The sequence below is a fragment of the Phascolarctos cinereus genome, unplaced genomic scaffold (assembly GCF_003287225.1).
Source record: "Phascolarctos cinereus isolate Bilbo 61053 unplaced genomic scaffold, phaCin_HiC Scaffold_5;HRSCAF=322, whole genome shotgun sequence".
In the NCBI taxonomy this organism is placed as follows: Eukaryota; Metazoa; Chordata; class Mammalia; order Diprotodontia; family Phascolarctidae; genus Phascolarctos; species Phascolarctos cinereus.
The window spans coordinates 57,815,850-57,887,938 of NW_027555958.1; the positions used below are offsets into that span (position 1 = coordinate 57,815,850).

At 41.6% G+C, this 72,089-nt stretch overlaps 2 long non-coding RNA genes across 2 annotated transcripts; one reads left to right on the top strand and one right to left on the bottom strand.

The window, feature by feature from the left end:
- Nucleotides 1–12,136: 12,136 nt before the first annotated feature.
- On the top strand, nucleotides 12,137–15,796 carry LOC110218509 (uncharacterized). The gene is made up of 2 exons (XR_002327328.2): nucleotides 12,137–12,250; nucleotides 15,422–15,796. It is a non-coding gene; the product is annotated as an uncharacterized LOC110218509 (long non-coding RNA).
- A 3,269-nt stretch (nucleotides 15,797–19,065) lies between these two features.
- LOC110218499 (uncharacterized) lies at nucleotides 19,066–47,379 on the bottom strand. The gene is made up of 3 exons (XR_002327323.2): nucleotides 47,191–47,379; nucleotides 20,636–20,795; nucleotides 19,066–19,468 (listed from the first exon to the last, which is right to left on the bottom strand). It is a non-coding gene; the product is annotated as an uncharacterized LOC110218499 (long non-coding RNA).
- Between the last annotated feature and the right edge of the window lie 24,710 nt (nucleotides 47,380–72,089).

Here is a 72,089-nt window from a genome sequence, read left to right on the forward strand (position 1 = left end):
AAGATGTCTTTCCCTCCGTCTCTTCCAGCTCCGATACACCATCGCTATGTGCCCTAATGGCAGCTGGTTCTGCAGTGGAGAGAGCTCTGGGCCTGGAGTCAAGTAGAGCTGAATTCAAATCCAGCCACTAATAAGTAGATTTAAAATAGGAACTAATTCAAATCAATCTCCTAGCTCTGTGATCTCAGGCAAGTGATGTAACCTCTGTCTGCGTCAATTTCCTCAATTGTAAAATGAGGATGATAATACCACCTACCTTGTAGGGTTGTTGTGAGGATCAAATGAGGCAATATTCATAAAAAGCACTTAGCACAGTTTCTGGCACATAATAGGTGCTATATAAATGCTTATTCCCTCCCCCCTTCCACTCCTGGGTCCCTAAACAAATAACAGCAAGAAACTTTCCCCCCAAAAAAATGCTGTCTAGCCTGGGCTTTGTTCCTGGGCTCCTGGTGACTTCATTGACTCAGGAGAGGAAAATCACAGGCCATCTACTGCAGAGCCATGAAATGCAGATGCAACAAGATAGGCTTACAGCTGCAGCTGAAGGGGGAGGGGGGAAAGAGACAGAGACTGAGAGGAAGGAGTAGAAAGGGGGTTGTAGGAGGGGGAGGAGAGAGACAGGACAGAGAGAGAACAGAGACAGAGTGGGGGTGAGGGAGAAAGATAGGGGATGAAGGAGACATGAGGGAAAGATAAAGGGAAGAGGGAGAGATAGAGAGAAGAGAGAGAGAGAGAGAGAGAGAGAGAGACAGACAGACAGACAGACAGACAGACAGACAGACAGACAGAGACAGAGAGAGAGAGAGAGAGAGGGAAGAGAGGACAAAGAGAAAAGTGGGGAGGGGAGTAAGGAAAAGAGAGAGGGAGAAAGATGGGAAAATGGAGAAAAGGATAGAGAGACAGAGGAAGAGAAAAAAGTAGGCAAGATAGTGGGAGAGAGGACAAAAAGAGGATTGAGATAGAGAGGGGAAGAAGAGAGAGATAGTGGGACAGAAAGTGAGAAGAAAGAGAGACATAGAGACAGAGAGAAAAAGGTGAAAAGAGACACGGAGAAAGGTGGAGACAGAGAGAGAAAGGTGGAGAGAGAGAGAGGGAGAGAGGGAGAGAAAGAGAGAGGGAGAGAGAGAGAGAAATCTACAAAAGCAGTAGCTCTTGCTATACTTTCCTCAGTAACTGCGGCAGCATAAAAAAACCCATTAGCCAGGGGAGTTTGGGTAGCTCTACACTCTTAACAAGATGGGGAGGGCTGTTTGGGTTGTGCATCTAAATCTTTATTTTGAAAGGTAAAAAGCTGTTATTGGAATAAAATACACCTTACTGCTGGGCTGTGGGCAGTGAGGGAGGGAGTGAAGGTACTTCTGTGAGAATGCAGGCCAGGGATGGAAAAAAACCCCACTGGTCCTGCAGCCTGCTGAGATTTGCTCTGCATTTTGCATCTTTACCCAGGTGGTGACCTCTGCTGGTCCAGCTGGTGCACTAGCCCTGCTCACTCTTCCTTTCTTGCTCCCTGGTCCAGGCAGGTTCTCTGAATGGTCCTCTAACACCATCCCAGGTGTTCCTCACAGAGGTGATGTTTGAAACCATCAGAGGAGATAAAAAGTTGTCAAAAGAAAAAAAAAAAGAAAGGGTGAGTGGCAGGAGTGAAGCTACTGCAAACACCAGCATGTGTGGGCCAGGACAAAGAAGCATCAGAAAGGAAAAAAAAAAAGAGAGAAAAAAGGAAAAGCCTTCTGGCTTGAATAATCTGGTGACTGGGGTCAGGGGAACTAGGTAGGAAGTTTCCAGAAGAAGGAATGGGTCAATAGTGTCAAATGGACCAAGAAAGATGAGGCCTAAGACAGTGTCCTTCCATTTGGCAATTGGGGGTTACTGGTGATCTTGAGGAGCACACTTTAACTAGTGTGGTGGGGCGAGATGCGAGGAAGGTAAAGAATAAGAGGATGGCCAAGGAAGAAGCAATGAGGGTTGAGTATTGCCTTGGGGGAGGGAGGGATTGGGGACATGAAGAGGAAGAAACAAATCCCCAGATTTGATGGAGTGAAATGACGCAGCTTGTTCTTCTGAAATTCCATTCTGCTGAGCCTGCATGCTCATCAATTTCAGGTCCTTGGGTTTCACTAAATCTTTGGGAAACATTGGAGCTGTTCCAACAAGGAGCTGTCTTAGTGGCCCAAAGCTGCCTTCAGGCAGGGAATTACGAAGTGCCTGGGATGATGTTTGGAAGCTAGAGCAAGAGACCAGTGAGTGAACCTATTTACAAGTAGGTAGAGCAGAGGCGAAAGAGAGAAAGGGGGACAGCTATGGACGAGATGTTTTCAAATGTGGGCACTGTGGCATAGTGAAAAAAGCAATGCTCTGAGAACTAGGAGACCAGACTTCTAGGCCCAGCTCCTCCACTAAACAGCTGCATGACCTTGGACCTTTAAATCTTTGGGCCACAAAGTTCTCATCCAGAAAATGAAGGGATTGGACTAGATACCTAAATAATCAACAAAAAAATGTATTAAGCAGTTACTTAAATGTATCAGGCACTATGCTGGGCCGTAGGCATACCAAATCAAATGGAAAAAGTCCTTGCCCTCAAGGATCTTATGTTCTGTGTAAGATGGGGCAGATATAAATTTCTTCAAAATCTGTACAAAGGAAAAACAAGGTAATGATTTCTAAGATCCATTCTACTGTGGACTTTCTATTATTCTATCCTCTAAGAAATTATGGAAAAGTGAGAAAAGATGGTGATATTTTTTAAAAAAATTTAACACAATACACTATGTGTGGGTATATACACATATAGTATAGATAGGTAGATGTTGATTTTTTATAAAAGAAATGATAGAAAATGTGCATCTTGCAATTTCCCTGAGAGAAGTTTGTCACATGCTATAGAAAGCCAAGGGAATATCACCAGTCATGTCCAGGACCTACTGCAGAGTACAAGCTTGGACATGAGGGGAGAGAGGGCTAGTGAAAGGGGATAATCAGGAAGCAAAGTGTCACAGTGGAGAGGGCACTGGGCTTGGAATCAGGAAGACTCATCTTCCTTAGCTCAAATCCAGGCCCTCAGACACTAGCTATATGACCCTGGGCAAGTCACTTAACCCTGCTTGCCTCAGATTCCTAATCTGTAAATGAGCTGGAGAAGGAAATGGCAAACCATTCTAGTATCTTTGCCAAGAAAACCCCAAATAGAGTCACAAAGAGTGGATCATGCCCAAAATGATTCAACAACAACAGATCTATCCAGTGAGAGAAAGATTCCCGTACAAGTGACTTAAGATCACTTCTGCAGATATAAAAGAAGGGCTAGGTAAGTATCAAACAAATCAGGGTTAGCTTTAGAGAAAGGCAAACATGTCTAGATTTCATTTAGTTATTATGTATTTTTGGCAAATGCCCCTTCTCCCTCTCCCCACCTCCTCTGCTTCTCAGTCTGTCTCCTTCGATGCTAAAGATAAGGCCAGGTGTGAGCCTGACTCTCAGACAGGCACACTCAGCAAGAGCCAAGCCAAGGACTCTGGTCTGGAATGAATGGCGGCAGATTTCATCTAGGTCCAAAGTCTGAAACCAAATGGCGAGTGGCAGATTTAGCTAAGACACAAGTGAGTCCAAACTGTATGTCTATACCACATGTGATGAGTGGACATCCAGCCTTCCACTGAAGATATCCAGGGAGGAGGAACCCATGATTTCCCAAGGTAGCCCATTCCACTTTTGGACAGCTCTCATTGTTAGAAACTTTTCCCCTGACATCAGGACTAAATCCGCCATCTTGCAACGTGCACCAGTGAGCTCCTAGTTCCGCCCTTGGAGACTAAGCTAGGCAATATTCATCCTTCCTGCCCATTACAACCCTTCAAATTCAGCTCTCATGCCCCACCCCCAAATCTTCTCTTCTCCAAATGAAACACCCTCCTGCCATTACATTTTACAGGACCAAGTCATTCTTTAACATTTTTCTTTATAACTTGCATTTCTTTCCATCTTATCACTAGTATTTACCTACTGCTTTAAGGTTTGCAAAGAATTTTACAAATATAGTCTCATTTTGTCCTCACAATAACCTGGGAGTTGGTGCTATTATTGTCCCCATTTAAAGATGAGGAAACTCATCTGTAATATAACAGATGAATAGAGTAAGATGAAATTTAATATTATCCCACTGCACCTTGACCTTGTTAAACCATATCTGGAGTATTATATTGAGTTCTGTGTACCAAATCTTAGGAAGAATACTGATAAACTGTAGAACATCCAGAGAACAATCAGGATGGGGCAAGCCCTTATGCCCTTCTAGATTTCTTCCTGGTCTACAGAATCTAATCATCCTACAAGATTGCATTAATTCTGAAACTCACACCTCCTCAGTTCCCTGCCCCCAACTTGCCTCTCAGGCCTCTCCCTCCCTCTGATTGGAGAAGGTGGACACAAGAGACCTCCCCCCTAGATGCTCCATTTAAAGAGGGTGCCCAGGGGAGCCACCTCATCAATTCCCACTAGGCTGTATTCCTCTGGATTTCATCATGCCCTGTTCCTGTACCTTCCACACCCCTTTTCTTTTTATCTGCTGTCTTTATCTGTCTTTGTCTGTTGTGTTTATCTCTTCAGCTGTTATCCCCCCCCCCAATTAGATTGAGAGCTCCTTCAGGGCGGGAACTGCCATTTGTCTTACTTTGAATCCCCAGAGCTTAGCACAGTGCCTGGCACATAGTACATTTTTAGTAAATGGTTATTGACTGAAGGAGGCAAACAAAGGTTAAGTAACTTGCCCAGTAGCTATTTAGTGTCTGAGATGAGATTTGAACTCTGGTCTTCCTGACACCAAGCCCAGTGCTCTCTGTACTGCACCGCGAGCCACCTCTCCTATTATACATTGTTTCAAACTAGATTAATCTTCACTCAGATACTCTCCACCATGATTCCCTGCTCTAGTTACTAGATTTCCTTGCAGGAGAGTATCTCCTTAACACAGTGCTTTTCATCCATTCTAACCCTTCTAATCCTTTTCTTTTTGAATGAGGCCTATTCTTCCAAAGCCATATTTGGATCATGGGTTTCATGCATGTGCAGTAAAATGTTCCTCTCTGTCTTATTCATCTTATTCATAAATCATACTTTGAGGATTTATGTATAAGCATCTAAGGTTATGGTTTTTATCGATGTACTGCATAGGGTCCTAAGACCCAAGTTCAAATCCTGCCTTGAGTACTTACTAGCTATGTGACTTTGAAGCCGCTTAATTTCTCTATGGCTCAGTTTCCATATCTGTAAAATGAGGAGGGGTGGACTTGGCCTCTGAGGTCCCTTCCAGCTCTAAATCTATGTTGTTCAGTTATTTTCCAGTCGTGTCTGACTCTTTGTGACCCCATGTGGGGTTTTCTTGGCAAAGATACTAGAGTGATTTGCCATTTTTTTTTCTCCAGCTCATTTTACAGATGAGGAAACTGAGGCAAACAGGGTTAAGTGACTTGCCCAGGGTCACACTGCTAATAAGTGTCTGAGGCCAGATTTGAACCCAGGAAGATGGGTCTTCCTCACTCCAGGCCCAGCCCTCTATCCACTGCACTACTCCTGTGAATTTCTGGTTCTTTCTACCACCATTCTTCCAATATCATCTTCCCCTAAGTGTGAACCCAACTCCCCAGCTAAAGCCTTTCACTGTCACTCTAGAAGCAGAAAGCCATCTTACTCTCCAGCACCGCTGCTCACTGCAATCCTAATAGCCCATTTGAATTTACTCCACATCCTACAACAATGGCTCCATATATTGCTGGCACTGCTCAGAACCTATATATGCCTAATAGGCAATTAGTGGCACTGCGGATAGTGCACTGGCTGGCCTGGAGTCAGAAAAATCCCAAGTCCAAATCTGGCCCCAAACACTAACTGTATGACCCTGCACAAGTCACTTAACTGCTGTCTGCCTCAGTTTCCTCAACTGTAAAATGGGGGTGATAATAGCATCTACCTCCTAAGGTTGTTGTGATGATCAAATGAGATCATATTTTTAAAGTGTCTAGAACAGTGACTGGCATATAGTAGGTACTATAAAAATGTTTATTCCCTTCCTTTTCCCCCTAACAGGGAACCAGAACAAAGGTTTTCCTAGAGGAGGGAGAAGGGGAGTAGGGTGGTTCTATAAGTCCCTAGATAATAGCCTTAAGTACACTAATTAGAATAGAATAGTCAACATTTTAGCAGTAGTAGTAGTGGTGGTGGTGGTGATAGCAGTATTAGTAGTCGTAATAGTGGTGGTGGTGGTGGTGGTAGTGGTAGTAGTAGTAGTAGTCGTAATAGTGGTGGTGGTGGTGGTGGTGGTAGTAGTAGTGTTATTAGTAGTAGTAGTAGTAATAGTAGTAGCAGCAGCAGTAGCAGTAGTAGTAGTGGTGGTGGTAGTGGTAGTAGTAGTAGTAGTAATAGTGGTGGTGGTGGTGGTGGTGGTAGTAGTAGTGGTGGTGGTGGTAGTAGTGGTGGTAGTAGTAGTAGTAGTAATAGTAGTAGCAGCAGCAGTAGCAGTAGTAGTGGTGGTGGTGGTAGTGGTAGTAGTAGTGGTATAGTACTTGGGATTTTACAGATCCCTTTCACGTCTTGTCTCACCTGACCCTCACAACAATCCTTTTGTTTAAGTAATATTATCCCCATTTCACAGATGAAGAAACATTCTTTAGAAAATAAAGTGATTTGCCCAAGGCCACACAGGTAGTGATAATAGGAGCCAAGATGTAAACTCAAGTCTTTTGCCTCCTAATCCAGAGCCCTTTCATCAAGGGAACATGAGCTCATTTGTGTTGGCAAGGGTCAAAGGGAACAAATGGCTTGCTCAGGAGGGGGGTTGTAGCAGTAGGCTGAGAAGGAAAAAGAAAGAGGAGAAAAACCTCACTAAGGGACCAGAGGTAGTCTTTGATATCTCTCTCTGTCCTTCTCTCCTTCTCTTTCTTTCTCTCTTTTTCCGTCCCTCCTTCTCTCCTTCCCTCCCTCCCCCATCTCTCTCTCACATAGACACAAACACAAGCACACACACACACACACACACACACACACACACACACACACACACACACACACACACACACACTATGGCCTTCCCCTTAGGCGCAGACAGTCCTTATTCCAGTAAAGTAGGACAACTGTATTTTCTGAGGTTTTAAAATATCCTGGTTAAAAAAACTCATTGGGAGGATTAAACTGAGCTTTGCGTCTTTGAAAATAAATGAATAGAAATGCCAGAAATCACTAGGGCTTTCTCCTTCTCCTCAGGCACCCCCTCCCCAAGGGAGACCATCTCCCTGGCCTCCTGTTAGACATGTGTGAGGTCTGGATGGTGAAGGCAACATCTGGAGCCATGTTACAGCATCTGGAGCAAATCCAAAGCTCAGCGATTGAGTAGTTCCAACATCTGTACAGCTCCCACTTGTCAAAACTTCAACTTGTGAGTTTAGGGACCAGGAAAATACCTCAGAACATCTGTCCACTAGTGCAAAAAAAATAGAACTCTAAGCTCTCATCTCCATCAAGTACACCCCCCACCTCTTGCCCTGGTCTAAAGTAATAGGAAAATTAAAACAAAGCAGCCTAAGAGCTTATTCTGCAGAGTCAAAGGAATTTAGAGAGAGTGAATAAGAAATCAAGGCAAGGTTTATTATCCCCATTTCATAGATGAGGAAATGGGAGCTCAGAGAAGTCCAAAGTCTGCTCCTGTCCCTCCTTTTCAACTTTCCCATACTCTATGATGGGGAATGTTTGTTCCCTGAGAGCAAGGAGCAGTGAGGCAGAGGAGAAAGGAATGAGGAACCTTTTCCTCCTCCCCCCTTTCTCCAATTCCCAGGGCTCATGTCCCATCCATCCCAAGGGAGAGAGAATTGCTTTCTGGATGTGGCAAGTAAGTAACTAAGTTGGCAACTGGCCTTACCCCTAGGCACAGTAGGCAGCTGCTGTAGTGATATAGTCTGAAAGGTATCAGGAAAGCTCCCCAGCTTTACAATATCTCCCCCCACAGGCCTCCTGCTGTTGCTGCTGCTGCTGCCTGGAATTCAACCGACAGATATTCGTTCCTCTGAATTAAGGTAATTTTCTACTGAAAACATCAACTCCTAGTGGATGGGTAACATATTATATCTTTACCAACTCTGGAAATGAATCTTTAGACTTTCAGCTCTGACATGCCTGGCCTCTGCCTCCTTATATGTAGATCCCTTTAAACCAAGTTCTTTTTGTATTATGGCATCTTCTGGCAATCTGGTGAAATCGATGAACCCCTTCACAGGATAAGGTTTTTAAGTGCACAAAGTAAAATACATAGGATTGCAAAGGAAACTAATTATATTGAAATATTAAATATATTGAAAAAACTAAATATATCGAAATTAAATATTTTTTTAAAAGTTCATGGACCTCAGGTTAAGTATTCCTGCACACTGAAGAAGGGGACATGAATAGAGTCATTTTATTAGTACCTTGTTAAATCTATATATACTTTTTTAAAACATTAGACATAACAAATTTATAGTTTCTTATATAATCCTCTTTCTTGTTATTCTTTATACAATGAAATGTTTCTCTTGGCCCATAAGTATTAAATTCATAATAATAAAAATTTTAAGCCATCAGGAGAGTAAGTAACCAGTTTCCACTGGTTCACCCTTAAGAGAAAGCCACTTGAGCAGAAATTGTCTGGAGTTACCCCATATATTCTGCTCTGGTTCCATCTAGAACTCTGCAAACCAAGCTATTCTCCAAGTTCTTGACTTCTGTCTGCTCTTGACCTTGGCTGACCACTTGACATTGGGGAGTCAGCTGTGGTGTTTCTAACATCTCCAAATTTGACTGTTTGTCTGGCTCAACATAGTTCACAATGGTTCTTGGCTTAGATTTTGGTCTGTTGCTGCTATCTCTGCCTCATCTCCTCTTTCATTTCAGAGAACAGCCATCAACTTGACAGCCAAGACAAGCCCTGCCCCTTTCTGGGCAGGCAGCTGTGGCTGACATTCTCCTTGTGACTTCCTGCTGCCTACTGCTGGTACATGACAATAGTAATGTCCCCTCTGACTTTGTAGGGTTATGAGCAGATTACCGTACTGTGGGGCAAACAATGAAGGGTGAACATCCATGACCAAAATTTAGAGATTTAAATAAATAAAACTTAAAATAAATGTCAGATAGAAAGACAACATGGAAAGTTGATCTTGGAAACAAGAAGACCTATGTTCAAATCCTCTCTGTGACGTACAGGCTATGTGTCCCTGGGCAAATCACTTAAACTCTCTTAACTCCTTAAAGCTCTAAACTGCAGGGCAGTTACTATTCTGCCTTGGTAAAGGGAGTTTCCTCATCAGGAATTCTCTATACGAAATCATAAGGCCCATCCTTCCCTTCACTCTCCAAAAATTGTGACATATTTAATGATATATTTTATTTTTAAGCTACATGATAATTTGGTATAAATTATAAGCAACAGATGCATTACGGTGCTGCGGAAAGAGTGTTGGCTTTGCAAATCAAAGGACCTAGATTCAAACCCTGGTCCTGTTACTATCTGTGACCTCAGATAAGGCTCTCTCTGAGCTTCAGTTTCCTCTTCTATAAGATGAGGACGGTCAAACTAGATGGCTTCCATTCCAGCTAAATATCCGGATCCGTTGGATCTATGATCTGTGATTCTATGAGAAATGTCAGGTGATAAGGGCTCTGGAATGAGAATGCCTTCTGGAATGAAAGAAAGAAGGGAGGGAGGGAAAGAGGGAGAGAGAAAGGAAGGAAGGAAGGAAGGGAGGAAGGAAGGAAGGAAGGAAGGAAGGAAGGAAGGAAGGAAGGAAGGAAGGAAGGAAGGAAGGAAGGAAGGAAGGGAGGGAGGATTCAAAGAAGCTATGACCTCCTGGGACCAGCACTTATGCCCTGCTCAGTCCTAAATGTAAAGGATATCGTTTTATGGCATCAAAGAACTAGAAACAAAGCAGATGCCTATCAGCTGGGAGATGGCTAAAGAAAAACATGAAACCTTTATGCAATTGGGATATCACTGCACCGTAAGAAATAATGAATATAAAGAATTCAGAGAAGCATGAGGAAATAGAAAGACTGATGCAGGAATGAAGTAAGCAGAATCCGGAAAACAATAGGCACAAGGCAAAGGAAGGTAACAAACATTTATTAAGTGCTTCCTAAGGGCCAGGCATTGTGCTAAGCACTGGGACACAAAAAGACAAAAAGAAAGACAGATCTTGCCTTCAAGAAACTTAAAAGGGATCTCGGAAGGGAGACAGGTGCACTGACCTCAACGATGTAAATGCAAACAAAACAATCAAGTCTGGTCTCAGAAAAGTTGGGAAAATATACCTCCCTTCCCTTCCTCCCTCCTTTCTTTGAAGAGATGGGAGATGATGGGTGCGGAGCACAACACATGTTGACAGATGTAATTGATCCTTGCTTTTGTTGAACTACCTTTTAAAAATCATTATCAATCATTGATATAAGAGATAGCTTTGTGGGAAGGGAAGAAGGGTAATTAGAAGAGAACATGTATTGTTATTAAGTCATTTCAGTCTGACTCTTTGTGACCTTATTTGGGATGTTCTTGGCAAAGATATTGAAGCGGTTTGCCATTTCCTTCTCCAGCTTAGTTTTACAGATGAGGAAACTGAGACAAATGGGGTCAAGTGACTTGCCCAGGGTCATACAGCTAATAAGGGTCTAAGGTCAGATTTTAACTGAGTCTTAAGATGAGTCTTCTTGACTCCAGGCCTGGCACTCTATCCACTGTGCCACCTAGCTGCCCAAGAATATATATATATATATATATATACACATGTATATATACATATACCCACAAATACACATATATATGCATATGTATATATATATATATATATTTAGTATGTGTGTACTTGAATACACACACGTGAAAGAAGATATATATATATATATATAGAGAGAGAGAGAGAGAGAGAGAGAGAAGGCATATATATGAGATAGTAATGTAATTTTATTTTTATTGATATTTTTGTTTTTATATCATATATATGTGTAAGTGATGTAAAGAAAAATTTCAATAAAAATATGAGGTGCTGGGGTGCTTCTTGTAACTTCATAAATAGCACTAATAATAGTAATTGCTAACATTTATATAGTGCTTATTATGTTCTAGGCACTTTGCAATTACTATCTGATTTTGATCCTCCCAGCAGTTCTGGAAGGTACATTCGATTATCCCCATTTTACAGATGAGGAAACTGAGCTGGGCAGAGGTTAAGTGACTTGTCCAAGGTCAGTGTCTGAGGCTGTATTTGAACTTAGGCCTTCCTGATTCTAGGCCCAGTGCTTTCTGTGCACTATGGTGCCCCCTAGTTCCCTAGGTATTGATTTAGAAGTGGAAAGCACCTTAGAAACAATGGAGTTCAACCCTCTTATACAGATGAGAAAACAGAGGCTCAGGAAGTTGATGTGCCCTGCCCAAAGTCACATAGTTGGTATCAGAAGCAGGCTCTCTGATGACAGAGCATTGGCTCTTTCTGCTGTGCACAAGCAGTTTCAGATGAATGCCGTTATTAGTATCACTGGACCAATTTTTGCGGGATTCACCTCCCTTTGTTAGTTTTTTTTTCAATATCTACAATCAGCGTGGATGCTGAAGTTCTCTCTGCTATGCCCTAAACATGGTTAAACATTGAGGCTCTCCACTTTGTCGCCCCCTCCCCTGTTTCAGGCATCCATTAACTTTTCTTTATTGCTTTAAAATGCTCTAGAAATGTGAGATATTACTCCAATCTCCTCCACACTCCTGCAAAAAAAAAAAAAGGCTTCCTTCCCCATCTGCTTGATATGTGTGTCCCTCTTTCCCACCTGCTAATGCAGCCAGGCCTTTCTTTTGCAGGGATGGCTTGTTGTGAAGCTCTGTCACCATGGGTCTATATTCAGCCTGGGTGGGGTGCTCACTGCCCCTGGCACGCAGCCTGCAAGGGAGGCAGGCCCATGCCTGCCCTGCACTCTTCAGGGTTCCACCCCGAAGGCCCTGACAAGGCACAGAGACCTCATTTAAGCACCAAATAGGGGCAATGTGCTGATTGGCTGGCTGCCACCGGGTAGCCCAATGTAGTCCCTGAGGTAGGGCCTCAGCTCAGCCAATCTGAGCAGTCGGCAGAAGGCATGACTTCTTTTTCCCTTTTTCAGCCTTGCGGTGCTCCACTTCCGACCTTCACACTGCAACCCCACTTCCTCACCCCTGCAGGAATCCATCAGGAGAAGTATCCTAGCATTGGTGAGTGAGCACTGGAATTTGAGTCACAAGACTTCCACTATTACAGGCACGAGATCGCTCAGTCTCCCAATTTCTCTGAGTTTCAGTTTCCATACCTGTATTGTATTGTTGAGTCATTTCAATCGTGTCTCATTCTTCATGACCCCATTTGGAGTTTTCTTGGCAAAAACACTGCAGAGTTTTGCCATTTCCTTCTCCAACTCATTTTACAGATGAGGAAACTGAGGCAAACAGGGTGAGGCGATTTACCTAGGGTCACAGTGTTTGAAGTCAGGGAGATGAGCCTTCCTGACTCCAGACTCAGCACTCTATCCACTTTGCCACCTCACTGCCCTTCCATAGCTGTAGAATGGCCATAATAATATTTGTCCTAGCTATCTCTTAGGCTAATTATAAGGAAAGTAGGGTATGAACTGTGCTTGTTACAGCCATACTAACTGCTATTATAAATGTGAGCTATGAAAACCTGCTCCCAGGAAAAAAGGTGATACATTCATTCACAATAAAGCATAAATGACTGATAAATTTCAGTCTCTCCCTGGAGTAGTCACATTTTAATTTTTTTTGTGAGGCAAGTGGGATTAAGTGACTTGCCCAGAGTCACACAGCTAAGCAAGTGTTACACGTGTCTGAAGACAAATTTGAACTCAAGCCCTCCTGACTCCAGAGATGGTGCTCTATCCACTGCTCCACCTAGCTGCCTGGGGTAGTCACATTTTAACCAGGGAACCAAGCCTTAAACAAAAGGAATTCAGCAATCTGGTCAACAAAGACAATTTGTACCTTGCTTGAGAACTTACCATATTCTAATTCCCGTTAGTTTTACTAAGTGCTACAGCAAGAGTTCCCAGCCTGAGGTCTCTTTACCCACAGGGGGTATGAGAGGTTGTCAAGAGGGTATGAGAGTATTTGGCAAATAACTGTATTATCTTAGTGAAATAAATTAATCACTTTGTTTTACATCTCATATGCATATACATGGGAAGCTCTAGAATTTCTTTCCTTTCATGGTGAATAGAGGGCTTGGGAAAGCCAAAAGGTAGGATGGCAACTAGAGCATTTTGGGGATCTTCGTGTTATGTGGCATAATTAAATATCTCGTTTCCTACTAGAATGAAGTCACTCGAGAGCAATTTAGCTTTGATATTTCCTCCCCTCCCACCCCACACCCCCAGTACCCTAGCATTTGAAGTAATTGTGGCTGAATAGATTTTGGATGTAAATTTGTAGAGCACTAGATTTCTCCCAAAGCCCCCTTTATAGATTGAGAACTGGAATCTGAACTTTACCGATAACTTCATCCTCCAACAGCATCTCAGTGTGATTTTCACTCCATACTCAATACCTTCTCAATGCTACAGCTTCCTCTCCTCTCTGATTGGAGGGCTGGAGGGTGCCATATTAAATTCTTCCCAAAGCCTTCCTTCATAGAGGGCCTGGGATCTGAACTCTCCAGGTTCCATTCTCCATTCTCCACCAGCAGCTCTGCTTGGTTTCAACTCCACAGAAGTTGAAACCGGACATCATGTCCTTGAGAGGGGTATCCTCTGGTACCCCTTCACCCTCTGCAAATTCCTTATGGGTGTGGTCTTTGCCCATTAGATTGTAAGCTCCTTGAGGGCAGGGACTCTCTTTTTCTTATTTGTATCCCTGGTACTTAGCACAGTACCTGACACATAATAGGAGCTTAATAAATGTTTATTGAATTTGAGTACAATAGCTAGTGTCCAGAGTTCTGGATTTGGAGTCTGAGGATCTGGTGTCAAACCCAAAGATGAATTAAACAAAGTTCCTTAGTCTCTAGAAGTCTATAGTCTTTAAGGGGAGACAAAATAAACTACGGTAAGTAGCATTTCACTAAATCTAGTACGTCGATCTGCCTCTGATCTTTGTTAGAATAGAATAGAACGGAAAGAATGCTGGGTTTGTAACGGTTGACTCAGGTTCAGACAGCAGCCAATCAGATTGGAGAAGCATTTTGCTGAAGTACCCCATTAACTCAAAGGATGACTTTGGGCAAGTCATTTCACTTCCTTGAGACCCAATGCTTTCATTTAAAATGAGGGGTTGGGATTATTTCCAAGCCTTTTCTGCAGACTAGGAAGGAAGGAAACACACATTTCTTAGGTGCCTACTAAGCGCCATATTCTGTTAACACATACTTTACAAATATTATCTCATTTAACCCTTACCGCAACTCTGGGAAGTAGGTGTTATTATTATCACCCCTATTTTATAGTTAAGGAAATTAAGGCCAAATTGCCAGGGTCACATAGCTGGTAAATGTCTGAGGTCAAATTTGAACTCAGACTTCCCCGACTCCCAGCAGGTCCTATGCGCTATTCATTGTGCTGATATTCTTCTTAGTTTCTAAGTGTCTGCCCTGCCACCTCAGCCCAAGCCCTTTAAGTGTGTGTATTTGAATTGGGGGCTTTTTTTGTATGAAGGAAGGGTAGTAAAGGCCCTAGAATATACTTCAGTTTCTGACACTATTCACCCTGAAGTTGTCACTTCTCAACCTTCTCCCCCTTCCCCCTCCCAATTCCTCTCTCTTCCCTAGGATATGCACAGTTTTCCCTGAGTCACGCAGCAGAAGGTTGGGTGGGGGAAGGGATCAGGCAGCTTCCTCTCCTACTGGACAGATTGGGGAGCTTCCTGAGGCCCTGGGGATCGGTGGGGGGTGGAGGGTGGATGGGACACTTAGCATATGCAGGAGGTGGGCCAAAGGAGGTGTCAAGGCCTCCTAGGCTTGAATGAACCCTTTACTGGGGCGATTCATGATCTGCAGCCCAAGTGTGGAGAACATTTGCCTTAGACAGAAGGGGTACAGGGGGTGGGGGGGGGGAGGACTGCAGTTCTCTCTGCTCGCCACATGTGGGCAAAACAGGACAGGAAAGGCAGAGATTTCAGGCCAGATATGGAGAGAAAAAGGGGGGGGAAATACCTTTACCCAAAGGATAAAAGACTGCCTTTTCTCCAACTCTCTTATTCTCATCCCTTTTTCCAATTCCCCCTTGCAGGATTACCTGTGGGCATTATCATGCTTGTTGGCACATGTGGCTGCATGTCTTTGTTCTTCCTGTACCCCTTCCCTACCGCTTAGAATGTCCTAGTCTCTCCCCCAGGCCTAATGAAGTCATGTGGTAATTGTCCTCATCCTGATCACCATAGGACCAGAGATTTGGACCTGGAAGGGGCCTTGGAGAGCATCTAACCCAACCCTCTCAATTTCACTGATGAGGAACCCACGAGCTGAGAGAGTGACTTACCCAAGGTCACATAAGGCATTCATGAGCAGAGGTGGGATTTAAACCTGGATCCTCTGATCCCAAATCCAGCACGACTTTCCCTGTTCCACCAGGCCTTCCCTTTGAGGTTGCCTTCCATCTAACCAGTATATATCTTCAATAAACAGAGTTTTGCATGTCTCCCCAGCTACAATGTGTGTTCCTCTGAAAGCAGGGACTATTTTTTGTCTTTTTTATCTCTATTGCTTAGTCCAGTGCTTGGCACATAGTAGGATCTTAATAAACGCTTGCAGACTGACTGGAATTGTCTCAACATCTCATCTTTGGGGAGAATGGGGGTGGCGAGAAATGTTCCAAGCCTGTGATTTCACTGGGATTGGGCAACTAACCCATAGGGCATCTAGGTAGTTCGTTGGATAGAGAACTGGGCTTGGAAGCTGAAGACTCTTCATAAGTTCAAACCCAGCCTCAGACTAGCTGTATGACCCTAGGCAAATCACTTAACCCTGTTTGCCTCAGTTTCCTCATCTGAAAAATAAGCTGGAAAAGGAAATAGCAAACCACTCCAGTCTCTTTGGCTAGAAAACCCCAGATGGGATCACAAAGAGTCAGACATGACTGGAAAATGACTGAATGAACAACTAACTACTGTTGTGGAAACTTCCTCCTAATAAAGATCAGCAACTCATTTGTAACTTAGAGTTAACTATGACTTCAAGAGGTTAAATGACCAACCGAAAATTGCATAACCAATAGGTGGCAAGTGGATAAAGTCCTAAAACTAGAGAGGTCTTGGAGTTGGCAAGATCTGAATTGAAATCTCGCCTCACTAGGTGGCATAGGAGATAGAGCACAGGCCCTGAAGTCAGGAGGACCTGAGTTCAAATCCAGCCTCAGACCAAACACTTGACACTTACTAGTTGTGTGACTCTGGGCAAGTCACTTAACCCCAATTGCCTTACAGGAAAAAAAAAAAAGAAATCTTGCCTCAAACACATAGTATATGACCCTGCAGTCATTCCACTATTTTCAAACTCAGTTTTCTCATCTGTAAAATGGGGATAACAAAAGAGGTAGTACCTACCCCACAGGGTTGTTGGGAGGATCAAGTAATATAATGTATATAGTTATATAGAACACTTTGTAAACCTGATATATAAATGCTATTTTTACTATTATTATCATTATTAATGTGTCAGAGGCTGGCCATGAACTCAAGTAGTCCTGAATCCAAGGCCATCTCCCTATGTAGTTTGTCAGTCTGCCTCTTGATCAAAAGAGTGGAAAGAATGCTGGATTTGTAAGAAGGGGACCTGGGTTCAAATCCAGGCTCTGCCACTTAAGCCATGTGACCTGAGACAAGACACTTCACCTCTCCCTGGGCCAGTCTCTTATTGTGTAAAATGGAGTAGGACTAGGTGACCTTGAAGGCCCCTTCCAGCCCTCAATCTACTATTATATGATAATGATTGACATGAATGCTGCTGTTTTAAGATTTATGAAGCACTTGATTCTTATCTACATTATCTACTTTGAGACTCAGTAGCTTGTAATATTGTTCTCATTTTACAAATGAGGAAACTGAGTCTTGGTGAGGTCATTTGCCCAAGGACACAGTTAGGGAATGGTAGAATGGAAGACTCTAGTTTAAGTCTTCTGACTTGAAGGGTAGTGTCTTTATCCATTCTCTTGGGAAAACCTGATGCAGAGACTGATTACCCTTCCAGTCACAACTCCAAACAAGCTTGAGCTTTTCTGTCCTATTTGTACATATTCCTTATTGCCTAGACTACATGTTTTGGTCACTTGATGTTATTCAGTTTAGGACAATAAGGTTTACAGCTGAAAAGGACTTTAGAGGTAGGCAATATAATCTGAGATTTCTTAATCTAAGGTCCATGGACCCCCAAAGAGTCTGTGGAGAGATTTAAGAAAAATCTGTGACTTGCATGGAGAAAAAATACATCTTTATTTTCACTCACCTCTAACTGAAATTTAACATTTATTCTTCAGTTATTTAAAAACATTATTCTGAGGGAAAGTTCATAGACTTCACTAGACTAACAATGGATTCCATGGCCCAAACTCAAGCCAACAAGCTCTAGTAGGTTCCAGGCACTGTATTATGCTCTGGGGATACAAAGAAAGAAAAAAATAGTTCCTGCTCTCACGATCACAAGGAGCTCACAAATCTAACGGCAGAGGCAATATGTAAACAATCATATAAAATTAAGAAGCATACAGATAATCTCAGAGAGAAGGAATTAGAAATAAGGAGAATTGGGAAAGATTTCCAGTAGAAGGTGAAATGTTAGAAGGGTCTTGAAGAAAGCCAGAGAAGCCAGGAGACAGAAGAGGAGGCAGAGAATTCCAGGCTTGGGGAACAGCCAGTGAAAATGTACTGAGTCAGAAAATGGAGTGTCCCATGTGGAGAACAGCACTGGATACCAGTGTCACCAGATCACAGAGCATATTACCCCCAAAATCCAATGCTTTCAGTTCCTGGATGGGGAAAGTAAGGCATATGGTGGTTTTGTGAAATTCCCAAGGTCACACAGGTACTTGTTGACTGAGCCAAGATTTAAACTTTGGTCCTGTCTCCAAATGCAGTGTTCTTTCCATTCTACCCAGCATGGCCCTGTATGATAGCCTTTCTCATTGTTCTCTATTTCATGTTTTAACCTTATCTCCCCATCAAGACTTGAGGATCTTTCAGCTCTTTCTGGACAGGACTATATCTTCTACTCCATTTCCCCTATGTGCCACATGCAATGTGGGGCACATAGGAGGTACTACAAGCAGACTGCAGGGATAAGGACCTGCTAATGACTAAGATGAAGAGAAAAAGATACGGAAAACAGAAGCTGGCACTGCCCTGTCTGGTTTCCTGTCATCCAGGGATTAGTGAGACACACAATTAAGGTCAGCTTAATCCTGCCAACTCTAAAGATCTCGGGGCTTGCACGATTTAAAGAATCTGTGCTTTGGTTTCCTCATCTGTAAAATGAGAGCTTTGGACTAGGTGATATTAAAGGGCCCCCCAGCTCCAATTCAAGTCAACATATCCAACAAACAAAGGTGCACTGTGCTCAAAATTGCCATGGCTTCTATGAGGCACAGTGGTAGAGTTTTAGGTTTGGAATCAGTAATGCCAAAATTCAAATCCTGCCTCAGACTTTTACTACCGCTGAGTGATCAAAATATGTCACTTAACCTCCCCCTCAACTTCTTCTTCTGTAAAATGGGGATAATCATAGCACTACCTCACAGTTTTGTTTTGAGGATCAAATAAGATAATATATGTAAAACACTTTTCAAACCTTAATAAGCTATATAAATTAGACGATGATGATGATACGAGGTGCATCAGAGTCAAGAGTCAACAAGGATTCCATCTCTACCATCCCATTCACGAGAAACTGCCTTTTCTAGAAGTTTTTCAGCAAAAAATCTTGGTCCTTTATCTTTAGTGAATCAGTATATGGCATGGTTTTGGTTTTGGTTTTGTGGTTTTTAAAGGAAATAAGCATCTTAAAATTTTAAATAGTATTTTATTTTTTCCTCAATAACATGTAAAGACAATTTTTGACATTCGTTTTTTAAAATTTTGAGTTCCAAATTTTCTCCCCCCCTTCCTTAGCTCATCCCTCCATAAGACAATAAGCAACTTCATGTAGGTGATACATGTGCAATCATGTGAAACATATTTCCATATTAGTCACATTGTGAAGAAATAGGTCAAAAGAAAAAAAACATGGAAAAGGAGTCAAAATGGTATGCTTCAATCTGCATTCAGACTCCATCAATTCTTTCTCTGGACTCATTTTCCATCATGAGTCTCTTAGAATTGTCTTGGATCATTGTATTGCTTAGAAGAACTAAGTCATTCACAGTTGATCATCATGTGCAGTGTTCTCCTGGTCTGCTCACTTTACTTTGCATCAGTTCATGTAAGTTTTTCTGGGTTTTTCTGAAATAAGAATGGCATGGTTTTTAAGTACCTTTACTCTTCTGATAACTGCTCTCCTTTTGACACACCAGCTTATCAATGACCCCCAAAGAATGCTGTGGCTAAAACTCAATATAATCATCCATATGTGGGAGAAAGGCCCAAGTGGGCTTTCCTGATTTTTCTTAAGTTATTGATGAAAGAGATCTGGATTTGTAATTAGCACATTCCTTCCAAAATCTAAGCTATAACAGCCTTACTTGTTTGTTTGTTTGTTTTTTGGGAAGGAGGAGTTTGCTTTGTTTTGTTTTGTTTTGTTTTTCAAGAAATAAAACTTTCGAACACTTTTCATCATTCTCTTTCTCTAGTATCCTGTCATCACATATCAAACTCAGACTGCACTGTCTTCTGCCTTTTATTTTGAGCATGTGTCTTTTTATTTTAGAAGGGCCCAGCAGCCACAAAGAAGGTAAATGACAAATGATTGATAGATGTGTGGTGAGTATGTGTGTGTTGGGTGGGCTGGGGGGAAGGGAGATTAAGGAAAGGAGATGGTAAGAGGAAACCAAAGACTATCAGACTCAAGGATATCTGGGAAATGAGTAGTCAGTAGGTATGAGGTTATTGGGTGAGCCAAAGAGTAAGTGCCTGTATGTGGGGGGGCAACTAAATTAGGTTGGCAACCTGGTCCACCTCTTAAAGGGTATATGGGTTGGGGGTGGAAGTAGCTTGATTGTGGCCCAATAAAAAGCTGGAGGCAGAGTGAAAAACTACCTTGCCACACTGATAGAAGTGGGCCTTTCAAGAGGAAGAGTTTGGGCCAGAAGTCCTACTACCTATGACTCTGTGATTAGTTCATGACCAAGACCTCTTTCTTTGAGGGATGTGATGCTATATTGGAAAATCTTGAACTTTAAGATTTTTAAATTTAAAACAAAACTTGAAACTTTTAATCTTGAGGTGATATTATATACATACATATAGTATATTATATATAGTATGTATATATAGGTGTGTGTATATGCACATATACATACCTTGTGAATTAACATTACTATTACTATTCATGGATAGATGTAGACATCTTGTTGTTTTATGCTTAGAAAATATACAACAAAAATAACCCTATTCAATGACTCACTGCCAATGAACATCAGGTAAGAAATAAAACAAAAGATAAATGCTCACTTATTTGCCACTGTGATAGGAAAGATCCAGCACAGAGTCCAAGTGTATGGTGAGGTCCTCCAAAAGCTCCTTTTTGCAGATGATATAGTGGTGATCACATCAGGTCCTATAATATTTCAAAACTTCCGGAAAGAGATCTGTAATCATTTATTCACTGGACCTGTCCACCCACACAGAGAAGAATAAGTGAATAAATAATGTCTATTACCTATATTTCAACATTTAATTGGATGAACACCCTATTGAGTTTATCCAACAGTGAATACATATGTGTGTACGTATATGTATGCATATATGCACACATATACACACAGTAAATATATATAATTTAATATATTTTATATATAATTGTGTATATGTACATAACACACATATTGAGTATATACTGTGCTTATGTATACACACTGTGTTTATATATAGCGCATATACTGTTTGTGTACATGTATATATATATATATATTGTGTGTGTGTATATATATATACTGTGTCTATATATGTGTATATATTCTGTGTGTGTATATAATGTATACTGGGTACATATATTTGCATATATGTATATATACAGTGTGTGCATATATATATATATATATATATATATATAATGTGTATATATACATACACTGTGCATACATATACTGTGTTTGTGTATATTTATACTGTTTGTGTGCATGTATATGAATGTATGTATGTATACTCTTTATATATACACACATATATTTATATGTATATACAGGGCAAAAGTTATAGATAGACAGTGAGTTAGTCCTAAAATTGTTCTTCAAAGACCTTTTGCTGACCCCAAACTTCTCACCGAAGCAAATACCCATCTTTTCAATACTAATATTTTGCCAGGGTGAGTGTGTGTATGTATGTATATATATATATATATATATATATATTATATATATATATATTATATATATATATATAATTATATATATATATATATATATATATCTGTGTATGTATATATTATATATGTATATATATATCTGTGTATGTATATATTATATATGTGTATATATATATATCTGTGTATGTATATATTATATATGTATGTGTATTATATGTGCATATATACACATATACATATACACATTTATATGATGGCAAACCATGGAGCCATGGAACCATATTACCTCCAAAGAATGACAAATTACTATCCCATAGAGGAATATGGAAAATAAGCACATGGTGGGTGTGAACAGGTTACAACATACAGTCAATAAAGAACACTGAAGGAGAACAGGCACAAAGGCCATTAACAAAGAATTGTCTGATAGGAAGAGAAGATGGCCCATGTGGGTGGCAGAGTCAGGGATGGCAGGCCACAATGTTCCACTGGTCACCTTCAAGATGTCAGGAGAACATGAGGAAGGCCTACAGCAGACCTCAGGGTGGTGAACTTTTGGGAGGATATGGACAAGAGTTGCATAGGATGGACAGGCATGGATGGGTTGGAGGGAACTCCTGACTGGATGGGATCACAGATCCATTTGAGTGCATTATTATTATTATACCTCCAAGTGCAATTCATCCTGGGGAAAGACAAAGAGAAAATCAAAACACACATTCTTATCCCCAGTTCTCAGGCAATGAGCCACTCACCCGCTAGCTCAAAGCAAGGTAGCGGAGTGGATAGAGTACTGAGCCTAGAGTCATGAATACCTGAGTCCAAATCCTCCCTCAAAACAATACCTGGTCACCTCCAGCAGGTCAATTCACCTCTCTTAGACTCAGTTTCCTCATCTTAATATAATCATAATACTGACCTTATAGGATTGTTTTGAGGATCAAATAGGATAATATACCTAAAGTGCTTTGTTAGCCTTAAAGCACTATGTAAATGCTAGCCATTATTATCATTATCATTATTATTATTTTCTAAATTAGAGAAGTATGCAGCCTATGTCAGTGGAGGAAATAACATGCCCATTCCACTCCATATTCTGTCTGATCCAGTGTTAGCAGCCTCTTAGCTGTTCCTTGAATGTGAAACTCCACCTCTCAACTCCATCTATTTTTCACTCACTGTTCCCCATCCCTGGAACTCTCTCCCTCATCATCTGGTCCTCCTGGCTTCTTTAAAATCTCAGCTAGAGTCTTACCTTCAAGAAGCCTTTTCTAGTCCTCCTTAATCTTAATGCCTTCCCTCTGTTGCTTATCTCCAACTTATTATATATATATTTATATATATATATATATATATACATATATATATACACATACATACATATACATATGTACATATATATATATAGTGTGTGTACATACATACATATATATATATATATATATATATATATATATATATGTCTTGTATGTATCTACCATTATACTTTGAGGACCTTGAGAGCAGGAACTGGCTTTTGCCATTTTTGTATCTCAGCACTTAGCACAGTGCCTGGCACATCACAGATGCTTAAAAAATGCTTGTTAATATGACTTGACTATGCCATGGACTGGACCATCTCACCATAACATTTGTATATGTTGTCATTCAATAGTTTTTAGTTGTGTCCTTTCTTCATGACCCCATTTAGGGTTGTCTTCGCAAGGATACTGGAGTAGTTTTGCCATTTCCTTCTCTGGTTCATTTTTACAGATGAGAAACTGAGGCAAACAGGGTTAAGTGACTTGCCCAGGGTCACACAGCTAGTAAGTGTCTAAGGCCAGATTTACACACAAGAAGAGGAGTCTCCCTGACTTCAGGTCCTGCACTTTCTCTACTTCATAACCTAGCTTACCTAATGTTTGCACATAGTTGTTTGCATATTGTCTCTCCCATTAGACTGTGAGCTCTGAGAGCAGAAACTTTCTCTTGCCCTTTTTTAGTATCTCCAGAGCTAAGCACCTTGCCTGGCACATAGTAGGAACTTAATAAATGCTTAGTAACTTACCCAAGGAAATCAGAGATTCTTAAAGTTTTGAAGTAATAGTGGTTTTCATTCGTATTGTACTTTGTGGTTAAAAATAATGACCCTGTGAGACATTATTATAGTGCAAGTGTTATTATCCTTGTTCTTTGTTGTTTTGGATCAGAAAATCTGATGTCATTTGCATAGGAAACTCTGATGAGGAAACACCCTCTACTAGTAAAGATCAGCACCTGTTCTGCAACTTAGAAAACTGCCTTCATCCTTATTTTGCAGATGATGAATTGGAGACATTAACTGCTGGTTTATTGCCCAACATCACCGTTCCTAAACGGTAGAACCTTAACTTAATGTACTCTGGTCTTTTCTTTCCTTTATGTTACTTTGTCTCTCCAAGAAAGCTAACTCAGAAGAAGCCAAGTAAGACATGAGGGAGAAGGCAGAAATCCTATAAATGAAAAAAGCAAAAGAAAAGGAAGGACACAAAAAAGCTCCAGCAACCTCCCCCCACACCACCTCCTAGCAAAGATGAGCATATTCTCAGACTAATGGCACTGAAGGAAGGCAGCGACATTTTTCACCTCCCAATCTGTTCTCTAAGATCAGCTAAAATCAGATAGTTAGAATGCCCTGTTTGACTGAAGTAGAAAAGCCAAACTAGGATGGAGCAGGAAATAATGTAAAAGGCTTTTTTAAAAAGCTGGAGGTCTGAAAACTGGCTTGGCTTAATGACATATTCTAAAGGCACTTAGGAAATTGGCAGATGTTGGGCCAGAGCCATTAGGCATTATACTTTTAAACTCACTGAGGACTGGAGACTCCCTGAGGCTTGGGAAAGGGCAAACGGAGAGCCAGTCTTTCAACCAGGGAAAAAGAGTGACCTCCGGAATTACAAGCCCAGCAGCTTAACATTCATTCATGGGAAGCTACTGGAACAAATACTCAGACAACCAATTTGCAACCCCCTAGAAGAGAGCAAGAGGCTGAGAAGGCTTCTGACGTGGCTTGAGGAAAAGCCAATCATGCCAGACAAAGTTCACCTTCATATTGCCTCTCTGCAACCTGCTTGGTAGTTACCCTCAAGTTATTTCATGTGTGTTTGGCTTCCCTCATTCAAGTACAAGGTCTCTTAAGACCCATCTCTTTGATGAAGGCTTTGACAACCACTCCAGGTCACACTGATCTCTCCCTGCTCTCAACTTCTGCCATGTTTAACATCAACACCACTCAATAGATTTTCCATTTTGGACTGGAGTTCAGAGGCCCTCAAGTTGAATCCATACTGGGTCAGAAATCCCCTCGATTGTATCTCAACAAATGGTCATCCAGCCTTCAGTTGAGGGCCTTCAGTTATGTCTACAATTCAGTGGACCATCTCCTGAAGCTGACCATTCTATTTTAATTGTTAAGAGAAGTTATCTGGAGCCTAAATGAGCCTCTCTGCACCTTCCACCCATTGCCCCTTGTTCTGACCTCCGGGGCCCAGCAGACATGACTACGTGGAACTAATTGGCTGATTCGGGCGTGTTTGTTTGTTTTAATGAAAGCAAGGAAAGAAATAGCAGCAACACACAACAGTATGGTCCTGTAAGGATAGCACAGAAGGCTAAGACCCAGAATGAGCTGAGGCAAATGCTAAGGATAACAAAAAAGGCCTCTTTAAGCCATGTTACAGGCAAGGGGAATATCAAAGAAAGGACTGAACCACGATGACTAGCAGGTTATTTCAAAGCACTTATCTTTAGTTTAATGATCTGTAAAGTGGGAATAATAATACCAGCACTACCCTAGCTCACACGTATGTTATGATAAAAAGCACTTTTTATACTTCAGCTCCAACAAACCAACAAATCTGCGGTCTCTCTGATGTGTCTACTCTCCCCAATGATCTAGATCCTAACTTATCCATGTCTGGGCTTCGTGTAACACTTTTGTCTATGTCCTCCTATAAATCCACTACAGGGGGTTCACCCAATGGGTGGTGTCCCTCTCCCCTGTACAGCGTGCCAAATTGACATGATGTTGCATGGATATCATTGGTGCCCATAGTGACCTCTTGTTCTCTAAGCATGCCCAGTTGAACCTTGTGTGAGAGATGGGCATTTGCCAATGCTTTGTTTTCCCCCTCCCCCATACTGTTACCTGATCTATTCCATGCTGACCTACCTACTAGCACTCCGCAGATTTGAACTTGGATTTTAGTAGATTGCAACTTCCATGTGAAACAAGAATGGGCTATAGCATCCCCAAAAGCTAATTCAATCAAAACTATGAAAAGAAGCATATTTTCTAGAACTATGGGTCAGGTCTCATGTGGGGTATTGGGTTCAGTCTTAGGTGGCATATTTTAGGAAGCATATTGATAAACTGGGAGCATGCAGAAAGAATTCAAGCAAGAGGATAACTGGAAAAGACATTAGAGGACATCTAGTCTAATACATTTAATTTACAGATAAGGAAACTGAGGCTCAAAGAGGTTAAAAAGACTTGCCCAAGATCACATAGGTACCAAGTTGCTGGAATGGGATTCAAACCAAGATCCTCTGAATCTAAATCCAGAACTCTTCCTCTGCCTGGAGAAGAAAAGACTTAAATGAGAACGACGGGGTTGGCAGTGAAGGAGGAAAGCTCTTCCTTCAAGTATTTTAAGTTCTTCCACATAGAAGAGAGAATAGAATTGTTCCCCTTAGCTCAAGAAGTGGAAGTTCCAAAAAGGTAGATTACAGTTTAATATAAGGAAAATTCCTAACAACTAGAGTTTTATAAAGGTAAAATGGGTTACTTTGGATTTCTCCTCACTGAAGATCTGCAAGAAAAAGATAGATGACTTTTCATGCAAGGTGTACTAGGTAGACTCTGAGATTCCTTCTAGCTATAAGTTTCTATGATTCTGTATCAAGACTTTCTGGATCAGTGAGTGGTGGTTTATCTCAGTGATATCCTCATCTACTCCTGGGACCCTGCACAGCCTGCCAAATTGGTCTGGGCTTGTTCTCCAATGCCCAAGCCAATATCACCTACTATCCAAGTTGGAAAAGTTGCATTTTTAAAGGGGAGAGACAGGAATTTCTAGGGCACATAATAGACCAGTGGGGAGTATGAAAAATGGATCACATAAGATGGAGGTTATAGAAGTATTAGGGAACCTCATTTAGGCAAAGGGCTACAGGTAAATCATCAGTTTTGTGGAATGCTGCTGTCACTTCATTCCCCAAGCTTTCTCCTCTGAAAGAGCCTCTCACAGACCTACTGAAATATTCCCAAGGCATTCCTAATATCATAGTGGGAGACACATTCAACAAACTCCAGTAATTCTTCCCCTATTTTGATCTAGCCAGACTATCCTAAGCATTTCACTGAAGAGAACAATGCATCTATCCACCATTATAGTGGAGGTCATCTCCTCATAGACTACAAAACTTTGCCCTGTGTGTTTTTCCCTTACAAGATGACCATGGAATAAAAAAAAAAAACTACATTATATGAGAAAACTAACTACTATAGTAAAGTCAATATTAAGGACATGGAAGCACCATCTTCAGGCAGTGGATAAAAAGCTAGGCCTAGAATTAGAAAGGCTCATCTCCCTGACTTCAAATCTGGCCTCCAACACATAATGGCTATGTGACCCTGGGTGAGTCACTTAATCCTGTTTGCCTCAGTTTTCTTACCTGTAAAATGAGCTAAAGAAGGAAATGTCAAGTTATTCCAGCATCTTTGTCAAGAAAACTCCAAATGGGGTCCCAAAGAGTTGGACATGGCTGAAAAAATATCTGAACAACAACAAAAGCACCATCTTGCTAGAAAATTACACCAGATCATCATCTAAAGAAACCTTCTGAACTATTCCAATAAGATGGAGTACCCTCCGATTATTTTTCATGATTTCAACAAATCCAAGACTTACTGGACATTGGGGTTTTTTAGCAGATTTAACATCATCACCTAGGTTCCAGAGGACATAGGTACCACTACAAAAATATAAATTTGTAAGCTTGGCAAATTGGCTTCTTCCCTCAAAAAAAAAAAGCTAAAGAGATAAAGCATTTATTAAGCACCTGTATGCCAGACGCTGCACTAATTGTTGGGGTTACAAATATGGCCAAGCAAAACATTCCCTGAACTTAAGAAGCTTATATTCTTGTAATTAATGAAAGACATCTTATAAAGAACTAAAAAGTGAAGGTGCTTGGCAGAAAGGCATGAGTAGTTCAGAAAGTGACATGGAAGCCTAGGCCTTAGCAAAAGCTGAACTATCAGAGCCAAGGGACCCAAAGAAGAATTCCAGGTTACCAGTAGGGAGGAGGTGGGGGTGACAGACTCTGTAACCTTTTGAGCAACTCAGGCTGATCAACAGCAGGTTCAAGGGGCCTGGGCCAATTTATCCATAATCCAAGCTGGCATGATGGTCAATGAAGAAAAAACAGATTCCTGTTTTCCCTCTGTTTTCTCCTACCACACTGAGTGATCTTTGAACTAGGAGAAAGAACCAAAAAAAGATAAACAGGGAATTGATACTGAATATGTGAAGAGAGGGCAAGGAAGTACTTAGCTGTCCTCAATGAGTTCAAGTAACCAAGTCCACAATTAACTGCATTCACTTCAATTCCATAGGCATTTATTAAATGCGTTCTGTGAGAATGTCTACCTTAATAGAAGCATAGTTTCCAGGAAAAAAAAAATGATGGTCTTACTGTGCCTTTCCCTGAACATCCTAGGACACAAAGAGCTTATAGATATGACATCTTGTTCATTGTTGGTGACTTTTAAGATCAGTGGCTTGGCTCTGGAGGCCAGAAAGCCATAGTAGAAGTAGAGATAAGCAAGTGCTGTCTCTATTAGAAAGAAGATGGTAGATTCCTTGAACTATAGGCCAATGTGCTTGATTTCGATTCTTGTCTAGAACAAACATGGAGGGGATGAACTTTTAATTAAAGCTATCGAAAAGAGGAATGGGCTGCCTCAGGGAGCTGTGGTTTCCCCATCACTATGAGTCTTCAAAAGAAGGCTGGATGATCTGGGCAACAGTATGATGAAAGAAGTGCTTTAATAAGATTAATCTGTTAAATTATCTCCTAATTTCCCCCCTGATAATGGGGGGGAGGGGAGAGACAAAATAATCCTTATGGTATTTCAACTCCTATCTCAACTCTGACATGTATGTTAGAAGGAAAGACAAAAGAGTTTTCTTGAGATGTATTCATGGAAGGCGTGTTATTCTAGAGGAGAAAACAATCCAACTTTTTCAGTCAGCAGTGACATTAGAGCCTGGAGGGGAAGTTAACTGAGCTCTTCTGAGGGAGTTAATAAGAAATAGAATCTCACAATCCTGTTTACTAAATAACATAGGCTATCTGACCTCTTCTCTGCACATAATAAGTGCTTAATAAATTTTGGTAGGGTAAATTAATGAGTCAATCTCCCCTCATCTTACTCCCTTCATTTCCTCCCATTCCCCACCATAAACTCTATTCCATCCAGGCAAACAATCTTTGTTATCCTCCTCTTTTCAGAGATATCTCCTTCCCTACTTTGAACACCTTAACTCAAGATTCACCTCCAACAGGAAACTTTCCAAAACTGGCAAGCAGTCTAGTCAAATCAGTATGTTCCAATCATAAGTGATTTTGGAGATCAGAATAGGTCTTAGGTGGTGAAAGAATGGTGATTGCATAGCTCTTCTGCTAGCTAGCATTCCAGGAAAAAAAAAAAAGAATACTACCACTTGGAAGTCGGGAGCATTTTGGGAAACCCACAAAAATCCAAAAGAGTCTGCAAGTCAACCAACCTCTGATTCTAACTACAATGACCTAAGTACTTAATAAAAGTTTAATGACTGACTAACAGACCCTTGCTCATCCTTACTTAAACAAGCCCATAAACAATTCACATTATAATTACTTTTTGTATTTCTGTTCCACGTTTTATGGTTTTCCTGGAGTGGGGCTCCTGTCTCCCTTTTTAAACTGAGAATTCACCAACAGACTAGGATGACGCATCTTTCATCTGCATTCTTCTAATAAATTGCCATCTTCACTAAGTGTATGTGTATTTTACATACAGATGTAATGCTACAAACAGATATTATATGTATGAGGTGAATAAGCATTTAAAACAAGGGTTCCTAAAGTTTATTGTGTCAGTAAGCCCTCTGGCAATTTAATTCAATTTAATTTAAAAACATCATTCTGAGAAGGGATCCATAGACTTCACCAGCCTATGGATCCCTTCTCAGAATGATGTCTTTAAATGCAGAAAATAAAATGCATACAATTGCCAACAAAACCAGTTATATTGAAACAGTTATCAAAAAAAGTTTTAGGTTCACGGACTCCCTGATCTAGAGGATGCTGATGTGGGAATAAATGACTTATAACTCATCTAAGATCATAGAAGTCACAGCTGGAAGAGATCTTGAGATTATCTGGTCTAAAGACCTGGGGACTTTTCCAAGGTTTCACATGTAATAAGTAGCAGTCAGAATCGGAACCCCGGTCTTCTGACCTCAAATCCAATTTACTTTCCTCTACATTATACTGAAGTGCTTTCAGGTTTAGAAAGCACTTTTTCCCCTACAACAATCCCATAAGGTAAGTAGTGCAATCATTACTAACTATAATTTACAGAAGAAGAAACTGAGGCTCAGAAAAGTTAAGTGATTTTCTCAGTCATACTTTTAGTAAGTGACAAAACCAAGATCTGAGACTAGCTCTTAACTCCTACTTTTGTGCCCATTTCTCCACCACATTACATGGTCTCTCAATGAAGCGGCAAAGGGGCTAATTTATCTAAACTCCCATTAGAAGGAGGTGAAAGTCTTATGACAGGGGCAGCTAGGTTACACAGTGGATAGAGCACTGGCCCTGGAGTCAGGAGGACTTGAGTTCAAATCTGGCCTTAGACACATATAACTTACTACCTGTGTGACTCTGGGTAAGTCACTTAACCCCAGTTGCCTCACACACACAAACACAAAAAGCAAAATAAAAAGAAAGTCTTATGACAACTGACCTAGCCTGAAGGTTCAAGAAGAGAGGTGAGTTCAAGCTATCCTGAATGTGGTAAGTGAGAGGGATTGAGCAGCCAACTTGAGAGTATCAGGAGATTGTGATAGAATAGGTTGTTCTGGGCTTGTGATGGCAGAAGAGTCTGGAAGCAGGTCCTTTCCTTAATGACTTTAAAGGTAGAGAGATAGCTTAAATGGTCTAGGGGAGCACATGTGGCATGTAGTAGGTGCTTAATAAGGGTTTATTGTTGTTGTCCAGTCATGTCCAACTCTTCCTGACCCCATTTGGGGTTTTCTTGGCCAAGATGTTGGACTGGTTTGCCATTTCCTTCTCCAGTTCATTTTACAGGTGAGGAAACTGAGGCAAACAATGAAAAATGACTTGCCCAGGGTCACACAGCTAGTAAGAGACTGAGGCCAGATTTGAAGTCAGTTTTTCCTGACTCCAGACCCAGCACTCCATCCACTGTGCCACCTACTGCCCCCATAAAGGCTTATAGTAAGTCCTTAATAGAGGCATGTAGTAGGTGCTTAATAAAGGTTTGTTGAGCAAATGAATGAGTGAAGCAAGGGGAAATACCTAGAAGCATGTGATAGGCTGGGCAAAGCTGGACTCTGTCACTATTCTGGGTAGCTGAAATTTGCAACCTTGTGTTGACTTTATTGCCAGAGATTGCTTACAGCATAATAAAATATTCTTTATATTTTAAATAGTGGCTTTCAAGTGTGGTGACTGGAAAGAGTTATCACCACAAAGGAGCACTACAGGACAGAGAAAGAGATATGTCTATTGCCCCAAGGTCACAGTGTAAAGAGGAAAATCCCCTTTTAATACCTTGAGTAGTGAAGTAGTATCTTAAGTGCCTTAATGTGAAGGTAGACCATAGGAGTGTTTTGTCTGATTGTTGGGGGGCAGGGAGGTGAGGAACAAATCACCTGACATTTTTGCAGCCATTCAATTAAATAAACATTGATTTGGTGCCTACTAGGTAAAGGTACAGTAGCTAGGTGGTACAATGGATAGAATGCCAACCCTGAAAGCAGGAAGACTCATCTTCCTGAGTTCAAATCTGGCTTCAGACACTTACTAGCTCTGTGACCCTGAGCAAGTTGCTTTACTCTGCCTCAGTTTCCACATCTGTAAAATGAGCTGGAGAAGAAAATGGCACACTACTTCAATATCTTTGCCAAGAACATCCCAAATGGGGTCACAAAGAGTCAGACATGACTGAAACAACTGAACAAAAACAAAAGTACAAGGTATTATGTGAAGAACTGAAAGAAATAACAAGTTTTTTTTTCAAGACAGGTCTTTGCCCTCATTGGACTTACAGTCTGATATAGGAATATGACTTTTTACATTTCAATACCAGTAATCTTATACTGACTGTAAGTGTCTATATTACCTCCAGAGAAGGAAGGTTTGATGCATACACAAATAAATATAATGCATCATAATACTACTACTAATAATAATAATGTAACTAGCATTTATATAGCACTTGAAGTTTTGTAAAGTGCTTACAAACATTGTCTCACTTTATCTGCACAACAACTCTAAGAGATAGGTGCTATTGTTATCTCCATTTTATAAGTGAGGAAACTGAGGTAGACAGAGGTTAAATGACTTGTTCAGAGTCATGCACAGAGTGGTGTCTGAGACCAGATTTGAACTCAGGTCTTCCTGACTTGAAGTCCAGTGCTCTCTATCAATTGTAGCACCTAGTTGTCTCTAGAGTACCTTGGAGCAGAATAAACAAAATAAAACATACATATATACATACACACATACACACATATAGATATATAGATATGGGTCTCTGAGGGGAAATGTCATCACCAACTGGTTGGGTTGGAGAAGGCTTCATGGTAGTTGAGCTCCCCTTTAAAATACAAACAATAATTCAACAGACTTGGGAGTGGGGAAGGGCATTACAGGCATAGAGAATCACTCAAGAAAAAGCATGGAGGTGGGAAAATGAAGGGTGCAAGTGGGGATGGTGAGTATTCTAGTTTGTCTGTGTAAGAAAAATAGAAGGGTTTAGGGTGAACTTCAATGGTCAACTTGGTGTCAGGGTGAATTACTCTTTCCTGCTGTGACAGGTGGGAGTTTCTTTTGTGATGTCTTTTTCTTTACACCACCAATCCCATCCCTACTCCCCTGAGAAAACAGAAGCAGTTATTTATCAATTACCTTCAAAGATGTGGGATGAAAGTTAAAGTTCCTCAAGGATTCAAAGGAAGCCAGTGGGTTAATGGTAGTGCCACAGATAGAAATAGTGATATCAGAAGGAGGAGGATATTGGAAGAGAGAGACAAGCATCCTATTGGATGGCATGAGTTTGAGATTCTACTAGGACATCCAGTGGATCACAATCTCCTCTCTCAGTACCTGTCCTTAAATGAGAAGTCTTGCACTGTGTCCTGCCTTCATCCTTCTGGTCACCAAAGGGGAGGAAAAGACAAATGACTAAAATAGAAAACTCATTATCAATCTCATCTCTCTGCTGGTTTCCTTTAGCTTTGGCAGATCAGAAGCAGGCAGGAATCTTCACATCACCACCACCTACCAACCAGGTGACCACCCCTGTGGTCAAAGACAGAGGGATGATTTCTGAATCTGAATCATCAGTTCCTGGAGGAATTGGGATATATATATATAGGGTCCCCCACTTATATTCATCTTACCTTGAGCCAGGGAAAGCATTGGCTTGCCTGGGTACCTCTTCTATTTCTTATCTCAATCCTCTCCCAGGATCCATATCCCCCAATTCCAGTAGACAGCTCCTATTCCTTAGCCATATTGTGGTGCCATCAGCCTGACCCTTTACCACATGCCTTTGAGAGCATTACCTAGAATTGCACCAGTAAATATTATCATCCTTCTCCATGTCCACTCTGCAGGGTAATCATGATAATGGCCGACATTTACATAGCACTTTAAGGTTCAAAAATGCTTTACATAATACCATTTCCACCCTATGAATTAGATGCTTACAACTTATTATCTCAATTTTACAGAGAGGGAAACTGAGGTTAAGAAAAATTAAGTGCTTATCCAAGGTAACAATGTCTTATGTGGGATTTTAATCCAATTTTTCCTGACTCCAAGTCCAATGCCCCATCTACAATGCCACATTGATTCCTTGATGATCAAAAGGACAGAAATGGATAGGTCAAATTAGTTATGTGACAATTCCATTTCATTACCCTAAAAGCACTGCTTTGACAATACAAAAGCAATTGGCCAAAGTCATGGGGAAAAATAAGTCAGATTAACTATTTGGTGCTGTGTATGTTTCTTACCTAAAATCTTTTTAGTATTGCTGTATAGACAAAGGAAAAAATCACGCATTTTGCTTTAGGTTTTTCAGTTGTCAACTATGTCACTGCTGTGTAGATATGGACCTACAGTTCTTTAGTGGGTCCATTCCCTACCCAAAAATATCCAGCTCCTGAATTCCCTTTCTTAGTCTCTACAAAGGCTAGGAGCTAAAATTCTGAGCTGAGTGTTGCAGTAACCATGATAATTTCCCCTCCTGGTTGCATTAATTGACAGAGAACAGTCAAATGGGTCTGCTCTTTACATCCCTTCTCTGTCCTGGCATAGCATTGTTCTAGAAGGATATTCTGCCAAAACACCTTGCTGGGGAAGGCTACAGGTCAAATCCCATAACAGCAACCCTCCCCCAACCCTACCTGTCCCAAATCCAAGGTGGAAAAGATTTCCAAGTCCCAGAGCTATGGCCTGCTTGTTGGAACAATATTTGACATGACCAAATTACACAGTCCAACACGAAAATTTGAACAGGCTCTTTGAGTTCACTGTAATGGAATTTGGCCTACAGCTCTAGAATAACTAGAGTCCACATTCCATGGAGCTGGGCTCTTTTCCCCTGAAGTGGAGCCAAAACCTCAGCACCAAGGACAGTGCTTTTCAGAGCACTGTTTAACTGGGAAGCTGATGCCAAAGTTCTCTGACTAGCAACTTTCATTAAGTTCAACATCTAGGGTAAAGGTTCTTAACCTTTTCTTGTATCCTTTAGCAGTTTAGTGAAACCTGTGAACCTATTGTCAGAATGTTTGTAAATATATAAAATAAAATACATATGATTACAAAGGAAACAAATTATATTAGATAGCTAGAAAGACAGTTATATAGACAGACAGACAAGTAGGTACACAGATAGATGATAGATAGATAGATAGATAGATAGATAGATAGATAGATAGATAGATAGATAGATAGATAGGTGGATGGATGGATATGTATGTATGTGTGTGTGCATATAAATTCATGAACTCTAGATTAGGAACTCCAGATTTAGGAACTAGACTCTCGAGTAGATATACTGTATGCACCTTTGTGTGTGTGTGTGTGTGTGTGTGTGTGTGTGTGTGTGTGTGTGTGTGTGCACATGTGTTGGTTCTATCCTGTTGGCCAGCTCTGTTAAGGGACAAATAGTTGGAGAACAGTATATAGCACAGTGGATCAAACAGAAAGATAAAGAAATGCCCTTCATTTTCCTTCACGGGATTTAGTTATAGTGTAGTGGAAAGAGCCCTGCATTTGACAATAGAGGACCTGGCTTTTAACCCCAACTCTGCCTCTAACTACCTGTTTGACCTTAGGCAAGTGACTTCAGGCCTTTGGGCCTTAGCTTCTTCACTTGTAAAATGATGCAGTTGTACTAGATGATCTCTTAGGTTCCCTCCAGTGCTAAGCTATTAAATCATCAAATTGTGTCAGTTCTCACCCCATTCTCCCCGCCAAGCAGTCATGGCCCTGGAATGCACAGAGCAATTGGAACTCTTCATGAAGTGAGCATTTGGTACAGCTTAATTCATCACTCCCTACGATGACTACTAAGGGAGGGTCATTACATGTCCCTAAACCCACTTCAATTCTGTTTGTCCTTGTAAAGAACCTATATAAAAGACACACGTCTCTCATTCTTTATCCTCTATACGATCATTTTGGCCTCAGTACTCCACCTTGTCTTTACAAAGATAATTATCTTTATGATTGAGCTTCTCTACAAATTGGCAGAGAAGACAATTCTAGTAGACTGTTTACCTGTTGCCTTGTTTTATATTTTAACCCCTGAAAACCCATTGTGTGCCCAACTAAAGTAAAAGGTAACCTTAATCTACCCTAATACAAAGACTCCTTTCTCTTTCTAACCTTCAATTTCCATGAGTTAACAAGCATTTATTAAGTCTTGCTATAGGCCAGGTACTGTGCTAACCCTAGGAATACAGATACAAACAGTAAGATAGTCCCCACCCTCAAGGAGCTTACATTCTAATGGGGGAAGACAACACATAAAAGAAAGCTGAAGGGGGAGGGGAGGGTGCAGATCGAAAAAGGTACCAAGTACAGGGCATGGTAGAGAAAGTCCAGTATAGAGTCAGGAGCACAGCCTGGAGAGGAATGAAGATGAGTTTGGCCTGGCATTCTCATTAAAACTGAAATTCTTGGAAGAACAAGCCAATCAGAGGATGAAGCCGCTGGGAGCAGAGCATACTTCCAATGTGAGAAGTAGTCTAGGGGTGGAGTGAGCTTTCAGGGTGAGGAGGTTTCTGTGGTATGGTAAAGAAAGTCCTATGGAAAATTAAGAGTGTGGCCTGGAGAGGGATGATTCTAATCTTATATCAATGATAAAATTCTAAGTGCCCCCAGCAATCCTTATCCTAGCCTGACAAATTGCTCTGGGCCAGGCTCACAGCTTGAGTAGAGAGGATGGACAAAGGCCATCCCTGGGCATCCTTCCATATCCACATTCAGCTAGGCAGGCAGGCTGTCATTCAGCCAGTCATCAATCAGACAGTCTGTTAATCAGAGAGTGGGTCACTCAGCAAGCCATAGATTCACAGAGTATTAGAACTGGAAAAGACCTTTAAGACCCTCTAGTCCAATCCCTTCAGTCAATAAGTTGTTCAGTCAGTCAGTAGGTAGGAACTGAGTCTCCTGGGTGCACACACTATGCCAAGTGCTTGAGCCAGGCTTAACATGATCGCTGCCCTCCCAGAAAATGTGAGCTAATGGGGGAGATGAGACAAACTAGTGAGAATTAAGTAGCTATATGAAGGAGAGTTTGGTGCATTCTCCCACCAACTCCACCTCCACTGCCAAACAACTTGAAATCATTCTTTTGGGGTGGAAGTGGAGGACTGAATCCCAGGCTAGAAATATAGGGGCCATTCGTGGCCCTGATCCCAATACTGACAAGCTAGCTAGTTTTAAACTATTTTTTTTTACTTGGGGCCAGTTCACCCCTTCTTAAACAGCCTGTAGTCCTCCATTCTAAGGGACTCATCATTTTAGCCCTGGATTTAGCATGAACACCCAGCAGCTCAGAATTCCTGAAACCAAGGGACCTACTAGCTTCAGCACCTCAACTCCCCAGCAGCAGAGACTACAGTGATGTGGCACCACGCCCAGCCCTGAAATCATTCTTAAGTTGATCACTAACCAGTGGTAAACTCTTAAAGCTACAGCTCCTTCCACGTTCTACTTCCAACATATTGTCATTGACCCTGGTCTCTACTCATCTTATTGCCCACCCCAGATAGCTTGTCCCTTCCCTATTAATAGCTCCAGGTTTGAAAGAGAAGCATTCCATGATCCTTTGCATCAGAGGAAGTTGTTCAAAGCACCACCACCACTACATCCACTACCCTATCCCCCACACCCCATCCTCCACCCCCCAGCTGAATTGTTGTCCAACTTTGGTAGAAAGAAAACCTGAGGCCCTGAAACAGGAAGGGAGTTACAAGGGCAGAGATGTAATGGAAATTCCAATTTCTTTCCTCCCTTCCCTCCACCCCCAAACCATCTGTCAATGATGCTGTAGACTAGGGTACTCTTACATTGGCTCCTTCCAATTCAAAGATTCTGTGATTTCCTGAGGGAACCAAATTTGGAGGAGAATAAAGAGTCCTGCATGGGGCAGCTAGATGGTACAGTGGATAAAGTGTCAGATCTAGCCTCAGGAAGACTCATCTCTCTGAATTTAAATCTGGCCTCAGGCACTTACTAGCTATGTGACCCTGGGCAAGTCACTTAACTCTGTTTGCCTCAGTTCCTCAACTGTAAAAATGAGCTGGAGAAGGAAATGATAAACCACTCCAGTATCTTTGCCAAGAAAACCCCAAATGAGGGGCAGCTAGGTGGTGCAGAGTACCTGAGTTCAAATCCGGCCTCAGACACATAACACTTACTAGCTGTGTGACCCTGGGCAAGTCACTTAACCCCATTGCCTAGCCAGAAAAAGAAAAAGAAAAAGAAAACCCCAAATGGGTCAAGGAGAGTTGGACACGATTGAAACAACTGAACAACAACAAAAGAGTCCTGCTCCTATCTAAAGAACTTAAAGCTGCCCTCACACTGAGGGAAAAAAATCCCTTGCCCTAGAGTTACCAAAATTAGAAAATGCAGGTCACACCACAAAATCGACAAGAACATTCCCTACCTTTTTCATTACCAATGCCACCATGGTCCCAATCCTTATCCACAGCATGGAACATCATTGAGATAATGGCATAACCTACGTGCCATCTCACATCAGTTGGGTCATGGCTCTATAATGACAACCAACCAGCTTCTGTGAATACAGATACCAGCCAGACCAATGAATACCAGTGGAACCATTCTTATTTTACCCCTTTCTGACATCGAGGGGCCATGGACAAAGCCCCCAGAACAATTCCCTGTCTTTCAATCTCTGTCTTTGTCTCACCACACAAAGTACCGAAGGACTTCTCTAGGTGCAGGGTATCAAAGTCAAACTGACTCAGGCATATGAGCCAACTGCTTCCCTGTCTTCCTGCCCAGATGCTTTCCAAATATACCACTGGCTGCCCATCATGAAACCAGACAAAATAACTTATACTTAAAAGCTCATGGCTAACATGAAATATTAATATCACATATATATGTATACATATATCATGTATATTTATATATTAATATAACAAAATGAGATAATATTTGTAAAATGTATAGCACAGTGTATGGCACATAGAAGGCAGTTAATAAATGCTCATTTTCTCCCTTTTAGAAGGTCAGAGCAGGACTACTCTCTGTTCCTCCTCCCACCTCTGCACCTCCAGCATCCTGTAACACAAGAGACTAGAAATTTGAAAGACCAACAGGCAGACAGACACCATCCTTGCCAAGACCCCAAGGAGTACTCTTTAAGCCAGGAGACCCCTAACTGCTGATGGCCACCTGGAACTCAGCTCAGAGACCAGAAGTCCCAATTAACCAAGGTGGGCAGGCAGCCCTACTCTCACAGAGGGAGGCTGAGATGCCACTTCAGAAAGTCTCAACACATCAATATTTCACTCCACTGGAGCACTCTTTGTTTTTATGCAAATTGCTGAGGCCAACAGATGGGTAACAGCTGAGCAATCCTCATCCATCACCAGCCTATATCCTCTTCAGCAGCTTCTCTCTGCTTCTGGGGCCCAGGGAGGGTTGGGTGCCTGGCTTTTCAGCTGAGGGAGGCCTGTAGCCTCAGTCAGTCTACACTGTGTGTGCAGAGCCCTTTCCTGACCCCTGTGGAGCAGGAAGACAGGCAATGTGTGTAGGAGAGAGAGCACTAGACAAGGCCAGGGGTCAGATGCTTTGGCTATAGTCAAGGCTCTACCACTAACCAGTTGTGTGACCTCAGTCCAATCATGCCACCTCTCTGAACCCCTTTCCCCACTTCTTGTATTCACTTTTTGTATTCTTGTATTGTATCTGTATTGCCTCTTCTAGTTCTAACATTCCAGGATTTCATCCAATTTTATAAATATGCACTAAATATCTACTATATGTGAAAGTCAGCATGGTAGGATGCAGGGGTTCTTAACCTGGGGTATATAAACTTATTTTTTAAAATATTTGGATAACTATATTCTTTCCAATCCCAAGTATTTTGCTTTATGCATTTAAAAAACATTGTTCTGAACCCACCAGGATTCATGTTCTGCCTCTGACACATGCTGGCTATGTGGCCCAGGGGCCACTACCCTCTCAGTGCCCCAGATAACTCTCTAAAACCATAAGTAGCAGAACAGGTACCCTCTGCACTGTTAAACAAAAGATTCCTCTACCAATGGCAATTATCAATCTACCAGAAGTTATTAAGCCAGATCCTGTCAATGTTCCCAACCTCTGGCCCCATCTCGGAAAAAATGCAAGCTCCTGTGAGGATGCTAAATGACTTCTAGATTTTTCCAACTCTCCTCTACAACTACTCGAGCCCCTTTCTACCTCAGGAGCCCAAAGGGTTCATTATTAGAGGTTCCACCACTGGCAGATTTGATCAAAGGATAAAGAAGAGCAGGTAGAAGGGACCCTGAAGATCATCCAGTCCAGTCTCACTTTTTACAAATGAAGAAACTGAGGCTCAGATACAGGCAAAGTGTGCTTGTATGCCCAAGGTTACACATAACTGTCAATAATAATAATAACTGGCATTTATATAGCACTTTAAGGTTTATAGCACTTCACAAATATTATCTCATTTGGTTATTATACCAATCCTGGGAGGTAGGAATTATTAGCTCTATTTCACAGATGAGGAAACTGAGGTAGACAGAGGTCAAGTGACTTGACCAGAGTCATACAATTAGTAAGCACCTGAGGCATGATTTGACCTCACATCTTCCTGACTTCATATCCAACACTCTCTTCACTGTGACACCCAGCATTAGATCTCAGGTTCCCTGAATCTAAATTCAATACACTTTCTATTGTGCTACTTGTCTAAGGTTGTCTTAGTATTATTTAGGAGTTGCTTTCACCAACCTTTCCTGGATGTCCAATATCACTGGAGTGCTGGGAGGTAGTGCAGGTTGGCAGAAGCCAAGTGGGCCATAGGAATGACCATTCCCTCATCTTCTAATACCTGAGCCCTGCAGAGACTATCCCATGACATAGAGAAGATAGCTCAGTGTTCTGAGCAAATTGATAGCTCTCCTTGAAATTTCATTCCTCCCTCTTCTTCCTTTGTCCTTCTCCCTCACTCTTTGCTCCACATCAGTCATATCTGTTTAGTTTTAGGGGAAAAAACCTTAGAAGTCTTCCAATCCAACTCCTTTATTTTGCTCTTAAAACAGTTCACCTTGTATTATGCTTATTTGTGTAAATCATAAAATTATGACAGCCCAAGAAAATCTATTAATTGTATGACTTTAAGCTCCTTAAGGGAAGGAACTAAGTTATATTTCAACCTCATCTACCCAGAGACTTGCATGTAATCCAAAGAATGTTGGACTTGGGGTCTGAAGTCCTGGCTTCTGATCTCAGCTCTGTCACTTACCATGTCGACAATGGATAAGCAGACACTGGACCTCTAAGAGCCTGTTTTCTCATCTGCAAAATGACAATTGTAATACCCACTTTATAGGGTAATTGTGAGGATCAAATGAGATCAAATGTATGACAAGCGCTTTTCCCATTTGAAAGGGCTATCTAGATATCAATAGTTATCATTCATTAAGAAAAAGATCTAGAAGATAAGTGCCCAAGGTCACACAGAGTCAAAATTAGACTCCAGATCTCTTGGCCGATCTGTTCCTCACTCTGTGGTTAAGGATATTTAGTCAAGGGATATGCAGATGGACAAGCTGGAGCTTATAACACCAGACTTCTCTGCTAAGGGTATGCTATTCTTGGGCAGAAGCTGAAGGAGTCTGGGTCAGAAGGGCAGTCAGAGGTGGATGCCAATCGGCAGAAGGATCTGATATGCGCATGCATTTTTAATGGCTTGGAGTCAAGTTGGCCAGATCAGAGGTGTTCAGTGCACATCCATGGCCCTGCTCGCAGGGTCGATATCAACAAAAAATCCAAAGGTCAAGATGGAGAGTGAGGAGATCAAGTCTACAGGCAAGGATCAAATTGGTCTGAGTAACTTTACCAATAGGAGAGAAAGAAGAAAAACAAAGGAGGAGGGGAAGAAGCTTGTGCTACAATGAGGTGAAATTTTGATCAACAGAGATTAGAAATGGGAATATCTAATGAGACATTTTCCCTGTGGGCTGTGGAAAGAAATGCCACTAAGAGGGCAGGTTCAGTTTCTAAAGCTAAATCTCAAAGCTCTTTCCCCAGAAGGTTTATTACTTCCTCTCTCTGTCTCTCTCTTTCTATCTCTCTGTGTGTCTCTGTCTGTCTCTCTGCCTCTCTGTGTGTCTCTGTCTCTCTGTCTCTGTCTCTCTCTCTGTGTGTCTCTCTGTCTCTCTCTCTCTCTCTCTCTCTCTCTCTCTCTCTCTCTCTCTCTCTCTCGGACTAGCAGTTCTTATCTAACCCCTGAGGAAGCTGAAATATTTTACCACCACCTTATTTTCCAGACAGAGTTTCAACACATCATCTTCCACTTCATTCCCTGATACATGGTCAGAGTTTAAGAGTTTTAGTAGGAAATCAAAGGAAATAGTAAAATAAAACAAAATAATAGAATCGTTAAGTATACAGAAGTGTAAAACTCAACAGTGAGCTTTATCTGACCCTGCCTTTAAGGTCTAAGAAGCGTTTACCTTGGATCCCAACCTATCTCTATCTCCTGGCTAATAGTCTAGCACACTACCCCACCAGTGCACTAACTATAGGTAAGGTTAATTCTTCCCTTACACAGAACTCAGCTTCCTCCTCTCATCCCAAAGCCTGGGAACCAATATATTCCCACTTTTGGCCAGCTCTAATTATTAAAAAGTTGGGGGTTGCCCCCTACATCAAGCTGCAATTTTCTCCTCTGCAATTTCTGCCCATTGGCCCTAGTTGTACCTTCTGGTGATAGGCAAAACAAATCTAAATTCTCTTCTACAAGACAGACCTTCACATAATTGAAGACAGCTTGATATCACGTCCCTCCTAAGTTTTATGGTCAGATGTTTACATCATTAGTTCCTTCAAAAACTCCTTCAATTAGTTCCTTCATCATATGGTTCCATTTCAAGTCCCATCTCTATTCTGGGCTCCATCCTCACCCAGGTCTCTGGATTCAAGTCATTGGAAGTCGTCTCCTGCCGCTCTGAACCTGTTTCTTCCTGGGTTGCACTGCTTGAAGTGTACAGACTGGCCAGTCATCAAGACTCATTCTCCCCTTAGATGGCAGCACCTTTTGTACTACAAATGAGCACCAGACTGAGAATCAGGAGACCTGGGTTCTAGTCCTTTCTCTAATATGAAGAAAAATAGCAAGTATTTATCTAAGGCTTTAAATTTTGTAAAGTGCTTTGCATATGCTAACTCATTCTGTCTTCACAATGACTCTGTGAGGTAGGTGCTGTTATTTATATAATGGTATGGTATGGTATGGTATGGTATGGTATGGTATGGTATAGTACGGTGTGGTGTGGTGTGGTGTGGTGAGGTATGGTATAGTACGGTATGGTGTGGTATGGTGTGGTGTGGTGTGGTGTGGTGTGGTGAGGTATGGTATGGTGTGGTATGATGTGGTGTGGTATGTTGTAACACATAATATATAATTAGCTATGTTTCATTTTATTTATTTATATTTATTCTCATTTTACAGATGAGGAAACTGAACAGTTACTCAGCTTGTCCAGGGTCACATAGCTAATAACTGCCCTGAGGAAAGCGTCCAGCTTGGGTCTTCCTGACCTCAAGTCCAGCACTCTATTCACTTTTCCACCTGCCTGCCTAACAAGCATGTGTACAGTGCTTTAAGGTTTGCAAAGCACTTTGTATGTTATCTTCTTTGTTCTTCACCATACCCTTGTGAGGGAGGGAGGTGCTATTATATTCTCCATTTGAGAGACGAGGAAACTGAGGCTGAGAGAGATTGTGTCTTGCCCAGGGTTACTCACCTACTAAGTGTCTTTCTGACTCCAAGTCCAGCACTCAATCTACTAAACCAACTAAATGCTCTATCAGAGCAAGCAAGCTGCACAAATCACCTCCCCTTCCTGAGAATAAAGACCTGGGTTTCTTAATCCGGAAAATGAGGAGGGGGTCAGCGAAATGATTTCTAAGATCCCTCCTGAAAGTGGCCTACCAAAAATGCATAAAACACAATGGATTCATGGTAGCCCGCAAACAAATCCAGAAATATAAAGGACTCCAAGAACCAATTAGACTGCTGAACAAATGCACCTCCATTCACTTCAGACCTTCACCATTGGCACAATTCACATCAATACCACAGAAGCTTGACAAGGCCAGATCTCCTGGCCCTAAATGTCATGCCTTTAGTCCTTCAGTGGCAAATCAGTTCTCTGTGAAAGATTCTCTTCTCTTTCTCCAAGGAGCATGTTTTTAAAGGCCATCTTCCCTCTGGTAATTTGGTGCTTGAATCTTCCAATTCAGAATCTCAATTGGGAATTCTTCAACTCAGAATTACCCACAAGTTAACACTGAAAGGTGAAAACACCCATTCTCAGAACTACAATTCTGTCGTCAAAAAAGGAAATAGAAAGGCAGAAGAAGGAAGCCCGGAACTAGAGGCGCAGGAACCCTCCACCTTAGCAAGAGGAGGCCACTTGCCATGTGCTTCTCCTACAAACCACCATTTTCTTCTTCTTGGAGTGGGTTGGAGTAATCTTCCCCCTTCCCCATGCCACTTGTTGCAATCCAGTTGAGAAATCCAAGGAAGAAAATGAGTAAAAAGGAAAGGAGAAAAAGGGTGAAACATATCCAAGTTTGCTATTATAAATTATGGGAAAAGGTATTTCCCTCAGACAAGAGCCTCTCCCCTCTGACTCTTAATTACTAATCATCTTGAAGGCAGCCCCAGATAGTGATCCTGAATGGGCTTTCCTCAAGGGACCGGGACAACAAAGGTCCAAGTTCAGAAATCCCGACCAATTAATTGAGAAGACTCACCAAATTGGTATAGGGTTCCACTGATCAAGCCTCTTTACATCTTTCTCCCCCCAGGTGCCTTGCCCTAGGCTACCCCAAGAGGAAAGATAGCAATAAAACCCCTCACCAACGTCATGAAGGTACTGATAATACTTTTTTTCATTTTACGTTATCCTGAGCCTAACAAACACCAGTTAAAATGATCATTTCCATACATTGTTGAGGGAGAAGATTGTACATGAAACTACAAATCTCCATTACACAGAACTCGCTTTACTTTTAAAGTACATAACTGTCTTTTAGAGGGCAATGATAAATAGCTAAAATATAACACTTTGAGGTTTTCAAGGTATTTTACAAATATTGTCAATCAACAATTATTTATTAAGCACCTACTATGTGTCAATCACTGGGTTCAGCACTAGGACTACAAATACAATGAAACGAATACTAAGAGCAAAGAGCTTGTGTTCCAATGGTGGAGACAATAAGACAGACTCACAAATAACCCTAAGAGATATTATAACCCACATTTTAAAGATGAAAAACAGCCTCAGAAAGGTAAAGTGAAAGCTACATCAATATGTAACTTTCAAAGTTTATCTGTGCTTCCTCTAGGCCTTCCTTAGATTACCTTCTCTTAGAAGGGAAGACAATCCCCTAGCCTCCCTCTCCCTTCCACTTCCCCCTTTCCCACTGAAAAAGAAGAACAAAACCTTTTTAGCAAATATTCAGGTAGGTGATCTCCATTCCACCTGACCATCGTGGTCCAGCAAGGCCCCTGAGTGTTTATGCTAAGAAGAACTGCAGATCAGGGTTTCTCCCACCACCTCTGAGGAAGCCACTGAATGTCTAAGCTGTTCTGTATATCCTTATAGTAAATCTTTTTGACTACTAACCAAGTGGTCTGTGGGTTTTTCTTCCTGAGAACCCTGGAAGTCAATCATGTCTATATGCCCAGTCTCAGGGCAACTTGGCAGAGAAAAAAAAAACAAAACACTGGCTCTGGAGTCAGAACACCTGTATTCAAATTTCACCTGTAGTGCTTATTACCATTTAACCTCCCTGGGTCTCAGTTTCCTCATCTGTAAGATGAAGGGTTTAGACCAGACAGCCTCTGACAGTCCTACTAACTGTAAATACATGATTCTCTGATAGTACCTATCCTAATAGTATCCACTGATGGAGAAAATACATGATGACAAAAAACTGATATGAATTCTATTATGTTTTTAAATGAATGTGTATTTTATTAATCACAATAATATCCTCATAATTTGGAAAAAATTAGGAATACATCTATGTGCAGATGAAGACAGCATAGCTTAGTGGGTAGAGAGCCAGTCTCAGAATTGGGAAGACCTGGGCTCAAGTCCAGCTATGAACTCATACTGGCTGTGTGACTCTGAGCAAGTCATTTAACCTCCTAGTCAGTCAACTAGCATTTATTAAATACCTTCTATGTGCCAGGCACTGTGCTAATCGATGGGGATATAAAGAAAGATAAAAGACAGTCCCTGCTCTCAAGGAGCTAACAATCTGATGGGGGAGACAACATGCAAACAATTATGCACAAACAAGCTATATACAGGATAAATTGAAGATAATCAATAGAGTGAAGGAACTCTAAGAATTAAGAGTTACTCTAAGCTAGTGGTGTCAAAGGGAGGCATATTCACTTTCTTGTTCAGTTGTTTTAGTCATATCTGACCCTTCATGACCCCATTTGGGATTTGCTTGGCAATGATATTGGAGTAGTTTGCCATTTCCTTCTCCAGTTCATTTTACAGATGAGGAAACTGAAGCAAACTAGGTGAAGTGACTTGCCTAGGATCACACAGCTAGTTAATATGTGAGGCCAGATTTGAATTCAGGTCTCCCTGATTCTAGACCCAGCACTTTACCACTGTGCCATTTAGCTGCCCACCATATTCACTTGGAAAACCACAAGTGAATGTTGTCTATGTTGTATACATTTCTGTTGTTTAGCATATCCCAATTACATTTGAATCCAGTTCCAGCGATTTTACTCCTAGCCTGAAAGGGGAGAGAGTTTGACACCTCTGCCCTAGGCAACTCTCTCAGACTATCAATTGTGGAGAAAGTGACTGACCCACATTCCTAGAAGTCATTTCCTCACCCAATGTTTCCCATTCCAAGGAGATCACAGGTGCAGTACCTTAACCCCATATGTGCTAGACACTATTCATTCTACAAATGTATTTATTTATATATTCCAGCTCTCTGGTCTTGCTGGTCTCCTCCATTCCTAACAGATGTCAACTGTTCCCTTTCTCGGCTCTCCATCACCAGAATTCTTGCATATCTGTGTCATGACTCAAAATGAGCTTCAGGTGCCTCTGTTCCTGAAGCCGTCTCATCTACTATAGTCTGAGCCCCAGTCTTTGAACACAAGTGATAGCTTCAGAATCAAGAATGCTTGGTCCTTTTAGCTCACTAATGACTCTTTCACCAGTTCCATTTTGGCTTTGGTTGGCTGTCCATAGTCTGATATCCTTTCTCCTCTATGACGTACTTCCTGTCTGAATCAGTATCTCCTATGGATCTAGAGTCTGTTCAGAAGGTCACCCCAATTTTGACCCAATTTTCTCTTAATCTATTGTTTCCAACTGGGGCCACTGAATGGGGTTATTGAAATGACTCTTTATAAACCCAAGGAGACTCGGGTTTGAATCTCGACTTCTGTTACCCTGGGCATGTTATTTAATCTCTTTGAGCCTTAATTTCTTCACCTATAAATAGGTGTGACAATCCTTGCACTTGCAATGAATCCATTAATTTCCTGTGGTTGTAGTGAGGAAAATGCTTAGTAAAATTTAAAGCGCCATAGACTCACCAGGATGTTTGTTCTCACTGATGAAATAAATCACTTTTTGGCTTCTCGTGGTATTGTGTAGACACCATCTGAAGAATAGTGGTGTGAGTATCCTAGAGTGCTCTGTTCCTCCTATTTTTCTAACCCTCATCAGCATCCCCCTTGGTACTCTCCATCCCCTTCCTCAAGTTCCTTGGGCTTACAGATAAGCATTACCTGTAAAATGAATGAAAGTCCAAATTTACAAATGGGAGTAGAATTAGTCCCTTCAAGAAAGAAAGAAAGAAAGAAAGAAAGAAAGAAAGAAAGAAAGAAAGAAAGAAAGAAAGAAAGAAAGAAAGAAAGAAAGAAAGAAGGAAAGAAAGAAAGAAGGAAAGAAGGAAGGAAGGAAGGAGGGAAGGAGGGAAGGAGGGAAGGAAGGAAGGAAGGAAGGAAGGAAGGAAGGAAGGAAGGAAGGAAGGAAGGAAGGAAGGAAGGAAGGAAGGAAGGAAGGAAGGAAGGAAGGAAGGAAGGAAAGAAAGCGAAAGAGCCTTAAGGATTCCTTTAAGTGATCTATTTTCATTGTACATTTAAATTACAATTAGATTTACAAAAATTTTATTTCCACATTTTCCAGAAGCATAAAACTTGTTAATGAAACAAGTTCTCTATTTCCCAGACCTGCTTGGTATGCCTTGTACAATGCCCACCTGGATGTCGAGTTCCCAAAACTTCAATGTATATAAACTAATAACCTATTTGTTTAGGAATAGATAGTGGACCTGTGCTGTTGTTGGTATGGGAAACTCAAGGTGAGGAAACTCCCTCCTCAAATAAAGCTTAGCACCTTCTATGCTAGAGTCAAAAAATTCTATAGAACACTGAGATTGCTCTAATGACTTGCTCAGGGTCACACCATGAGCACGTTTTAGAGGTGGCACTTGAACCCAGGGTTTCCTGGCTCAGAGTCTATCTGCTACCCAGTATTCCATGGCCCATACTGCCTCTCTTAGTCCCTACCCCATTTTCCTTACTAATTAATGTTTTTACAACCAATTAATCAATCAACAAGTATTTATTAGGCACCGGCAATGTGCCAGGTACTGTGCCAAGCCCAGGGATACAAATACAAAACAATAAAACAATCAGCCTCATGCTTACTGTTTCACTTGATATCCATAAGAAAAGAAAAGGGAGGATAATTCTTTCAAATTGACCATGAAAAATCCAAGGCTCAGAGAAAGTAACTGACTTGGCCTGAGGCCACCCAGCTACTTAGCTGCAGAGCCAAGACTGGAACCCTGGTCTTCTGACGAGTGTTGTTGCAACACTCACAGATCTATTCTTGACGAGTTTATTGTTTATTAACAAGAATGAAGCAAGTAAGGCTTAGGGCTTAGCCAGAGGCTAGCTGAGCCTCATTGAGGTCAGCCACACGACTGTCTCATTCTGAGTTCCCTTTCTGAAAGTTTAAAGGAGGTCACCCCCAATTTCCCTTCCACTCCCCACCCCCACCGCCAACATCCCAATGCAGGTTACTCTGACATACAAACCAGGTCCTGGCCTAACGTCCAGCCAAACCAACCCTGAGCGGCAACCCTCCCTCCTCTCTGGCCCCTCCCCAGCCAATCCCTTTGGGTACAAACCAAGATTGCTGCCTTAAGACAGCAGGGAGGGGCAAACCTGTCAGAGAAAGGAGCAACTCTCTTCCTAGAATCTAGATGGTGCCTGGGGCTCCTTTTAAAACAATTCTTCTTTCATATTATGAATTTAGCAATCATCAGTCAGCACAGATCTTTCAATATACAAAGAACAATAGAAGATTATATAAAAAACTGAACTTTTGTTACATATAGGTTAAGATACATGCTAAATTTAACAATAACACAATTGCTCTATTTGGGTCCCTTTGTGCATTTCTTTTTTAATTTTCTGTGTATTTAAAACATTTTATTGAAATCTCTTTTCTTTAAAATTTAATTGCTATCATTATCCTACTAACTCCTCCCTTCCTACCCAATAAAAAACCCTGCCCCCATCTTCAACTGACCAGACCTTGGGTTCCTGTGGTCCAGGACTCTGCCTGGACACAGAAACATGAGGCCAACCCCTGAACAGCCTCCAGGCCACCTCCCATCTCCCAGAGATATACGAGCTGTATACAGGAAATAGAGAGTTACAGTAGCTTAATAAGGGTGAAACAAATGCCTCACGTGCCTCAGGCAGGCAAAGCTGAGGGTCATATAGAAAATACCCATTTATTCTCCCATGCACTTACTGCTGTTAGGAAAGGGGAGGGAGCATGCAAACATAGCCAGTTACCATGCCAGTGAGGAGACCGAGCTGGCTGATCATTGACAGTGCACCTCTGTGCACTTTGGGCTGGGGAAGGGCTTGTATTCCTTGGAAGTGCACAGGTTCTTATCCAAGTGGTCAGGGTAGGACAAGGAACAAAGAGCAGGCTGGGAAGATATGAAGGGCAGATTCAAAAGCGATACCAAAAAAAAGGCAGAGTAATTTGTTCATTTTCTTTCTTTCACAGTCCAAGCCCAACTCCCAACTTGACCCCAGGGGAGGACCACCAGGAAATGCCAGCCTATGGAGCCTGAATGAATCCCACATATTCTCTAAGTTAGCATTTCTCTTGTGCCTTCATGAAACCACCTTGCAGTCTACCAGAGTTGGAAAGGACCTTTGCTCAGGCTAACTCAGTGATCTGGGGAAGGATTCTAGAAGAACAAAATTTTGACAGTCTGCTAAGCCTGGCTGAGAACTTTGTGAATTCTCCCACAAATCTGAACAAAAATTCACAGCTGTGATGGTTCACTAAATACTGTAAGACCCTCCATGGTTTGTCTTTAGAGGACCTAAAACCAACCATCTCCTAGTCTATTATATGTCATGGTACAGTTGGGAAGCTAGGTGGCACAATGGGTAGAGTGCCAAGGTCAGAAAGACTCCTCATGAGTTCAAATCTGGCCTAAAACACTTCCTAGTTTTGTGGCCCTGGGCAAGTCACTTAACCCTGTTTACCTCAGTTTTCTCATCTGAAAAATGAGCTGGAGAAGGAAATGGCAAAGCATTCTAGTATCTCTGCCAAGAAAACCCCAAATTCGGTCATGAAGAGTCAGACATGACTGAAACAGCTCAACAACAACAACAATAACAACAACAGTTGAAAGAGTATTCACTGGAGTTGTGTGACCTGAGTGCAAATCTTGCTTTTGACAGTTATTATCTGTATAATCTTGGGCAAGTCACTTAACCTTCACTTTGTCCTCTTAGAAGAAGTGGCAGCATCATGGATATAGAACCCTACATATGTTGATACATTGGTTAGTATTATTGAACTGGTTTTTCTCTTCTTTACTCTTGGTCTTAAGGGATATATCTTTGGGTAATGGAAAAAAAAACCAGGATATATTGAGAAACATAAAAACAAATGGTATCAATAAAATTAAAAATATAATAAAATGATGGACTGGACTAGATGACCAGAGGCCCTGATTGCTCTAAGTCTGTGATTCTCTAAACTTTGCTTTTGTAGAAAAAATTCAATATCTAAGAGTCAGGAACATCTACAAAGAGCCTAGACAAATTTAGCCAATGTGCAAGAGGTGGCAAAACTAGAGTATGCCCAGCCAAATGGCAAAAATCCACCACCATAGCTTCCCCTGTGAGACTTATCCCATCCACAGATGCCCTCTCTTCTTGGTCCCATCTGACTGCTCATATGATCCTGGCCATGATGGTGACCATGACAAAAATGAGTTAGACCATTATCCAGTATATGAAGTGCCTAATAAAAATGTAGGAACTCTAATAAAACTTATTCTGTTTTGTTTTTCCTGGGAAACAATGCCAAACACATTCTCCAATCCCCTCTCTCTGTTCTCTCTACTCCCTGCTTCTTGAAGCATCTCAGGATAGTAGGATATAGTGGAAGGAAGGCTGAATTTGGGAGTCAGGGGATCTGAGGCCAGATCTGAACTCAGGAAGACCTGCGCCACCTAGTTGTTCAAAGAATTGAAATAGATGACCTTCAAAGTCCTACTCCGCTCAAAATTTATGCCCCTCTGATCCTACTTTAGTTCTGGGTCAGCCCAGGAGTTCAAGTTGGCTCTGAACTCAGTCTGGGCCACAGCTTGGTCCTGAAACTAATTCTCCTTGAGGAGAGGGGATGCTCTAAAAGAGTGATAACTCAGAGCTGAGATCAGGATCTTGGTGCTTCTCCTTGTTATGATTAAGCTTAGAGTTGAGGAGGGAAACATAGTATTTACTAGGTCTGCCCTCCTCTACAATAGGCCACAGGGTAAAATCCAAATATCCTGGGTCCCTTCAAGAGCCATAGTCCTTATCCATAACCCCTTCTTCCATACCTTCCAGAGGACAAGGCCACCAAATGACCCTGGGGAGAGGAGGGACAAAAAATAGGTGTCTAAGAGCCCAGAGCAAAACTGAGGCAAAGACAGAGGATGCTATGAGCTGGGGGACAAAAAGAGGAGTGGGGATTCTTAGGGAGCGGGGCATCTTTTATTGACCAGCACATTAGCTATTGATGAGAGGCCATTGTGCTGGTCCCTGTCATCAAGAGAAAGCCAGGGGAGTCCTGCTCTGGGTGCAGAGTTGAGGTGCCCACACTGGGGCTACACATGGTCCCTGGCCAGTAACACCTGTCTGGGTGATGGTTTGATCCAGGTCCACATGGATTTCTTGGCTTGGGGAGTGGGGAACCAAGGAGTCTGTGCCAGTGTGCTGTGGGTGGGATGGAGTGGAGAAGGCAATTCCCTTCTAGAAGATAACTGTCATTTTCTGCTTTCCCTCTTAGACTACAGAACAAGATGACCTTCACAATAGTTGCCCTAAGGGATGAGAAACGTCCCTACCTGCTCTCAGTCTTATGACACAGAAGTATTGAAGCTAGTGACCTCTCTTCCCTAAAACCTAACCTGCTATGGCCTGAAATGGTCAGCATTGAACTCAGCCCTGTAGATTGCAGCATGACTCCACAAGGACCTTATCAAAATGCAAACATGTCACCTAGCCAGGTGATATATCTGCATTCCTATACAGGACCTTTGGAGAATAGAAGGCATGTGTTTTCATGGAGAATGGGAGAACAAGTCTGGAGCAGAAGGTCTTACACAGATTAAGCAGAAATGAATGGGGTGCCAGAATCAGGAAACCCAAAAAGCCTATGGACAGCATGGAGCTCCAGCAAGTGAGGGGATGGAGGGCACAAAAAGAGATAGGAAGACAATGAAGATGAAATAAATCAAACCTCAGAGGACTGCCCTTAGAAAGAGATTTCTAAGAAGTAGTGAGAAGGCAGAGCGGAATGGTAGAAAAAAATCTGAAGCTATGGGTTCAAATCCCAGCTCTGCCATTAACTATCTGTGATTTTGGGCAAGTAATTTATTTCTTCTGGGCCTCAGTTTCTTCATCTGCAAAAGAGGGAGTTGAATTGCTGATCTCTGACATCTCTTCCAGCTCTAAATCTATTATATCATGAGAGTTCTGAGCCCTCTCTGGAGAGAGTGCCCTTCCCCAGCTACTCTTCTATGTCTGGGGCATTACTGCCTAGGCTCTGCTAAATACATTAAACACTTTCCCTGTCCACCTGGCTCCTATTGGCAGTGAGACAGCAGAAGGGATCCTGAGCCCTTTGACACACCTGTCAGTCTAACACTGTCGATTAGATCCAATCTCCACTGAATCCAGCTTTGGCTTGTGTCCTTTGCCATGGTCTCATATTTTATGTCCCAGATCACTCAAGCAGTAAAAATGTAAGTAAAAAAGTAAAAAAAGTAATGTAAAAAAATCATTTAGCTGGTATCGGGGGGGAGGGGGCAACTCAACAGCTTCAATTCAGTTGTACCTATTGTGGTGTAGTACACTGTTATGAGGGACAGGAAAAGAAGTGATTCAGGTGCCCAGGTGGCCATTTCTGGACAAGGTCTTAGATGGACTGAGTGTGAAGATGGGGACCTCCCTGACAACCCACAATAGTCAATGACTGTTAGTATATATATACATATATATACATACATGCATGCATACACACACACATCTACCTTTATAGATGTATAGATTATATCTATATGAGAGAGAAGCTAATATAACCTCTGGGATATTCTAGAGTCCAGAATTTGATCTATACACCTTAAACTATAAACTTCATTGATGTGTTCTTTCCCTCTGCTCAAAAAAACTCCATTTTTTTTCCAGTTAGACCCAGAACAAACCCCCTTCTCAACAAACTTTCTCAACAAACCCCTAGCCTGATAACATGCCCAAAGCCCAGCCCCCTCCCAAGCCTGACTGCTCTCCCTTAAGTTTTCTCCAGCCAGAGGCATGATCCTGTTTCACAGCAGGATAGGATTTCTGAATCCAAGGCACAGCCTGAGCAGGCTTCTTCCAAACCTCCTGTTTGCTCCCAAGGCCAGCAGACACTCTTGGACTCCTACAGAAAGCTTAGCTCAACTGTCCATGAGGCACGTTGTGCTGAAGAGGAAAAGACGGTCTCCTGTGATCCTCAATTTTTTCTGTGAGTTATCAATGCCTTTTCCCCTTTCCAGACTCCACTTAGAGTCAAAGAATCCTGGACACCTTAGAAATCACAAAAAACCAACCTCCTCATTTTAAAGAGAAAGATGATGATGCCAGAAAAGGGACAGTGACTTACCCAAAGTCACAGAGCCAACTAGGAGTAGAGCCACAACTAGAATTCGAATCTCCGGGGCTTGGTCAATGATCTTTCTGAGAAACTGAGCTGCTTCCGTTGACCTGGCTCTAAAAAGCAAGCAATCAACAAACATTCATTAAATTTCTATTATGCGCCAGGTGCTATGGTTGGCAATGGTGTTGGGAACACAAAGAATGAAACAATCCCCACCCTCAAGATTTTTTAGTGGTGAGAGAATAAGGAAAGATAAAAGCATTTACAAAATAAACATAAATAAATATAAGTTAATTAAATTAAAAATAGGAAGGTGGAAAGGAAGGAAAGACAGGAAGGAGGGAGGAAGGGAGGGAAATTGGGGGGTTGATAAGGAAAGGCTTTATAGGGAGATTTGGAAGGCAGAAATAAGGAGGGGGGATAACAAATGCAAAGAAAAGAAATGGATGGAGATGTGAAATATGTACAGGGTTGGGTGTGATCAATAAAGAATAGGCCAGTTCAGCTGGATTGCAGAGTGTGGGAAGCTGGACAGATAGCTCGTGGGCATGTTATTAAGGAAAAAGTTAACAGGAAAAAATATATTTATATTTAGATATCCTAGCTGCATTTAAGGAGCCCCTTGAGTTTATCGAGTAGGGCATCTAATGGTTATGCTCAGATTCCTTTCTTTAAGGAAAATAACTTTGGCAATTCTGTAGAGGATAAAATAGAGTCAGGGGAGACTGGAGGCAAGAAGACCAATTAAGAGGCTGTTGAAATAATCTAGAGGAGAGGTGATGAGAGCCCAAACTAAGGCGGTAGCTGTTTGAGTAGAGGAAAATGCTCAAATGCAAGAGATACAGATGTAGAAAAGGTAAAATTGGCAACTAATTGGGTATGTGGATTGAGGGAGTATGAAGAGTCAAAGATGATGCTGAGGCTATGAACTTGGGAGCTTGAAAGGATGGTGATGCCTCAGACAGAACAGGAATATTGGGAAGAAAGGTGGGTTTGGGGAAAACATGAGTTCTGTTTTCAAAATGTTGAGTTTGAGATGTCTCCGGGACATCTAGTTTGAAACATCCAAATAGGCAGGTGGTAATGAGGGAATAAAGCTCAGTGGAGAGACTGAGGCTGGATATATAAATCTGGGAGTCATAAGCCTAGAGATGATAATTATATCCACAGAAACTGATGCAATCACTGAGAAAGAGTATATAGAGAGAAAATAAGAGAGCCTAGGACAGAGCCTTAGAGAAAACCCTAATTTAGGGTGTGATATGGATTATAACTCAGCAAAGACTCGAAGGAGGGGTTAGATACATAAGGAAGAGTACCAAAAAAGTGTGTCATAAAAACCCCAACAGGAGAGAGGATCCAGGAGGGAAGGATAGTCAGTAGTGTCAAATACAGCTACGAAATCATAGATTGGGAGAAACCACAGATGTGGTCACTAAGAGATCATTGGTATTTTTGGAGAGAACTGTTTCCATTGAGTGATACAGCTGAAGATAGACTATAAGGGGCTGAGGAATGAGAGGAGATGAAGTAAAAATATGAGTATAGACAGCTTTTTCTAGCAGTTTGAGAAAGGAACGAGAGATATGGCAAAAACTTGAGGGAATTATGGATTCTGTTGTTCAGTTGTGTCTGACTCTTCTTGATTCCATTGGGATTTTCTTGGCAACTAACTGGAGTAGTTTGTCATTCCGTCTCCAGTTCATTTTATAGATGAGGAAACTGAGGCAAACAGAATTAAGTGACTTGCCCAGGGTCACACAGCTAGCAAGTATCTGAGACCAGATATGGATTCAGGAAGAGGAGTCTGACTTCTGGCCAGGTGCCATATCCACTGTGCCACCTAGCCTCCCTTCCAGTGAAGACTTTTTCAAGATAGGAAGACATGCTTATTGGAAGGAGCTAGTAAATAGGGAGAGGTTGAAGATTAAAAGAGGGGATGATAAAAATGGCAGTCTGCTCAAGAAGATAGGAGGGGATGAGTTCAAGGGCACAGATAATATAATTGGCAAGGAGAAAGAACAGCTCACTATCAGAGATCGTCAGTAAATAGCATTTACTAAGCACCTACTATGTGCTAGGCACTGTACTAAGAACTGGGGGTACAAAAAGAGGCAAAAGACAGACCTACTGTCAAGAAGTTCACAATTAGGAAGGAAGACTGGGAGAAAGGAGTGGGAGATGATGTCAAAAAGGGTTCAGAGATGAAGAGAAAGGAGAAAGGAGAAAGATAGAGTTCCAGTGAATGGCCTCAATTGTCTCAGTAAAGTAAGAAGCAAGTTTTTCCACTGAAAGAGTGGAAGGAAGAAAAGTTATGGGAGGCTTAAGAAGAAAAGTTTGGAATAGCTTCTGTGGGGAGGGAATAGCAATACAGAATAAAAGAACAGCCTTGCTGCAGGGAAGCCCCAGTTGAAGTTGGTAACATTGATTTATAATGTATTCAGTCAGCAACGCTGTATTACTTCCTCCAGCTCTGTTCAGTGGCAGAAGAGAAGCGTGTAGGAGGAGAGGAGGCGGATGGTGGGTGTGATCCAGGGATGATGTTTGGCAAGGAATGAATGGCAATAAGACAAGAGACCATTAGGGGATGTGGAAGCTGATGACAGTGTGGATCTGAAGTAGTGAACTATCAGGTTGAGATTGGGAAGAGTAGAAAGTAAAGTAAAGGTGAGATCTTAGCTGGGACTTGAAGGAAGCCAGGGAAGGCCAGAGGTGGAAGTAAGGAGGGAAAACAGTAGATCATGGGATTTATGGAAATTGATAAAGTAGGAGTTTAAGGAGTCTGAGGTTGAAGTCAACATGGCTAAAGTCTGCCAGAATAATGGTAGGAGTTGGGGAGGAATAAAAGTCAGTAAGCCTACCAATAAACTCCTTAAGAAGGGAGGGATGGGGCAGTGGCACCAGCTCTGTAATCAGGAGGACCTGAATTCAAATCTGGTCTCAGACACTTAGCTGTATGACCCTGGGCAAGTCACTTACCCTGATGGCTTACAGAAGGAGAGAGAATAGCCTGGAGCTCCTATAAAACACCTACCAAGATTTGAACAGGGTGGTAAATTCTGACACTGTGAAATTCAAAGGAGAAGTTGCCGAGCAATGGCAGCAAATGAAGAATCTGGAAATAGACAGCAAGAAATAATCCAGCCTCCAGTTTGCTAGGGGATTGAGCAAAGGCAAAGGTTCAGTCATAGCTAAAAAGGATAGCCAAGGAAACAATGTTGTCTGGAGGCAACTGGGTGTCAGTGAGATCAAGTAGGTATGAGGAGTACGAGAGAAAGTCCAGGATGAGGGAAAGTTTGTTCACTATGGAATAAAAATTCCAGAGGGCACTGGGGAAGGGGTGAACAGAGTTGAATGGGATATGGATAGGACTAAGTAGCATAATAGATCAATAGAATGATTAGTAAGATAAAGTATAAAAAGTTAAGTAGGATGGATATGACAGAACAGGAGGCGCCAGTTACGAATCATTTTTTCCTAGGTTGCTGATGATTGAATAACACAAGGATAAAATGAGAAGCAGATGGTTGGAGTTTGTTAACAGGGTAGTAATAGGTGGCAGATGAATTATAACACTCATAGTTTCAAAAGGCCAGAAACACTGAAGCTTGGTCATGCTGCCTCTGGGTCCCAGGTGCTGTATGGATAGGATGAGGAGGAAGGACATTGTGGCTTGCAGCTGGGTCTCCCCAGGGTATTGGTCAGGGCTAGGACTGGGTTGCTCCTGCCTGGACTTCTTTTAAGGCTACTTGGGTAATTGTTAGGATCAATGATTGAATGATGGGAGTCAGAAACTAGACTGTAGCAAATAAAGAAGAGAGTGAGAGGAAAAGAAGTGGTGTGCTCTCGATTCTCACCCTTCTTGACTTCTCCATACCCTTTGACATTATCAATCACTCTCTTCTCCTTGATATTCTCTTCTCTCTAGTTTTCTGTGATATTGCCCTTTCCTGATCTCCTACCAATCTAACCATTCTTTCTAAGCTCCTTTTCTGGATCTTTATCCAAGTCACACATGTTAACCATGGGTGTCCCTCCAAGGTTCTCTCCTGAGCCCTTTTCTCTTTTCCCTCTATTCTATTTCACTTGGTGAGCTTACCAGTTCCCATACATTTAATTATCATCTCTATACAGGTGATTCTCATATCTACTTCTCCAGACCTGACCGCTGTACCGATACTGCCCTCTTGCATCTCCAACTGCCTGTTAGATATTGCAAACTAGATGTTTCATAGACATCTTAAACTCAACATATTCAAAACCAACTCAATATCTTTTCACCTAAACTCTCCCCTCTCCAAGCTTCCCTATTACCCTTGGAGATACCCCTAACCTCCCAGTCACCCAGGCTCACAAAGTAGGTGTCATCCTCAACTTCTCACTCACATTTACCCCCCACATATTCAATTTGTTGCCAACGTCTGTTGATTTTACCTTCATAACATCTCTTACATATGCCTCCTTCTCTCTTCCAATACTGCCACCACCCTCGGGCAGACCCGTATCATCTCCAATCTAGACTCTCAAAATAGCCTTCTGGCTGGTCTCCTTGCCTAAGTCACTCCCCACATCAGTCCATCCTCCATTCAGCTGTCAAAGTAATTTACCCTAAGCCCAGGTCTGATTATGTCAGCTCCTGTTCTATCAACTCCAGTTGGCTCCCTATTCCCTTCAGGATCAAATATAAAATAATCTCCCTGGCTTTTACATAAATATATATATATATATATATATATATATATATATAAATAAATTTATAAAAATAACCTGGCCCCTTCTGATCTTTCCAGTCTCCTTACACTTTACTTCCCAACTCTACCCTCATATACTCCATAATCTAGTGGTACAGGCCTCCTTGCTATTCCATATACAATATACTCCATCTCCTGACTCTAGGTACTTTCACTGACTGTCCCTCATGCCTGGAATTCTCTCCCTCTTCATCTCCATTTCCTGGCTTCCCTGGCTTTCTTCAAGTACCATCTAAAATCCCACCTTTTGCAAGAAGCCTTTCCCAATTCCCCTTAATGCCAGTGTTTTTCCCCTTGAGATTATTTCCAATTTATCCTGTATATATCTTGTTTTGTACATAGTAGCTTTCATGTTGTCTCCTAGTATTAGATTGTGAGTTCTTTGTGGGCAGGAATAGTTTTTGTCTTTCTTTGTATCTCCAAAGCTTAGCACAGTCCCTGGCATACAATTGTTAATTTGTCTTCACTTGGCTGTAGATACTGTAACTGTATCTTTAATAGACAAGAGACTCTTGAAAGTCTGACAGTCCTCCTGGGGCGATTGATACCTGCCTGTTATGATTGAAGAGAAACTGGGTAAAGTACAGAGAGAAGAAAGAGAAGGAAGAGAACTTCTTTCCTGAGAGACTATTTCAAGTTTTAACTTGTGAATAAACATAAAGAGAATTCTTGAAAGACTCTTACTATAAATGTATATATGTGTGCATATATATGCACATAAATGAGCAAATCCTCATGGCAAAATTAATTAAATAAGCTTTTAAGATAATTATAAATTTAAATAATTATAATTTAATGTTAGTTGTGTTAAGAATATTAATAAATAATATTAATTTAGTGTTTGTCAAAAATATTTAGTAAACTAGCCATAAAGACAATGTGTCAAAGATGGAATTGTCAACTGGCATTCATTATTTTATATCGTCTTTCCACTATGCCACATGATTTATGATCTAATTTAAGAGAGAAGACTTGAGCACAGAAAAACTCAATTCGACAAGTATTTATTTATTCATTGCTAACCATGTGGAGGAGAGACAGTGTGGCACTGTGGATAGAGGATATCTATTGGCTGTGTGTCCCTGAGCAAATCACTTAACCTCTCAGAACTCCCAGGCAACTTGCTAAGACTATAAATTACAGAGCATGTGGCCATCTGCACTGGTAGAGGGAATTTCTCACTGGGTAATCCCTATACTGATGAAATCATAGAGAAAGAAAGAGAGAGAAAGAGAAAAAGGAAAAGGAAAAGAGGAAGAGAGGGAGAGAGGAAGGAAGGAAGGAAGGAAGGAAGGAAGGAAGGAAGGAAGGAAGGAAGGAAGGAAGGAAGGAAGGAAGGAAGGAAGGAGAAAAGAGCAAAAACACAGGGCACCGTACAAGGCACATTAGGGTTATAAAGACAAATAAAGAAAAAGAGAAAAAAGGAAAAATATCACCTCCCCTTAAGGAGTTTACATTCTCCTGTGTAAAAGGTAAATTCTAATCCTTCTTAAATAACAGTGAAGACAATAGTATAGGCGATAGCTCCCAAGGACTTGTCAAAGGAGCCAGTGACTCAGTCACAACTGGAAGGACCCTCCTTAGGATTCCTCATTTAGGGACCTTCATTTTACAGAGGAAGAAATTGATGCCCTGAGAAGGGAAGTGATATGTCTAAGTTCTCACAAGAAAGAATAACTCAGGACAAGAATTCACACCACCTAGGGCCTGATCTTACTACATATAAATAATAATTTCGAGGGGAGAGTGAGCTCACTGTGGGCAAAGATAGGCTGGCGAGACTTCGTGGAGGGGGATTTAAGTTAAGCCTTGAAGGTTAGGAAGGAAAGAGTTGGGGAGAGGCCCCCTGCTAAAATGAAGATACCCCTCAGAAATGTAACACTTTAAACTAGTTTGTCTTCTCCATCTTGGTGAGAATTAAGGATTTGGATCAGGTGTTGTTAGGGGTAGGGAGAGGAGGACAGACAATGAGGGGAACATGGTGGGGTGGATGACTTCAAATCAAAAAGACCTGGGTTCAAAAGATAGGTCATTTAACCTCCATATGTGTCAGTTTCCCCATCTACAAAATGGGTTTGTATTCCATGGCCTCTAGGGTGACTTCTGGCTTGAGAGCTATGATCCTATGGTACTGGGTCCCTAGCAGGACAGAATACCCCAGGACAGGAAGTATGGATAAGTAAGAGACAATCTTTCCCTACTTCATAATTCTACCTAGGCCCAGATCTTCACTATTGGGATCCCTCATGGATATTGCTATGTTTTTCCAGGACTTCTAAAAGAAAAGAAAAGAAAGATTGGAGAAGCCGAATGTTGACCTTGCTAGTGTTGGTAACATTCTCTGTTGCTCACATTCTCTGTCAGTAGCCAGCCAGCTATGGACACTATGCCCTGAATTCTCTACCAATCTTAGGAACCTGGTTCCAGGAAGGGATACAATTCCCAGTCAGAAATTCTTGGGATCTTGAAGCCAATGAACAATTGTACAATGTTGATATACTTTAAAAAAAAAATAGACGTGACTTTCTGAGAGGAAGAAGAATAGATGGAGATGGAGAGAGGTCTTTAAGCACATAGATTTTCAGGGAAACTCTAGCAAAAAGTCAGGCATGGGTGATAGCATCAAGGCAGGCCCCTACTTGGACACTATCTGTTAGAACAAAATGAGGAAGGTTCTTTAAGGTCCATGCAACCAAGGTAGGCTTTGATTCTGCAGGACGAAGGCCACAGTGTGGGATGGGGCCATCTTCTACTTTAGGGCCTTGCCTCACCTCCATTCTACTACTTTCTACTCAACTACCCAGAGACACATGATAGGAACAGCTTCCCATCTCCTCACTCCTACCTCTTTTCTTCTCTTTACTGTCAGAGCCTTGCTATTACCATCTTCTTACTAATCCAACTCCTTCTCTAGGCAATTGAGACAGGGCACCTGATGATAAATATCTGTGACTTAGTAGATCAAATTTGTGTAAGTCCAGAATGTATGGGGAAAATAGGGAGAGTTGGCCAAAAGAGTAACAGCTCCTGCTCACATTGCTTGTAAAGTTAGTTGTCTCTCTACACTGGGATATCGGCCAGGGGGAAGATTTCTCTGGCCCTTCCTTCCTCTGTACCCACTCCATTGCTTCCTTGGTGCTTTGACCAGTCTGTCATTGGTCATCACACAGCGTTAGAGCTTAGAGAGCTGCTTCAGGGATGGCATGAAGGGAGAAGAATGCTAGAAACCCTGGAAAGCCACCCTTGTTGCCTTCTATAACTACCATCCCCTCTAGGTTCACTCCCAAATGCTCCCTTGGGGATACAGCCAAAGGTTCCACTACATCTATCCCCTCCCCAGCCAACACTACCACTATAGGTGTTTTTAAGAACAGACAGTAAAGCTGCTCTGTGACCTTGGACAAGTCACTTTTCCACCCTAGATGTCAGTTTCCTCACCAGAAAATGAAGGGGGATGAAATAGTCTCTACAATACTTTCCAGCTTGAAAACCTTATGAGTCTTTGACTCAAGAATGATTTCTATAAACTAAGAATGTAATTTTAATAGTAACAAAAAGAACAAACATTGCTTTGTAAAAAGATGGAATTAAAGAACAAATCGGTGTCAATTCTAGGGCCCTATTGCATTAAGCACACACAAGGAGCAACCAGGCTAACTCTGGCAGGGCAGACAACCATAGAGAAAGGAGAAGAGTTGTCTCTAGGTCACTGCTTCAGCCTTAAGAAAGGAGGGAGAGAGAGAGAGAGAGAGAGAGAGAGAGAGAGAGAGAGAGAGAGGGAGAGAGAGAGAGAGAGAGAGAAAGAGAGACAGAGACAGAGAGTTGGGCCACCTCCCCTCTTGCTAGTGTCTTCAGAGCCTGCTGCTCAACTTTTCTGATATCTGGAGACAAAATCACACCTCCAACTCCATTCCAAGCTTTAGGCCAGATCTGATAGTGACTAGACATGCTGTCCCTATCAAGGGTCAGGTCAGTCTTGATCGTCCTGCCCTTCTGGCAACAGAAATCAGCTCTCCCAATGCAGACCCCTTGGCCCATTGTGGTCTGTTTTGCCAAGACCTACCTATCAATTTGGCTACAGACAGCTGGTAGAGACAATCTGTCCCTTCCCAAACGGGTAGAAGTTAACAAGGTGTCTGCCAATCGGGCTACTTTAAAGTAGCCACAGGCATCCAGTATGGAAGGATGGGTCACACTTGGGGCTCTGGACAGCAGTGGGGGAGAAGAGCAGGGTTAGAGGTCAGGGTAGAGTGCAACATGAGACCTTAAGTTGGGAGCTATTTCTCTGGGGGAGTCATGTAGGGGAACTGGTCAGTACTTCCCTGATTACCCATGGAAGGTGGTGAATGAAGGAATCCTATAGGTGGGAATCTATTATCCTCTCTTCAAGGCTAACCTTATAAAGTAGCAAAGTGTCCCGGGAAGGACAAGGGGGAACATTAAAAGTGAAAGTGTGGATCTGAGTTCCAGATCTGACTTTTGCCAGCTGCGTGACCTGGGATAGGGAAGTCAATATATTGCAACAGGAAGTGTATTTGCCTGAAAGTTGGGGGACTTTGACACTAACTTGCTGAGTGACTCTGGGTGAGTCATTTTCCTTGTCTTGAACCCCATTTTTCATATATGTATATATATGTGTGTGTGTGTGTGTGTGTATGTATGTATACACACACACACACACACACACACACATAAAATGGAGAGGTTGTACCATTTAACTTCTAAGGTCCTTTACATTTCCAAAGTCCTGTGATTCCAAATCACTCAACCTCTCTGAGTCTCAGTTTTTCCATTTGTAAAATAAGTATAATAATACATGTACCACTTAATTTACAGGTTCATTACAGGGATATGAGCTGATCTTACAGATCTTAAAGGAGGACCTGTGTCACCTGTGTAGCTTTGTGAGGGGGTTCATTGGGGTTGCAGTAGGACAAGTGTGGAATAACTTTGTCCTATTTAGGGAGACATAGTAGTGTCTGTGCCTGTGGACCTCTTAGGGTCCTCAAACAAAGTAACAGCTCTTTGGCATCCATGTGGCCACTGTTTCAGGTCAATCTCAAAGCTGCCCCCAAAATTGAAAATTAGTCCAATGGACTGGTTATAGATGGGAGGAAGTCCTCTTGGAATCCAGTGCCTTTGCTCAGCCTGGGCCCTCATTTCTGGAATGAGCTGCTTTAGAATCCTTAGCTTCCTTTAAGGCTCACCTCTTGGGTCATCTGCTATGAGACACGGGAAAGCTCCCCCTCTTCAAATGACCATGCATGTGTTTACGTGATGTACTCTAACCCAATAGAATGTAGTCAATAATAATAATAATAATAATAATAATAATAATAATGGCAGCTAGCGTTGGCATTGCACACTAAGGTTTACAAAATGCTTTAACAGACATTATCTCCTTTGATCTTCACAACAACCCTGTGCCCTATAAAGTCAACACGCACTGATTATACACTTACCATGTGCCAAACACTATGCTCAGTACTGGGTTTAAGGAAAAAGAGTGAAAATACTACTTGTTCTCAAGGACCTTAGAGTCTAGCAACATGTGCATAAATACACATATGCAAGATACATGTGGTGTAGGTGAAAATTAATTTCATTTGTTTAGGACTAGGACTTTCTCATTTTGTCTCACCTCCACTGTGCCTTGCATACAAATGTTGTTCAGCTGTGTCTGAATCTTGGTGTCCCCATTTGGGGTTCTCTTGGCAAAGATACTGGAGTGGTTTGTCATTTCCTTCTCCAACTCATTTTACAGATGAGGAAACTGAGGCAAACAGGGTGAAGTGACTTGCCCAGTGTCACACAGCTAGTAAGAGTCTGAGGCCTGATTTGAATTTAGGAAGATGAGTCTTCCTGACTCCAGACCCAGTGTTCTATCCATTGCCCCCTAGCATACAATAGGTGCTTAATAAATGCTTATTGGATTGGATTAGATTAAACTCTTGGGGAGAAGGCATGGAAATTCCACAGGGTTCTGGAGCTCTTCATCTGGTCAATGGGGGTAATTTGAGCAGGTTTAAGTAAATTCAAGGATGATTAACCTTGGTAGGTCATTGAGAAAACTAAGAAAATTTGGAATGCATACATTACCTTATTGACTTGGGGATCATAAGATCATATGATTTAGAGCTGATAGGAGGACTCTTCCCCCTTTTTTAGATAATATTTTATTTTCTTCCCCAATTACATGTAAAAATAATTTTTAACATTCAGGTTTTTTTTTTTTAAGTTTTGAATTCCAAATTCTAGCCTTCCCTCCCTGAGATAGTAAGCAATCTGATATAGGTTATACATGTGCAGACATTGAAAGGAAGATTTTAGAGACCGTCCAGGCCACCACCCTCAGCCCCCCCAGTTCTGCAAAGGAAGAAACTATGCCACAGACATAGAAGTGACTTGTCCTATCTGTACAACTTGATAAGTGACAGAACCAGGGTTTGAATCAGGACCATTCTCTTTCCACTTTTTCATAATTAGGTACATCTGAGCCCAGGCCTCAGCCAGGCCACTCTTCAGTGCTACACGTTTAACCAAGGAGACTAGAGCTCATCTTGACCTGTAAATTCTTGACCCCCTCCTACCTTTCCAAATGCCATTTCTGAGAATGTCCATTCCAGTGTATTCCAGTGAAAGCTCTGGCCAGGGAGGTACTCCAGAACCCTAAGGGCATCCCTGACCGATTTCTGGTATAGTCAAGTCACATTCCCTATTGCTGGAGCCTCTGTAGCTTTTTCCTATATTCTGATCTAGGCTTACAAATAAAGAGTTGGCTGTCACCTCTGTGGGCACCAGAAGGACCCCCATCCAAAAAAGACCCCCCCACACACAATGGTTTACTTGAAATCTTATCATTGATAAGTCATTCCTTAGAATTATAGGATCAGAGATTTAGAGCTATGAGAAACCTTAGAAGTCATTTGGACCAACCCCCTCATTTTAGAAATGAGTAAACAGATGCCTAAAGGATATTAAGCAACTTCCCCAAGGCCACTCAGCAAGTAAGTAGTTGAGTTAGGATTTAAGCCCAGGTTAATTTATGATGGTGTTTTGCAAGGAAGAGATATGTGGTACAAAATGATTACTCACAAATCATAATGGGAGTGAGGCAAAGATTAGGGGTATTTATTTCAATTTAATGAAATGCCAATCCTAATGGGGGGGTGGGATAGGGAGGGAGGGTTAAATTATCAAAAAATAACAGGGAAAGCAAAGATCTCAGATGTTACATGATAGCAGGAGGGGAAAGAGCTAAGATTGGAGAAAAAAAATCCAATTTGTTCGCAAGCATATCACTGGCAACTCTAGAAAGAACCTTTTCTGTGGACTGATGAGAATAGAAGCACAAATTCAGGAAAGAGCAGATTAATTCACAGTTGTCTTTTGCAAGGATGAGATGTATGATAAAAAATGGTTGCTTGCAAATTATAGTGAGAGTGAAGCAAAAATCAGAGGATTTCCATTTAAATGAAATGCCAATCCTATTGGGGGGGGCAGCTAAAGAATCAAAAAAATAGCGGGAAAGGCAAAGATCTCAGATGTTACATGATAATAGGTGGGGAAAGAACTAGGGTTAGAGAAGGAAAATAAAATCTAATTTGTCCACAAGCAACTCTACAAAGAGCCTTTTTAGTGGAGTGGTGAGAAGAGGATAAATTCAGAAAAGAGCAGAGGAAGAAATTAAAACAGAATGGAAGGCTTCTCCCTGGGTGAGGAAATGTAAATCTCAAAGCCAGGCCCTTTTCACCTCACCTTACTATCAGAACCTGCTCTGCTAATCCAGCCAACATTCTTTTACCAGACAAAGATAATGCTTTCTTCTTCTATGTCTGGACTAATTTCCCAGACTATTCCAGCCCCAGCTTCACCTTCAACCCTTTCCCTTACAGCTGTACAGAATAATTTAGCATTTCATTATAGAGAACTTGAATTGTGTTAATTGTTCATTATCTCCCCCCAACTAGTCCAGTCCTTAAGAAAAGAGACCAGTCTTACAGTTCCTCCTTATCTCCCCACTGGGCCTAGCACAGTGCTTAATCTTATGTTGTTCAAATATCTATTGATAAAATTGTGTTTGGACCAGAAGGCAAAATCTAGGGATGAGATCCTGACTCATTTAAAGGCCAAAGGGAAAGAACAATTGTAAAGGCCAAAGAGTGGATGACTGTGGATATAAGATCCTCCATATCCCCAACCTAAATCAGTATGGAAAACCTCCCTATATGGAAGCTTCTTCCACCCATGCAGATCAGCAACTCATCTGTAATTTTTAGTCTTAAAGACTTACCTGGGATGCTGAGAAATTAAGGAGGCACATAGTAGGACTGAACCCAGGTCTTCCTGACTCCAAGGCCAGCCCTCTAGCCATCATCCCAAAACCCTTCATAAAGAGAGAAAGGACAGGATTCAGAGAACAAGTTGAGAAGGAGCTCTGGAGAGGAAGAGGGATCTCTCTTCTGAAGAAGGGGAAAATGCGAGGATGGGAAGAGACAGGGAAGTGATTGGGGGAGGAGGTGCTATCATAGAAATGGAGGATGCCATGGAAGAAAGCTTGCATCTAATATTCTTGAAATAAGACATAATCAGCTTAAAGTAAGGGGCCAGGAAAGACTTAAGAAGAAAGTTTCCCTTAGAAAACCTTTTTTTCCCCCATAAAGAGAAAAGCAAGGTATATAATAAGTCCTTGCATAAAAGATAGTCAAAACCTAGGTTCTAGCCTTGGTTCTGACTTCAGGAAACATTGATTGGGGAAACAAAAAGCCAATTCCAGCTCTGCCTCTCAACTGCTTCAAATCTTCTGCCTATTCTAGCTTCTTGAGCTCCTACATACATATCACCTGCCCACCTACCATCAGCATCAGAAGCCTGATTCCAATGGCACGTATGCTACTGACCATCCCATACATATTCAGGAGGTATGTTACCTAGGAAAGTATGGGAGAATGCTATGGGCAGTATCCCTGCCAGACATAATTTCAGTATTACAGGAAAGCTAAGAAGAGATGCTCAAAATCATAATAATTTGTATCTGTATAATGCTTTAGTTACAGAGGGCTTCCACATATGTGATCTCATCCTATTTTAAAAGCAACCTAAGTATCATTATTTGGATTAAGTCCCCCCTACCCCTTATAATAAATGAGTTTATAAATTTATGTCATGATAAGACAGACTAGGGCAGCAGGAGTACATATGTACTGGGCACCTTGGGGTTGTAGGTGGGAATGGCAAGGAAGATGCTCAAAGGAGCCTTCACAAAGTAGTAACCTCCTGACTTCTCTTTTGAAGTATGCTACTACCAAGTGATGTATCACAGTTGTGCAGTCAGCCCTGCCTGGTACATGCTTCACTTGAGATCAAATACAGAGACTCTACTCAAGCTTATATCCCAGCTACTTACTCTCTAGAAAAAAGAAGGCTTTCTGGAGCACCCTCTATGCCAATTACAGTAGCCACACTGTGCTTATCACTCCTGGGCTGTGTGGTCATAATCTGTCATCAACTAGAGAGGAGAAACCCCTTTTAAATTCAGAAATTACTTGGGCAGAAGGTGCAGCTAAAATTCATGGATGTCTCACTAGAATGTAGGTCCCTTGGAGCAAGGACTGTTTGTTTTTTCTCTCTCTTCTTCTATACCTTACTTCCAAAGAGGTTCCCTGGGTGAATTGACTCTTCTGGGTTATTTCAATCCCTCACACAGTCCTCATTGGATCGAGAGCATTGCCTCATTTAGCCCTGCCTTTCACAGCCTTCATGTATTTTCATTGACTCCTTCCAGACCCTGTAATAGACTCCTTCCATAACTCCCATCTCTTGAAGTGTTTTTTTTTTCCATCAAGGCCAGATCAGGTGCCACCTTCTCCATGAAGCTTTCCTTGATTGTCTCAGAGGAGCCTGGTCTCTTCCCCCTCAAATATTTGTAGCCCACACTGCTATTTTATCCTAATTACATTCCACATTGTATCATATTTATATAATTTCATGTTTAGTTCTTTTTATCACTCATCCCCTAGAAGACTATTGTCCTTTGTGGGCAAGAGTTTTAATTTATCATATTTTTACCCCCATAGCTTAGAACACATCCTACACATAATGGGCTTTAATATGAATGTGTGGCATACATACATGAGACAATGACAGCATTTACATTTCTCTCATTTTGTCCTCATGACAATCCTGTGATGTAGATCTGATTATTCTCTCTATTTTACAGATGAGTGTACTAAGGCCAAGAGCAGTTTGATGACTTGCCCAGGGTCATACAGCTAATAAACTAATAGCTCATAAGCTGATAAGGATTTGAACTCAGGTGTTCCTGACTTCAGACCCAGTGTTCAGACCCAGTGTGCCACCTAGCTGCCTCTAGGCATCTATAGGCTAGAATATTGACCCCATGTTGTATCACAGAAAGTTCTGGCCAGTGTACTGAGGAAGCATGGAATAAATGAAATAATCAACTGTTAGTGTCCCCTCCTCCCAACTGCCAGTGCCCCCAACTACTTGTCTTATAGATAGATGGATAGATAGAAATATACATACATACATACACACACACACTGCCAGGCCTGGAGTCAGGAAGACTCATTCTCATGAGTTCAAATCCAACCTCAGACACTTACTAGCTATATGACCCTGATCAAGTCACTTAAACCTATTTGTCTCAGTTTCCTCATCTATAAAATGAGCTGGAAAAGGAAATGGCAAACCATTCCAGTATCTTTGCCGAGAAAACCCCAAATGGAGTCATAAAGAGTAGGACATGACTAAAAAATACACACACGTATTATATGTGTATGTATATTGCATATATGTAAATATTATCTCCCTTGATAGACAGCCAATAAAAATTTATTAAGGACCTACTATGTGCCAGGTACTGCACTAAGTGCTAGGGATACAAAGAAAGTTAAAAGACAGTTTTTGCTAGACCTCACAATCTAAGGGGAAGATAACATGTAGATAACTATGTACAAACAAACTGTATAAATGATAAATTGAAAATAATCACCAAATAGCTCCTCCTATTGGTTCTAATTCTTACTTACAACATCACTAATGTGAAAATATGTTTAAAAAGAATGTATATAGCTGATATCAGATTGCACACCATCTAGGGGAGGGAGATGGGAAGGGAAGAGGAGAAAAATTTAAAACTCAAAAGCTTATGGAAGTGATTGTTCATAATTCAAAGTAATAAAAAAAAAATTTTAAAGCCAAAAAAAAGACAGAATTGGGCAAATGGAAGCTAATGACTTCATGAGACATCAAGAAAGTGTCAAATAAAATCAAAAGAATTAAAAAGAAAGAAAAAAGAAAGAAAATAATCACCAGAGGGAAGGTGATCAGGAAAGGCTTCCTGTTGAAGGTGAAATTCTAGCTAGGATTTCAAGGAGGCTAGGAAAGCCAAGGAAGGAGAGCATTCCATGCACTGGAGACAGCCAATGGAAAAGGCCAGAGGTGAGAGATAAGTATCTTGTTCAAAGGAGGCCACCGTCATTAGGTTGGAGAGTATACAATATGTTGTAAGAAGATTGGAAGGGTGAGAGGAGAGGGAAGGCTATGAAGGGCCAACACCAAATCGAAGATTTCTTATTTGATCCTGGTGGTAATAAGGAGCCACTGGAGTTTATTGAATTGGGAGTAGTATGGTCAGACCTGTATTTTAAGATCACTTTGACAGATAGACTGTAGTGAGGAGACACAGGTTGAAAGTAACTGACAGGCTTCAAACCCACTGGTGAATTAGGGGGAAGACTTCCCCCGGCAAAATAGGTGGATGAGAACTATTTGTTCCAATACATGAAGATGGCTGAAGAAGGTGCTGTGGAAAGCTTAGAGCTAGCTTGTGCAGACATTGAAGATGCCAAGGCCATCCACTGTATGCTGGGCCATCACCGGTCATCTTGACTTTCATTTTGTCACTGGACTTCAATGACCCTGGAAGACAGAGTGAGGTTGGCAATTTGGCACAACTCTGCCCCACTTAAATCTGATTCAAGTATAAGTCAAGACAACACCTTATGATGTCATTGGTCCCCATCAAAACAAAAGACAAACAACAACACAATGTTACTTTATGGCAGACAAACCAACAATCATCAAGCTAATGCAATAGTCCAGGCATGAGGAGATGAGGACTTGCAACAGGGTGGTGACAAGATCAGAGGAGAGAAGGGGGGTGTATGGCAGAAATCTTAAAGTAAAATTTCCAGGTCTTGGTAACAGATTGGATATTGGGAGTGAGAATGAAGAATCAAGGAGTACCCCCAGCTCATGAATGTGGGTTACTGGGAAATGGTGGCATCCTCAACAGCAATAATGAAGTTTGGAAGAGGGAAAGATTGTGGGGAGGGAGGGAAAGATGATGAGTTTAGATTATGTTGAGTTTAAGATGTGTATAGGACATCCAGTTTGAGATGTTTGAAAGATAGTTAAGAGTCAGCAAGGGGTTAGGACTGTGGTATAATATAAACACTCTGCTAATATAAATTATATCTTGTTTTTGTTTTTGTTTTTGTATCATGAGTGTCCAGCACCATGCCAGGCACATAATAGACACTTAACAAATGCTTGTTGATTTATCAGTGGATTTGAAGTCAGAGTACCCAATTCCAAATCCCCTCTATGCCGTTTATTATGTAACCTTGGGCAAATTATTTGACCTCTCTGAGACACTTTCCTCATCCGTAAAATAAGGGTTTTGGACTAGATAGATTCTGAGATCATTTCCAGCTCTAAACCAGTGTGTGTATTTATGATCCTTTCATGCCTCTAAGAAGCTGGATCTGCTGCTTACAACCTCTGATTTATACAGGAAGATTTAGAGATCATTCAGTGAAACACCTCTCCCTCACTTTACAAACGAGGAAACTGAGGCTCAGAGTGAAAGTGATTTGCCCCAAGTCAAACAGGGAGTAAATAGAAGTATCAGAGTCTTTGGACCCCCAGATCCTCTGACCAAATCCAAGGCTCCCCCACATTATCTTAATCTTCTCTTCTTGATCTGTGCTGGAAAAAAAAAACTGTGGTGACATGGGTCCTTAATGAGGTCTTGCCTCCAATCCCCCAAGAATTCTAGGACATTCCATGTGAAAGAGGAATCGGGAGTATTATTCCCCTTCCTCCCATGATTCACTCTCCTCCCATAAATGCTCTCAGGCTTCCTTCACCAGTATTCAGTTCACCCGACAGGACTCAATACTCAGCAGGTAGGCTTGCTCACTTCCTGATGTTTCCAAGGATCCTATTTCCTGGCTCTGCCTTCAGATGACAAAGGCCAAAAAGAACCAGGTCACCCAGCTTACCCACAATCCCATTTTCCCCGAGGATAAGAAAGTTTGGCTGGAAGTCTGATCTAAGGTTACTCCTTCCTATCACACAGATGGGGGAACTGAGAAGCTGCATTGGGAGGGAGGAAAAACTGAGAGAAGCAAAGAATGAAGGCTTTTCTAGTCCCTAAACAAGGCAGGGCCATCGATTGAGGAAGCTTGAAAGAACACTAATAA